The sequence below is a fragment of the Panthera tigris genome, chromosome B1 (genome assembly GCF_018350195.1).
Source record: "Panthera tigris isolate Pti1 chromosome B1, P.tigris_Pti1_mat1.1, whole genome shotgun sequence".
NCBI classification, from domain to species: Eukaryota; Metazoa; Chordata; class Mammalia; order Carnivora; family Felidae; genus Panthera; species Panthera tigris.
The window spans coordinates 158,010,036-158,082,124 of record NC_056663.1 but is presented as its reverse complement, the minus strand read 5'-3'; positions in this window follow the sequence as shown (position 1 = coordinate 158,082,124).

Genomic DNA, 72,089 nt, shown 5'->3' with positions numbered 1-72,089 from the left:
TTCCTGATAATGGGCCTTCACTGCCCCTTTGCTGGCCTCCAAGCATCTTAAAACCTAACTAGCTGCTTACTCCAACAACCTTAACTTACTATATCTGCCAGAAAAATGATTTGTACCCAACTCTTTAAACGAGTGAGTTTAGTATTACGGTATGTCTCAAAGCTAAAATTTTAAAGCAAAAGCTGTAAGATCTCTATTTGCGTCTGTGTGTTCATGTATGTCTATACATATGTTATAGTCGTATGTTTTTTTTCTAGCTCTGGATGGTATTGACAAAATTAATTTGTAAAGAGCTCTATTTAATTGGCTTAAAGAAGACTGAACATTTATATAAATCAAGTATACTCTAAGAAGTATTTTTCAAGGGGCACCTGGGTGGGTCAGTGGGTTGAACGTCACATGTTGGCTCAGGTTGTGATCTCACACTTGTGGGTTCTAGCCCCAGGTTGGGCTCTGTGCTGACAACTCAGAGCTTGGAGCCTGCTTCGGATTCTGTGTCTCCCTTTCTCTCTGCCTCTCCCCAGTTCACACTCTGTTTCTTTCTCCCCATCTCAAATAAAATAAACATTAAAAAAAAAGAAATGTTTTTCAAGTTCACATTATCTAGGATAACTTTGGTAAATGAAAGCTAGTTCATTGGTTTAATTAAAACAGGCATGTCTTACAGTTATGAACATTAAATCTAATACTTTCACTCTACTTAGGTTTACTAAAAGTCAAATAAGGTTATGTTATCTCTGTAACAGAATTTGAGAGCAAGAAAAATAAAGATGATGGTTAGTTTTTAATGTCTCATGAAATTTTCATTAGTAACTAAATGTCATTGTTAAGAATAAGTAAACTTACTAGATATAAGTAAAGATAAAAGTTTATAAATGAGCTTTTCAACATAATTATGCTTTATGTTATATCTAAAATAGTTTGCAAAATCTTTTTGGTAACTTGGAACCTTAAAGTTATACTGAGATAAGTTAAATAATAGGCAGTTATCAAATATCTAGATGATTTCTGAATAAGATAAAACACTGAAACTTTAATTACTGAACATAGGTTTATCTGGTAGAGTTTGATATTGCAACTGATGGAATGCAGATATAAGGATTCAGCTGTCTTTTAGTAAATCAGACATTGAAGATATTTGCAGAAATGTAAACTAATGCTAACACTCATTTGACTAAAAATTTTTTGAGGAAAATATAGTTGTTTTTCATAAAATATGTAATTTATATTGATATGCAATGAATTTATTATTGTTTTAATACCTTACAAATATTTAAGTATAATCTGTTTTAATTATGAATACAGTAAATATTCATAGATGTAACCCATATAGCCAAAAGTCCTTTGGGTTCTCAATAATTTAAGAATACAACAAAGTCCTGAACAAAAAGATTTGTTGGAGAAACCATAGTCAGGTAAGACCAACATTTCTACTCCAAATCTCCATCTACTCGTGCTATCACTTACAGGAGAAATAACATGGCCCTTGTTGCCCTATTTGAGTCTTAAAGAGATAGTGCAGGTCACCAAGGTGCCATGGAAGAGTTAGAAGAAGGCACCAGGTGGAGAACTTGCTGGAAACCCACCTTGCAACTTTTGAGCATTTAATTCCGTCTTTTGCCCCCAAACTGTCTCTTGTCTCAGAGATAATGAATGGGTTTGGTTTAAAGACCCTGAACTGAAGTCAGATGATCAAGTAACTGACCTATACCAGATGGAACATTACCATAAATAAGTCTAAGGTACTACCTTTTTAGGACAGTTACCTAGCCCAAAAGGGTTTATCCCATGAACTTCTACAGTAGACTACTTCATTTTTTTTTTTTTCCTGAAACAGCAGCTTGTCTCCTGAGGTAGTTTCTTTGAACAGGAAATATACCTGGTCTTTTCACAAATGTTTCATTGAGGAATATTTGAGACATTTTTATGTAATCATCATTTAAGTAGAAGAAAACTCCTGGTGCTTTTCCTGCCAGGTGAGCCCCATCTATAAGCAATTACTTCAGGTTCTGAGTACTAGCAATTCCCAAGGGCTTGTTGGAAACATTTCTATTATTGTTAATGATGAAAATGTTTGGCTAGGGAGTATATCCATTTTCCCCTTTGTCATTCATAATCGATTACTCACAGTATCTGTAAGTGGAAAGTATATTTTTATGACAGTTGTGCTTCAGAAAGAGAGCAGAAATCCTGAGTTATTGGTTATTAAGTTTTGCCTATCTATAACTTGCCCATTTTCAAGGGAACTGTGACAGTTGAAGGTATTTTTAAAACATCATTTACTTTCTCTGTCAAATTATTTTTACTGTATTTTAAAATAAATGGAAGGAAAATCTGGTAAAAATGTGTTAATACTAGATATTTGAAACTCAATGTCATAATATGCTAGCTAGGTATCTGTATATATATATATATATATATATATATATATATATATATATACACATATATGTGTACATATAGAATATCAAACTGTAACTTTGAAAATAAGGCATCTTTTAGGTGACATTGTTATCTTTTGGAACTCTGCTTGAGGAAAGTACAGAAACTTGCAACTACCTTTTTTAGTATTTTTGAGAAAATAAAAAATGGAAGGTTTGAAAAATTAATGTATTTCAGTTGCTTTATTAACTTGACATCTCAAGCTCTTGAACTCAAAGGATCAATTAGAAAAATTTTTATTTGTGAATAAAGGATGAGTATAACACATGTGAATCTCCCAGAGCATAGGAAAGGATTAAAGTCTAAAAAGAACAAGAAACAAAAAACAAATATAAGAGGTAGAACCTGAAAACAAAATGTCAGTGATGAAAATGTTTTAAGTGGTTTATTTCAGTAAAGATAAAGGAGATTCAGGTGTATAACGTAATTTTGGAACACGTGAAGATTAACATTGTTCACAGAATTTCCTGGAGTTTTGGGGTATGAAAGCTGATAAGAAAACTTGCAAAATTGAGCATTGAGTCATTTTGGTGAAATTTGACTTTAGTTGAAATGAGATTGAAATGTGAGTGCAGACACCCTTGTTAATGAACCTGCTAGGGATAGAACATCATTTGAAAATGGCTTAAAAACTAAAGCAAAACTTTGTTATGTAGAAAGAAAACCTGAGAGAAGAAATATCATAGCAATTTGAATGTTATCCTGATTAGTGATGTTGCCAGTTTTGGAAAATCAGTCTGATTTTTCTAAAGTCCTTGCTTTTGACTGTGTGTGTGTGTGTGTGTGTGTGTGTGTGTGTGTGTGTGTGTGTGTGTATTATTGTGTTGATACTAGTAGCAAACTTGGAATCTGACAGTTGTTGACCAGTTATCACCAAAGTCCAATTATAGCCTTTTATAGCAAATGTAATCCTGTTAGAAACCATAAAAAATGAAGTAGCAAGTAAAATAAATATTTGTATGCATAATAAAGGTGCTCTTATTGTCTTCTTACAGAAATACGCTTTAGAGAAAAGTTAACAATAATGTTACCTAATTCAATGATGAATTAACAAGACTAAAAAACAACCCCACAACTTTAAGAAAGCAGTTTCTGAAACCTTGGAGAAAATATTCAAGGTGTCTATGGGCAGATATAATAAATAGAAATGAAGGGTTCTAAAACAATATTTTTTGACTGTTAAATCATAGATGATCTCAGGAAGGAAGTTGAAGAAACATTGAAAGAGATCAATGTGTCTGTATAGAGAGCTCTTTGAGCTTAGACATAAAACGATCATGTACAAAAGAGGCACATGCCAAGGACAAACACAAAAGAATGGCCTGTATCTGAAGAACAGGGTCAGGAAAGCTGAGGTCCTGAAAGACTGTGAGAAATGCTAATAACTACAAAAGTCCTGAAAGGGATGTTTGGAATAAGCTGAAAAACAAGAAGGAGATAAATTCAAACTCAGGGAAAATAATACAATGTCAGGAGAGGGCAGAGAGAAAGCAGAACTTTCTAATTTCTTTTCTGGCTCTATGTTTTCTGTTGAAGACTAAAATTTATTTATTTGGCATGAACTTAAGAATAGTCAGAATTATTTCAGAGACCAAGTGAAAGGATATGTGGAGTGCATGCTCTAGTGTGTAAAATTACTGTGAAGATTATTATTTTTAAAGTTTTTTTAGAGAGAGAGCATGAGCGGGGAGAAGAGAAGGGGGAAGAGGGGAGAGAGAGAGAGAGAGAGATAGAGAGAGAGAGACAGAGAGAGAGACAGAGAGAGAGAGACTCTTAAGCAGGCTCCACACTCAGCATGGAGCCCGATGCAGAGCTTGATCCCACCACCTGGGATCATGACCTAAGCCAAAATCAAGAGCTGGATGCTCAACCGAGTCACCAAGGTGCTCCTATGAATATTATTATTAACTAAACTGGTTTACCTAAGAATTTTCACATGTGCTAATGCTTAGACCCACTTCATCCATTGAAGAGTAATACCTATTGGTCATCTCACATGGAATTCTTTCTTAAAAAGTGTTGTAAACATCACAGCATTCATCTGATCAATCAGCATGTCTTTTAGCTTTCTCTTCAACGTATATCCATGTTCTGACTACTTCACATTTTCGTGATGCTTCCTATGGCTTCCTATAGCTTCTTAACTTTTTTTTACCTTGGCTCACCTCTATAACTGGCCTCCACCACCACTTTTCTCCACACAGTGGCCAAGATGGTAATTCTAAAACATTAATCACATCATGTCATTCTCCCATTCAAAACCTCCAGTGGGTCATAGAGACTTATATACAGTGGAAAAAAGGTTGTCAATTGTCCTGTTCTGTTCTTCTGCTAATGCTCTCTTGGCTGGTCCCTCATACTCTGCTTCTCAGAGGTCTCCTTTAATTTCTGTATCATTGATTTTACCACCTCTTTACCATATTAATACCAATGACTTGCCACAGGGGCAGGAGACCTTTCTGGACTGCAAATCTCCTGATTTTATCTTTCTACAAAGATAGGTGTGAATTTCAACGTGGTCTTCATTCAAAAACTGCGTATACTACACAACTAACATCATGATACATCACAACCACTCCACAGTTTTGTAATTTCAGGTAATGATGTAAGTAACCAAATTGATGAAAAAGTCTTCCTGCAATATGACCAAAGCATGACTTTATTTTTATCTCTCACTTCCCCTATAAATTTTATTTCTGGATGAAACTTGGTGGTGTTCCCTGACTCTTCTTGTTTTTCTAGGATAATTGGCAGTTTTACCATCTCTTTAAGTTGCACTCACTGCAGAACTTAGAATATCCTGCTCTTGATAATAATCAAAACCCTGAGCTTGTTTAAAGTCAAACCTTTTTTACTCCCCTAGCCAGACCCATGGGGACAGGTCATCTACACTAGGAGAGGAAGACATCCCTTTTCTCTTTCTTTCCTCACTCCTACCCCAACTTAGTAAGTAAAATTTCAGGCAGGCCCCATGGGATGGGTACATGGAGAGAAAGGAGGGAAAGGAGGGGTGTGGAAGTTTCAAAACGTGGCCACATATTCTTTGCCACTCTTCCTATTCAGAGGTAGGGTGTATATGCAATACCTTCAGATGTAAGAAGGTTTGTGACTGTCTTGTTCAAGTGCAGCAGAAGTGATGTTTGAAATAACCCCAGTCATTCGAGTCTTCCCAACTGAAGGTCCAGATAACATGGAGCAAAAATAAGCCATGTCCACTGTGCCCTGTCTGACTTTCTGACCCACAGAATCCATGAGCATAATAAAGCTGCTGTTGTGTTATGTCACTAAGTTTAGAGTGACTTATTACATATGGAAAGAGGGCAAGAATTTTCTCGTACTGAACTTGAACTTGTTACTTAACATATTATTTTTGAGGTCTCTAGGTATGGTCAGTGTTTAGATTTGACTCTTTCCCTCAAGTCATTTTTAGAGGCTCCTTTCAGATCCTTTGTAGTGGCAACTCATGTGATGTGAGAAGAGGGTGGGACAACACAGTCATCTCCAAAGAATTCTCCCTCACAAAAGCCCCTCTTCCCCACTTCTCTCTCTTGCACCATATCCTGAAATGGGTAAATGGTTCAAGAGTGAAGGGTGCAGGAGTCAGGAAACAGGCTCTGAACATTTCCTTGTAAATTCCACTTGGTGGAAACTACTCACACTCAATTTGCTGTCCAATTGCAGGCACTGCTGATCTGTTGAAATGGAGAGTCCCATGTTAATATCCTATTAAACAGAATACAATTTGTTAATTTTATTTTACTTATGGAATTCATTTATAACCTTGTATTTATAGGATCATTATTGATCTTCAGGAGTCATTTATACTTGTTCAATTATATTTGATGCAATTTAATTTTTGCTGTAGTTATATTTGACAATTGAGGATCTCTGAAGGACTTCGGTGTCATTTCTTGCAAATCTCAAGGGCTTACTGTAGGTCTTAGGCCAAGTACAGAAACAACAGTCATGCAACTATTGCTCTTTCTTTTCTTTATGGCCTGGTCTGTGTAGCAGTGCCATTCAAGATGAGGAGTGTCAAGGTGGGCAGTTTATTAACATGTCAAGTGTTTGGAATCAGGAACATTCCTATTGGTGTCACTTCTATAATTTGCCTGAGTTGCTATAAGGAATAGTGCCTGGCCCAGAGCCTGGAACATAACAGGTGCTTAATCCATATTTGTTGAATGGTTATAAGTGTGGGTGTTAGAGCAGAGGCAGGCAAACTTTTTCTGTTAAGGGTCAGATGGTAAATATTTCAGATTTGTGGGCCATATGGTTTTTATTGCAACTCTTCAACTTTGCTGAGGTAGTGTGAAAACAGACATAGACAACATGTAAATGAATCGGCATGGCTGTGCTCCTATAAAGCTTTATTTACAAAAATTGGTGGTAGTCCAGATTTGATCCATGGACAACAACCCCTGTGCTAGAGTCAGACAGATCAAGGTTTTCAAACCCAGCTCTGCTGAATGCTAGCCATGGAGTTTTAGCAGTTCATTTATTTACCTGTGCATAGGTTTTCTTCTCTGTAGAATAAGGGAGAATCATTCTTTCTTTGCTGTTATTATAAGGATTATGTAAGATATGTACATGAGGCAGTTAACGTAGTACCCAGGACATCCTAAGCATTCAGGAAAGTGGTTGTTACTATTATAATTTTTCCTGTGCTTCCTCAAAACCATTGAAGTACTGGCCATTTCTGTAGGATAGATTCCTATCATTCTTGCTTTTTTTTTTTTAATGTTTTTAATGTTTATTTACTTTTGACAGAGAGAGAGAGAGAGAGAGAGAGAGAGCGAGCGAGCATGAGCAGGGAGAGGCAGAGAGAGAGGGAGACACAGAATCTGAAGCAGGCTCCAGGCTCTGAGCTGTCAGCACCAGAGCCTGACGCAGGGCTCGAACTCACAGATCATTACCTGAGCTGAAGTCAGACGCTCAACAGACTGAGCCACCCAGGCGCCACCTATCATTCTTGCTTTGAGTGGAATATTATTAGTCTTGCTCTTGGGGAAGCTGGGGATGCTCAGCTACAGAGACTTTTCTGGTCTACTGAATTACCCTTAAACCTAAGTTTTAAGGATGCATCAACCTCTTTAAACACTACGAGACACCCTTACTCCTTTAGGAATGTATCTCAAATTCTCTACTCTTCTGTCATTGATTTTAGTTCCTCATCACAGAGCTTCCTTGTTGTGCTTTCATACACTGAACTCTTAATTCTTCAATTTACCCTATACTTATCAACCTAAATTATCTTTTTAAAGCATTCCATGACTTCACTCCAGTAATTAAAAATATTTGGTTGTTCCTAGATGACTATGGAATAAAGTGGAAATCTCTTAACCTGGCATTCAAGATCCTATATCTGGTCCTAATCTGCTTTCCCAGGTTTATTTCACATTTTTACACCTGATGTAATCTTTAGTCTAGCTTTACCTGATTACTCACATTTGTTTTTTCTTCCTGAAAAGTATCATGGTTCTTTTATGTGTTTTTATATTTCTTTACATTCATAAATATATTATGATTAGTTGTGTAGGAATCTCAGTTAACCTATGAGGTTCTTGAAGGTGGGACCGTTTTCTTTATCCTTTCAGATTAATGGAAAAAACTATTTGGGGCTGTCAAAAAGGTAAAATGGAAACGTCAATTGTAATAGTCTCCTTGGGAGGGTTCTTTTTGAGTGCTACAACTCCTTATAACCTTTTCTTCTAGAATCTCATTTTCTGAAGTCGGAGTTAAATTTTAAGTAATAGGATGAAAAACATAGTATTTTTGTATCCTAGGAAAAAACACTACACATATAGGTTGAGTTACTACATCTAAAAATCTTTTAACCATCCCTCCTAATACTGGTGGAATTTTCATTCCTATTTCCTATGCTATGTACAAATCTAATATAAAACTTATCAGACCTCATTGTAATTACTGTTCACATAGTTTTTTTCTACTAGATTTGGAAATTCTTAAATGTAAGAATCGTGTCTTATTGTCTTAGTATAATGCCATAGTAAGTGCTCAAAAAAAAAAAAAAATCATTGGATGGATGAATGGTTGAGTGAATGATTAAGTCCCCAAGCAAAATCCTTTTTAATTAAATCTATTAAAACTACAGTGTTTAGTTAATATGTTCAAATTTCTTTCTGCTTTTAAGTGTTAAACAAGTGAAAAAAGAAGCTATTAAGATGACAAACATCTTCAAACATTGCTTTATACTATGAATAGCTTTAAACAATCCTGGAAACTAAATAAAAAAGCAATTAGGGAAAGCAAATTGACATGAAAGGTGAGTCACTAAAGAAATAATGGGAGAATTATTTTATGTGTGTAGATGTTTAATGCATAAATGTCTTGGAGCATTTGTGATGTTAAGTATAAGATGCTAGGGAAACAGGAGATAGACAGATGAACTATGGATTTGTTGTTTCAGAATGATGTTCTCAGATTAGCCAAATGTGTAACTTTAATTTGATTAGCCCTGTTCACTTCACATTTGACAGAAGTAACACATGCTTCAGAAATGTCAGTTCAAAATCTGCTTGCCTTCTTTTTCCCCATGACATGCTGAATGTTAATATTCTGTGCAATTCAGCCCATAAAGTATTATTTTTGGTTGTATATGTTATTAAAAAACAGAACTTATTTTGTTTTGAGTACATGCTGGTTTTTATGTTTTTACTCTAAGAAGTCTGATAAGCATAGACACACAATGATTAAAATGTCATCATCAATTAAAGGATTTTAAATGTTCATTGTATTTCTTTTTAGCATAGAAATATCAATAAATATGATTTTATAAGATTTATGTTAAAGATCTTAAACAATTAGAAAAAAAGTATTTAGGTACACTTTGTTCATGGCTGGATATTATTCTTCAAGTTTAGAAAGTTAGACTTTCTAAATCAGATATTTTTAGCAGTTCTTGAATCTTTAGGAGTTCTATACCATATATTCTAGGCAAGATAAAGCTTTTTTTTTAAAGAATTAAAAAAACACACATGGCATTTGGATCTCAAATGGTGTTCACTAGCAACAAAAACAAAAACAGAACAATGACCCTCCCCTTCGTGCCCCCCACCCCCTAAAAAAACCATCCAAGCCATAAATATTTGATGAGCATGCTGGAGAGATTTCAATAAAACATTCTTTGTAAGGACCAACCAATATGATTATTCAGATAGATAAACAAAGCAGAAACCCGCAAACAATTTAAATGGAAACCCAGCCTGAATTGCTTGCCACTGCCTTGTGACTGTGTGAAGATGTTAGGCTTCAGAGACAATGGCCAAGAAAGAATTCTTGAGACCTCTTCCGTGCAACAAGGTGATTTCATTAAAGCACGGGGATAGGACTTGGGCAGAAAGAGCTGCACTGGGATTTCCAGGAGTGAATGATTACATACTTGTGAATTGGGGGCTGTAAAGACAAGAGGGAGTTTCCAAAAGGACTTTCATGTACTAAAGAAAACTCATGGGATCCTGGAAGCCTAGCTATACTGTCAAGCTAAGGTTGTTTTTTTCCTGTAGCAAAGCATGAACATGAAGACAGTTGGGAGTTCCTAGAGGAACGTTACACTCAGTCTGGCTCAAGTATTTGTCAATGGGCTGCAGGTTATAAGGAAATTTAATTTTATACACATTTCTTTTTGCCTTTTTTTCCCATATCAACACTATGAATTCTCTCAAAAAACTGAGGAGAGACCTCGTGGTGCTCTTTCAGGTAGATTCATGAAGGTGGCTGTCATCAAGAACAAGAAATTGAAATTCCAAGTCAGAGTTTGAGGTTGGCCTAGTTAGACTGAGAAAGAAGAAAATGCTGTTGGAGCTCTCCCAGCAGAGATCCTTAATGCTTACACGGTGCTTTCTTTATCAAAGCACCATACAAGCACTTACTCTTTGATCCTTACCCTCTCTTAACAAGCGATTATAATTTCTCTTTTTAAGAATTGTAAGGAACTAAAGTATAGATACTAAGCTGTTTTTCAAAGCTTCTTAAGGAGTCATTGTAAACAATAAAACTATAGACCAGGCACCCTGAACTTTTGAGTATTAGCCTCAAGCACTTGCTCCTTAAAAATCCCCATAAAAACAGTGAAAACAACCTATTCTCTCAATTAAATGGCAGAAGATTTTCTCGCATTGTCTCAAATTCATTTTTGTTAAGAGAGGTAGCTGTAAAAATGTTTGGTATGATGTATTGAAGACATAATGATGTTTAGCTGTTCATAAGGAACTGTATATAAATTATAGCTGAACCTGAAAAACCATCATTAACCTTAAGGCTGGCTAAGGACAAAGCTGTGAGAAGTGTAATTTTCTTCAATGCCTTCCCATGGTCTCCCTCCATGTTCTTTCTATCCCCTCTTGTTTAGTAATCTTCTCCCTATGCTGGGTCCATATCTCTACTCTAGTGAATCCTGACCTTATGTTACCTTATGTTACTATTAGTTCTGAACCAATAGTTCCCATGCTAAGCGGTATTCAGCCGTGGTTAGGAGTTTGGATCATGGGGAGACAGATCAAAGCCTTAAAACTATCTGCCCCTTATACGACAGGTGATCTTCAACTTCTTTCTTTGGCCTCTCTAAACCTCAGTTTCCTCATCTGTCATCTGGGTATAATAATAGTCTTTACCCCAGATCATGCATGTGAAAGACTTAGCCCATATGCTTGGAAAATTTTAGGTACAAAATAAGTTCTAATTATTTTGTTGTGTCCTCTCTCTTTTCCTCTTTCTTCTTCTCTTTTTTCCCATTGCTATCTTCTCAGATTCTTACAACTTTCTCTGGTAATTCTAACCTCACTGTGAGTGAAGATCTAATGTCAGATATCTAAAACTATCTTCAATTAAAAAGAAAAACTTCATAATTGTGGAGGACTTAACCCACTAGTTCTTCTTGAGCCTCAAGTACAGAGGTTTGATTTAATTATAATATTTCATTCATTACACATACAGGCCTTTCTCTGTTACTTGTTTAGTCTTTTAATGTTTAAATTTCCCATAATCCAGTAGTAACCACTCTAATGGATTTAAGGTGTATTCTTTCATTTGCATTCTTGTAGATTATGTATTTTTATTTGCATATATTTTAATTTATGTAAATGGTATACTATGTACTAGATTTTGTTCACTTTCATACCTTTTTCACAGGATGTTTTTAAGATCTAGGTAAGTTGCTAATCAGCTTTCTAGTTCCTTATCTTTAACTGCTTATATAGTACTCAGAGGTGGACATCAGTCCAAACCTTTTCAAAGGTTTTTACCAAAAGACTCCTGAAGGTTGAGGGAGTAAATTTACGCTCTCACAGCGTCTCAAAGTGGAGACCAAAGCTTTAGGATCAAGCCCCACATTTCTTTAAAATAATTCGATTTATCATTTAAAAAGAAATCATATGGACTTAGCATTCTAGTTCATAATATATCTATGTGTGTTTACTATAAAAATAACATTTTAGATTACAGTTAAATTTCTGTAACTGTTACTAAATCAATGAAATTGACATACCAGGAAGATGTACCATTTTTTTCCCCTACGAGTTTCCATACTTTTTGTATACTGCTATGTATTCCAAACTTGAGAAGCATGGCCTTAATCTAAAATAAGCAGTTTCTAGAAGTGGGATTTCAGGGAAAAATTTGCTTAAGTGACAGAGAATAATACTTAAATCCCTCTTATTAGGAAAGGCAGCCCTGATAAATATACTTAGCCCTGAAAACTTGAAGTATGTCATTTCCCAGAGCAAACTGCTGAAGCTTTTGGCCTCTGCTGTAACTCAACCATAATATTATAGGATAACTAATCATGTTCCTAAAGGAACACTCTTTGACAGAAGCCAAACCCTTAGGAGGTTTGCTGTGAGGTGCCTATAGAGTGGCACCAAGAGATGTCTTATTGGAGGGTTTGGCAAGCCTCCTCTCCATTTCCACTAACAGTTCCCCAGGCCACCCAAAATAAACATATGATCTAAGTAATAACTTCAAATACCACCCCTCCCAACTAGATGGCTTCCTGCAGCGATTTCCTTGCCATACACTGGAGAGCCACCGCTGCATTTCTGCTTTGTACCTTTGCTAATGTTGTCTTAAGCCTTCCCTTTCTCTTTTTTACTGTTCATTCTTTGTGGTCCAGGTCAAGCCTTACTGTTCTCTTGTACTTTCCTGGATTTTATTCATCATTCTGTTTCTCTGAACTCCCTTGTCATTTAAAGTCTCCTCAATTTAGTCCTTTTCATTTATTATTGTTTCATGTGTATTTATCTTAATTGTAAGCTCTCCATAGGAAAAGATTATATTCTACATATTTTTCTGAATCTCTTTTGGCATCTAGCATAGAACTAGACATATAGTAGATCTTCAGTAAGTCTTTATTGTTTGATGAATTGCCTTACCTTAGAGTGTTCACCTGAATTTTAATTGTATATACTCTAAGCTCTGGCATTCAAAGTGTCGACCAAGGACCAAAATCCTGGGAATCATTGGAGAACTTTTTAGGAATGCACAATCTGGGTCCCCCTCTAGCCTCACGGAGTCAGAATCTGGATTTTAAGGAGATATCCTGGGTGATTTATATGCACATTAAAGTTGACATATACCTAGTGTTCTTCTAGGCCCTAAGTATCATTAAATGTTATCAAAATCATAGAGAATTTGAAAGAAGATGAAGGTTCAGAATATTTTTTTAAAACTGAATATCTAGGCTATACCCTTGGACCAGATCTGGCCAACCCCCTGTTTTTATATGGAGCTAAGAATGGTTTTCATAATTTCAAAAGAAAAAAATCAAAAGAATATTACATGACACATGGATATTATATAATATCCAATTTTAGTGTCCATGAATGAAGTTTTGTTAGAAAAAAGTCACATCTATTTGTTTATATAATGTCCTGCTCTCATGTTCCAAGAGCAGGGTTGAGTATTTGGACACAGACATTATGGGCTGCACAGCTAAAACTATCTACTCTCTGGTCCTTTTCAGAAAAAGTTTGCTGGCCTCTGATCTAGATTCATGATGCTTGTTATTTAGAATGAACTCCAGATAGATTCTAGTTAAACTTGTGGAAAAGCAACCATAAATTTTATATGTATTTACAATGTAGAGGGAACGACACAACTGCATTATAAAATTACGTGCTATGAAAAAATTACTTTGCAATGTTGTGGGATTATTATTTTGTGGGATAATGGGCTTTCTTTTCTAGATAGTGAAGGAAGTAAGAAAAATAAAAGTGCTTGAAAATATCCAGCATGTCATTGTCATTGGAACTCAATAAGCTGTTACAGTTTTGTCAGGTCCAGTCTCCAAGGAGGTGAATGAAAATATATATCTTGGGCAATCTGCCCCCTATCAACATTATGCGTTGTGGTTACTCCAACGTTTGAAGAGCAGCAATTCTGCTCTGTCAACCTGGTGACTGAAAGTTGCTGGTAAAGGTCACTCACTCCTTTACCATTAGCTCCTGGATATCAGATTAATATTAAAGTGAGGAGGTATGGAGAAGGTGTCCTACATCTTCTGTCAAATTAGCCTAATCCTCATTAAGTGTGCTGCTAATTCAGCATCTTCTAAGGGCTCTGACACTATGAGAAATGTCACCCCATGACTTTAAAGGGCTTAAAGGATGTGAGGCTTCTTGGTTTGAGTCAATTCCTCCTTGGTATACCCTGGGGCTTAGAGGGCATGTGTGCCTTTCCTAGCTGCCTGCAGGATCACTGTACATCTTTGTATTTTAGGAATACAGAATGGCAGCCAAGTTGATTGGCTGAATAAAACATAAGGCTAGAGAAATCCAAAGGCTGCCTGAAGTACTTGTGTTCTTATATCCTTCACGTGCAAGATTTGTTAGAGCAAACGAGTGATACTGTAAAAATAAATGTAATATAAAAGGTAATAAATTACCAGAGGTTGCACCCTCAAAGTTAATAAACAAAACCCCACCAGCAAGAAATAATTGCTGAGTTTTAAGCTCCTGCTTAAAAATACTCATTTTAAAGAGCTGTATTGTTTAGCTGACAGTTTGCTGGATGATAATTGAAAAAGCGTGGGTTATGCTCTTCTTGCTAGTCAAATACTTTGCAAGCCACTCTATTTCTTGGTAATTCAGGTCCTTTGCTGAGGAAAATAGACTGAATACCTGACTTTGAAAGAAAACACAATTCTGTGATGCTAAACAATCACCACAACAGTGTTGGGGTAATTTAAACATTTAAAAAAATGTTTATTTATTTTTGACAGAGAGACAGAGACAGAGCATGAATGGGGGAGGGGCAGAGAGAGAGGGAGACACAGAATCCAAAGTAGGCTTCAGGCTCTGTGCTGACAGTGGGGGATCTAACTCACGAACCGCGAGATCATGACCTGAGTGGAAGTTGGAGGCTCAACCAACTGAGCCACCCAGGCGCCAGTGTTGGGGTAATTTTAGATGAAGTTTTGAAATTTATTTAGTCATATAAACAAAAACACAAAAAAATAAAAAATGGAAACCTGCAGTTATTTCATGTCTCTTTTGCTCCCTTTTTTGGGGGGAAGAACTAGAGTGAATAAAGAAAGGGAGAACTGACAAGGGATATGATACTAAGCTTGAAGCACGTTGGAAAATATAACCCAGGTTTCTCCAGACTTCACCAACCTGGGGCTGGAGATGGGACTGTAATAATAACAATTTTTGGACAGAATTTATCATTTCTTGCTCTAGCTTTTATTACAGAAGCTCCAGGCAAAGGGAAAGTCTTCAGCCTGACATCACTGCCCTCTTGTCCAGCTCTTCTGCTTTTCTGCCAGACCCAGCGTCTCAGAGGGTGCTGCCACTACTTGGTCAGGCACTGTCACAAATGTACTACAACCCTGAAGTGCCCAAATTGTGAAGGATCCTTGGTGACTTGGGAGGGAATGTCTCTCATCTCTTTGTTAGACTGTTTCAGAGTTTTCAGCATGTTGCTCTTTTTTATCACCATTTTGCAGTGTGAAAAATCCTTGCAATTTTTACTTATATATTTTTCTGTCTCTAGTCTAGAACCCAAACATGTCCCTGGGTCCAGAACACAGATAGGTGTCATTGATAGCTACAGTGAATCAACATTCCCGTCCCTGACTATGTTACCAAATCAGTTCATTGTGCTTTGCTGTTTGTCCCTTTGGAAGAAATGACTGACCATTCATGAGTTTTTTCAGCCTCCATGCAGGTTGACTTGACAAAGTTCCTTTACCAGATCACAATGCCTTTTCATCCCCAGACTCATCATAGCCTCATCACTAAGGCTTTTAGCTCCCATACAAATATATCTTGATTGGTCCCCTCTTCTGGTCCACTAGACTTGGCCAGACGCAACTAACTCTCAGCAGTGGACACAACCTAAGCTAAAGCCAGGTGGTTTGTGTGGGCCAGAGAATTTCCTACTGCTATTTGCATACCATTTTTCAATGGAGAGCAGGATTAGTGTTTCCTCCTTCTCCCTAGGAAACCCGGGAAGCTTCAGATAATATACTAAGTTGAGGCAGACAGTAGATAATCTATTTGAAGTGGTGGCAGGGAGGGCTGTCTTGCTTATTGAGTACCAGCTATGCCAACTATGTGTCAGGAACTGTGCTGTATGTTACCTAGTTTCATTCTCACAGCAATCTGCCTTGTTTTTACAGTTTATGTTAGGACACCAAGACCAAAACCAAACCGTTTCAAAACAAGCAAACAGAAATTGCAGAGACTGAGAGTTTCAATAACTAGCCAAAGTTCATACAATTAGAAAAACTGGAAGGGGTTTCAAACCCTAATCAATGAGCCTACAGAGCCCACCAATTTTCTTCACTCTAATGTACTGAAGATATTTATATACCCTTCCTATTTCTTTTGGAAATTTATTAGACTTCTCTCTATTTGGATTCCCTTTATACGTTTTTCTCATTGCACTATTTTAAGTGACATACTCCTCTTTATTTTTTTACCAGGAACTTTCCACAATTACCTTTTCCTGGAAGACTTGTTGCAGTATATTAGCACAATAGAGAAGGAGCCACTATTAAAACAAACAAGTCTAAACAATACTATCATGCTCAACACCTTGTAGCTGACAAAAATTAGCTACTTATATTACTGGAAGGGTAGGCCTGGACATCTGCCATTTTCATTAGCAGGAGATGCTTCTGCCCAGTGATAAATGGGTTCCAGTTGTCTTACAGCATTCAGGCATCTACCATGCTCAGCCAGGAGACCATCAACCCCTTTATCAAACCAAGAAGTAAGAGCTGAGTTAATGCCAAAAGAGAACAACAGGGTGTGCAATTTGGTTCATTGTACTCTAAGTCTGTGGACCAGTAGGCTCATGTCATAAATATGTTCCTGACAGCGCTCTGCCTGGAACTTCAATTATAGAAACAATGGGTACGTCTCCAGCACAACTGCTTTGTGTATTCCTGTATTGTTCTATATGTTGTAACAAAGAACATAAGTAATTATGCCTTTTTGTGCTAAGTGTTTTAGCTGAAATTTGGTCGATGTTTTTGAAATTTAATTGTTTCAGTGTTAATATATTTTTTGGTAAATAATACTGTATCAACTAGGGAGACTCTTATTGATAGAATGGATGAGTCTTCTTTGTAACTGCGAGTATTTAAATGCATGTGTGATCAGTTTTAAGATATTAAATTTTTTCATATAACTTTTTTTTCATATAATTTATCAGGGTCAAATGTATGAAATCAGTTAATGGGATTGGTAAGAAGATTTCGGCATGATGCATCTTTATCCCTGAAAATTTTTATTGATGTGCATAAATAGTGAAATATATACTTTTTTATGGAAGAGTTTTTATGTGCTCTGTTTAAATCTAAATAGTTAAGAAATAAGGTAAGCAAGGTGTGCAATATTAGTAGTGCTTATACATGAATATGTACATAGTTAAACATGACAGGAGTTTTGTCTTGTTTAATATACAGTATGAAATACTTTTCATAATTCTTTGGTGTCAGATATGGAAATATTGGTAATTATTTGATAATTAAAAATCTCTTTTTTTTTGTTATGGGAATGCAACTAACATTTTTTTTACTCATGGAAATTCACATTAAATTATAATTTCCCAACAGTTCATTTCACCTGGAAGAATTTTGTTGTGTGCCTCTAAAATGATGAAATATTTAGAAGTTATCCATGGACATATTCTCACAGTATACTGCACATAAACTATCTTAAACTATGTCTTTGAAATTTTGCAATCTATAGTTTATACACAAAAATTGTTAATGAAGCAAAGTACAGTTTCATGGTAACAGTTAAAACTCCATCGTGAAAGGTGGTAGTACCCTACCCCCAATCTTACAGATCTACTTTGTTCCTAGCAAACTATGCCAGAGCTTTAGAACTACTATGACTCTTGGAAGAATCTCTAATTTAGGATTCTTAGAGCCCTGGTTTTTGTCTTTCCTATGAATTACTGAGTCAATTATCTGGTGAGAAGTCTTGTATTTAGTGGCAATATATGCTGAATGGTTCTATAAACTAAAACTAATAAACCTGCTAGGATAAAAAGTATTAGGAAAACAAAACAAAACAAAACTCCATCAAGTAACAAGGCAATTCTGGATGTGCTGTTTTATTAAAGAAAAGAAGATACTTTATATCTGGTGCTCATACTGTTCAATTCATAAAGTAATTCAATTACTAGTATTGGAATTTTATTTTTTTGATGCACAGTCAAGAAATATCAAATATTCTTCATTTCTCAGTAAGAATGTAGTTCAATTTCATTTTACTTTTTGAAAAAAGTCTATTTATTTTGAGAGAGAGTATGTAAGCATGGAAGGGGTAGAGAGAGAGAAGGAGAGAGAGAATCCCAAGCAGGCTCTGTGCCATCAGTACAGAGCCCAATGTGGGGCTGGAACTCACCAACCACGAGATCCTGACCAGAGCCAAAATCCAGAGTCTGGCATTTAACTGACTGAATCACCCAGGCGCCTCTTAGTTTTCAAAAATAAGAGTGTTAGGGAAACTTAGCAAATAATAAGGGATTGTTAACCCAAATGAATTCTAGAACTAGTCAGGCAAACTAATTGGAGAAAACCATTGAGTTTTGCAATACCAGGGAGTAATGAAGTCAATAGACAACTGGAGAATGCATGTCTCTTATAAAGGTGTTAAAACCAAAAATACTGCTTCACCAAGGAAAATCTGACCATGGGATATATACTAAAGGAGTCTAGTTAGCACCACTGAAGAGGTTCAGTGAATTGTAATGTAGCTGATTAGTGACAGAGGAGAAGGATGCCTTGCTCATTCATTGATTCCTTCAATTTTCTTTTTAATGCTTATTTATTACATAGCTACTGTAAACAAAACAGCCAAGGAGTATTCAACATCGAACCTATATAAGTGGCCCTGTTCCAAGGGACTCTTATCTCCTGACTCAGATGGTACAGGACTAATTCTACTAATCCATTTTCTGAGAGTTTTTGGGATTAATTCTTAAGGGTTTTGTATAACTCTATTCATGTTCCACAGATTCATAAACTGGATATCCTAGTAATCTAAACTTACTTAAAGAAATAAATCAAATATATGTGTGTTAACTTTACCAAAACCCAAGCAAACACAATAATGACTATGTCTACAACTTTGTCTGTAGTGTTGACAAAGCATCTGCTGGCAATGGAGAAGCAGCAAAGAAAATGTGTTGAAAAATGTGTTTTCAATTCATACACACACACATAAAATAAAATGCTCCTAATAAAATAACTTAAAGGACAGCTCATTCATTTCTTGTAGTACTTCTCTTTCAGCACTCGGATAATCAGACTTATGAAATACATTTTTGGAGATCAGATCATGTGGATTAAATTGGTTCCAAATTTGAACATGGAGAACAGCATCAGAAGCAGAAAGCTAAAATGCCTTTAGTAACAGGCACTAAATAAAATATGTGTGATGTGGCTGAGTATAACATAATAGGGAATGTTGGGGCTTAGGAGCTTGGCAAACAATGGAGTCTAAGAATTCCTTAAAGACCTTGGCATTCCTTTTTAAATAAGTTTTCTGCTGGCTAAAACAACACTCTGATCCGAGACTGGTTACATTGTTAAACCTAATTCTCTATCATCCTCCTTTCTAAAGCATCAATCTTTAGAGACCAATTGTGACTTAAAAAAAATTACCAGTATTTTCTGGTTCTGAGATGGAAACCATTAATTAAAGGAGCACTTTTACTCTAGAACGGCAGCATTTGACACCAAATCCATAACAAGCTTCAGCAGAGCAAGGTTTTCTTCCTACTGGGAATGACTTATTCCATTAAAACCTACCTCACACTTTCAGTTACATGGGAAAAAGAAAAGAGAGGATAATCTGTTACACCTAAAAAATTAAAATTGACATAAAGAAGAACAATCACAAGGTCTGAGCCTGCTTTTATATTTATGGGAAAGAAGTATTTTCTTACTATTAAGGAAGTGAGAGTTTCATGTCCCCACTTCAAGTGCCCATAGTCTTTTTAAAATCAGAAAAAACCATGCCTCCTCACCCTGGCATTAAGGATTTTGCATTTGGAAGTGTTATATTTTAAAACTGTGTTGCTTATAGGAATCAGGAAACATATAATGGAAGAATCACTCATGCCACCAATCCCTTTAAGAAATAATATCAAAATCTCTTCCTGAATCTTTAAATTAATACATTTATCCTAAAAAAAAGACCATCTCTTTGCTATAAATTTTGATTTCCCTAGAAAATAAAAAGATGAAAGCATTTCATTTTGTAAAGCATGCATTAATGACCACTGTGGTTATCAAAAAAGATTTTAGACCACTGTGTTTGTGTCCTTGGCAACTTACAAAGGACCACTTTTTATGATGTGGTTCTCCCAGGAATCTGGGATACAATCAGTAATTGATTTTGCTGAGAGATCTGATTGTTTGATAAAAGCATTATCTCATCCTTTAGAATAGTAACCTTGGGAGAAGAGGTCTTGACCCTTCTTCTTTTATAGACCTGAAGAGATATGTCTCTAGATTGAATGGTACTGCTTGGTTGACTGTTTTGAATTAATTGATCGGTCAATTCAGCCAAGTAGCCAATTTATTTTTATTTATTTTTTTCTTTTCAGTTACGTTCATTTTTGCCTGAGCAGACTGAAGAAGTAGACCAGAGCCAGGATTTACATTTTGCTCAGGTGGAAGCAAATTGCTGAAAGCTTTATAAGCTCTTGATAAGAACTTTTTTCATAAAGGCATATTTTTAAGGGTGTGAAAAATTCCTTAAAAACCATAAACCTTAATTTAGCATATCCTAAAGTGAACTTCTTTTCACTTTGAAATCTCAAATCTGCTTCTTCCACAGTCTTTTACCATCCATGCCTTCCTTGGTGTAACTGAGCTATGATTCTATTGCTCTTCTGGTCAAAAGTACTCATTGGCTCCCCACTGCTTATGAGTCAAAGTAATTTAAGGATACTTGAAATCTGGTGGTAATTTTGCTTATCCACTAGGGAAAAAGAAGACAATGTCTCTTCCACAGCAACCCATTCAGACTGCTCACTCTTCTCTGGGGTGCCTGGGTGGCTCAGTTGTTTAAGTGTTCGGCTCAGGTCATGATCTCATGATTTGTGGGTTCAAGCCCCATGTCAGGCTCTGGGCTGACAGCTCAGAGCCTGGAGCCTGCTTCAGATGGTGTGTCCCCTCTCTCTGCCCCTTCCCCACTTGCTCTCTCTCTCTCAAAAAATGAATAAACATTAAAAAAAATTTAGACTACTTGCTCTTCTCTGAAGTTATCCTATCTCTGTGTCTTTACCTACATCGTTCAACTGATGCAAATGCAGGTCTTTTGTGAACCATCCTGATAGTTAACTCAGTGCCCACTCCTGTTTTGTGTATTTGTACAGCGTCTCCAGGCCACTTTTGGGGAGAACCTCTTTTTCCTTTTTGTTTTTCTCTCCTTTTCCCCACTTACTCCCAACCACAAGGCCATACCATAGCCCACTTTTTCAGGCAGGGACTCAGGGCATCTGCCTGTGTTTAAAACTCTTTGGGTTCACAAGGAAAAACTCAACTAACCTTGCACTCATGTCACTATTTCTTTCCTGCAGGACTGACTATACTTTTTCTGAATTGTTCAGAACCCTGCAGGCATGTGTCAGGTGTTAAGTACTCACATTATTAGTAATGTTAAAGGACTGCAGAGATGGAAATTCTCAGCCACAAATTGTACAAGTTCTCAGGGATACTAGCCTTAAAATAAATTGAGATGCAATTATCATCACTGCTAAGATAATAAATCTACAGTGGTCGTTATCTTAGACATGAATGAACTAATTTCTCTGAATTGTTTATGCCTTTGGGACAGTCTGGAGAACAAAGGAATATTGGACATCTGCGGGGAGTGAAAGCACATACACCATTCAGAAAAAACCAAAAATGGTTCTGTCTGCTTTACTGCATCATGTGACCTTGATTCGATGTTACATTAACTTCTAATCCACAAATGTTCAGTAGCCTTGTGTTCAGCTGACTTTTTCATTGTTGTTGCTTCTCAAAGGGGATGATATTAGACTCTGCACAAGGCATAATAATTTGACTTACACCTAAGGCCTAATGTTACCTGTTGAATATATCCCTAAAACTCCTTACCTGACAACTGGAAATACCTCTGTTACCTTGGTGATGCATTGTTAATCCTATCCACTTCAAGCGACTTGACTAGGTTGAAGATGGAATATTCTGTAAGATTTAGTATCTTAGACAAAATTGATCTCAGGATAATTAATAATCTGAATTGAAATTAGTTATTAATTAATATGAGACTGTATATAAGAATGATATTTTTAGTGTCAAATTATCTACCCTATTCATTGGGGTTAACTTGGTGATCCAGGAAAATTAGCTGCTACTGAAATAACTCGATCTAAGAAGAAATTTCGATTACTGTAGATGCTATCACCTTTGAAGCAGTAGAAAATTGAACCTTTGAGCATTTGCTTATTAGGCCTGCACTAAAAGGGTAAATGAGTTGTACTGTGTTGATAGGATTTTTGTGTGACTTTGGAGAGAGCATTTTTTCCCAATTATTCATCACTTCCAGTCTATCAGCCTTAGAATGTTTTGAGGATCCATTAGGGGATTTGGATATTCTGGGTTTGGGTTAAACTGGACTTGGCCTGGTGTAGTGGGGAACATTTTTATGTTTTCACCTTGGTTTCTACTTATCCCATATGTGTATCACTGTAGCCGAAAATTATCTAAGAAATTTAATCCTGCAGTCATGAGGAAGTGAAAGGGGTTATGAAATTTGAAATTATCAGGCCATACACAATTTTGAGGAGTCAAATTCTAAATTTTAAAAAGCACAAATCAATAATTTTGGTTCATTTTACTTGTTGCATAGAAACAAAAGATTGTTTCTTGAGAAAATGCGAGCTTTCTCTGAACAAACTGTTTCTATTAAACTCTATTTAGCCCTCAATAGCTGTTGTGTGTTGAGGGGTCCTACCTTGTCAGTGGATTGATATCAGAGGAACACCTCATGATATTTAGGGCAATTTAGGTTTCTTAGAAGGAAACAGTTCTTGTTCACTTAGAAACAGTTTGTGAATTTAGATACAAAAGAAAAATGCATTGAGAATTACAACACATTTAATATGAAGTATGATTCTTTTAATGACATTTGATGATTTTCTTACACACAGTGCTTCTTCCATAGTTCATATTGCCTTGGCAAAAAAAAATCTATATTCATGATGAACATAAGCCTGGGAAGTTCTTATTTGCATAAAACATGGTACAGACCCAGAATTCATGATTCAAAGTGTCAAAAACTGTAAATAAAAACAATCACAGAGCTGTGGCAAATTTCTCTAGTCATATTTCTACATACACAAAAATAACATGTGCATTAAAGGGGCTTCCAGTTTCCTCTGAGGTATGACAGTAACATGCTGGCACCATTTTCTCACCTTCCACTCACGCCTCCACACTTAACAGTCTTGCTCATGACCCTGAAATTCTATTGAAATTGCTCGTTTTAGCTCCCAAAGATTTCTTCTTGCTCATTGCAGATGATGTTTGACTTGTCTGCAGCATTTTGCACAAAGCCTCATTTTGAACCGTTTTCTTCCCCTGGCTTCATAACCATGTATCCTCCACGTATTCTTTTGGTGGGCCTCCTATCTCTTTGGCTTTTTCAGTTTCCATCAAGGCAACTTTTACTTTGCCCATTGTGATTAATGTTACACCTGAAAGTTTTGGCCTTAAAGAAGTTTGGCCTTCTATTCCCTCTGTGCGTGTTTTCCTTAAATGATCTCTATGTCCTCTTATGACATCATTACCATCCATATGCTGATGGATCCCAAAACTGATCCCCCTCCTGATATCAGACTTCGATATCTGTAATAAACATCTAAGGGGGGTTTTATGTTGTGCGCCCATTTTTTAAGGAATGATCCTCCTTTTCTATATGTTGAAGTTGTGTTATTGTGAAACCCTTCCCTGTAATACATTTTACCCAGGGATGGGTGCTTGAGTCAAGCTTGGCCAATAAATTTGTGTCCTGAGATATCTTGGTTTGAGACTTGGGGTGAGGACAACCTCTCTTTGAGATCTTGTACAGCTCATATGCATCAGTGTCATGTAAGGTCCCTTCAATTATGATTGTTAAATATTTTAAACATAACCTCTACTTGCAGGGTACAAAGCCTAGGAATTGCAGGCCACTGTTTGTGCTCTTACGTAGACCATATATAGGCAGGGAAGGCCAGTCTGTAAATCAGAGATGGTGAAGTTTATTGTATGTCAATTATATACTACTAATGATAATTGTTCAGAAATATTTTTATAAATGGGAGATAGGAAAGGGAAAGCTGAGAAATGACAACAATGTCCTGAGGACATTAGGTCTCTGAATCCTCTGGTTACCTGAGATACAGTTACATCCGTATCCCAGTACATTTATAATAAGGTCTGCTCTTTGTTAAAGCTAGCTTGGTTGAATCTGTTACTTTTAACAACAACAACAAAAAGGTTCTAGTTAATGAAACACCCTGCTGCCTACTGGACATTTCTACTTCTGTATCGTGTACCTCTAATTCTCTGTCATCCCCGACAGCACCCTCAGCTCCAAGCCTGCTTCTCTTTCCATAGCTCAGTAAATGGTATTACTTCTTCAAACCACTGAGCTGGTTTTGACTCCTCCTATAATATCATATCCTTCCATCCAGTCAGGTAAATTCCATTATTTATCTGTCCATTTATTTCTGTTGCCATTCTGCCAGTTAGATCCTCCTATAATTTTTTTATTGATCACCTTGTCTTCTTGGTCTAGCCCTGTTGTCTTCCAGTGAGTTCTTACTCCACAGCAATGTCTTTCTTTGGCTTTACAATAAGGCCCAAAATCTTTAGCTTCATATTCAGAACTCTTCATGATCAGGTTTATGGCTGCCTCTCCAGCTTTATCTCTTATTACTATCTTTGTTCATCGGGTTCATATGGTTCAGTATGCATGAATCACACTGAAATGCATATAGTCCCTCACTCTGTTTCCTCTGTCCCTATCAGAGCACCCTGAACTGTAATTGCCTTTTTACCACTGGTCTGTAAGTTCCCTGAAGGCAGGGATAATGTTCTGCATTACTGTTGTATCTGAACACGCTGTCTGTCTCATGATAGGCATTCTGTAAATATTTATTGAACGTTTGTTAAAAGAGTATGTTGTTGCTGGATATGAGTACAGAGCACAGAAGCAGATATTTGAACTTATAAGTCAAGGACAGAGTTCCTTTACATGAACTGAATGCTGGGAGGAAAGCAAGACTGTAAGTCTGGGTTCAGTGTTTCATGAATTATCACTTAGTAATCTTAATAATCTTGAACATGAAGCTCTTCACGCACTAATTCATGTTCATCTCTCAGGACAGGCATTGATTCTTTGACATGTAGCTAGTCAGGTAGAATAGATTTTACTGTCTACAGTTGGTGGCATTTTTCTCTGTGCCTTCAGTTTTTAGTTCCTTGACATTTTTTTTAGATACCGCTGCTTTGATTTTTCCCGGACACTGCAGTATGAGGACTATTCGAATATTAATGGCTACAGCTGTGCACATCCTGGAAAAATTAACTACTTAATTGCATTAATATGAGCCTCTCGAGGCTCAGTGCTGGGTTCATATTAGAGTGATTGGATGGCCTGGATGATAATATAAATGTGGTAGATCATTAGAGATTTACTCTTGTGCTTGATTTCAAACTACTCGGGCTTAAAATAGGAGGGTGCACAGAAATGTTTGAAAGCAGATGGTTAGAAGTGTAGAAAATCTCAACTCTTGATAAGGCTCATAAGTCTTTGGTTATACCAGTTGCACAGAATGAATAATAAATTTGTAACTGTGATGTGAGCTGGGGGTCACCTTGCCCCTTAGGATTTAGGTAAGACCAGCTCATCTCTCATTCTTTATCATGTGGAAAGTCCATTGCTTTTTCTAAGATTCCTGTCAATTCCCAAAAGGCTTATGGTTTGATGGTCACCTGACTCCAGTGTCCTGCCACTACTGATTTCTTGACATTGGCATTACAGTTGTTCTTTATCTCTGACCTGCTTTTGTTGCCACTAACCCTAATAGATGCATGACCTCTTATTGATTCCTTAACAGGGCAACCATGGACACTAGATAGTTGTACATAGCAGAATTAAGTTATTGAAAGTGTATTATTGGAAGTTAGAATCCCATATTAGTCGTTTTTGCTCTTAATTCACTGTCAGGCTTTCTCACTGGCCACACTGCCTACTGAGGGTCTCACTTCTAGCATTTTGTGATGCTTCTCTCACCCCCTTCTTCTGGACTGTCTCTGGGCATTCTCACTCAATTGGGCAGCATAGTCCAGCTCCCTCCAGTCTCTCTTCTCCAAATCTACCTTCTTTGCATATCTGAGACCAACCTACCTAGATAATCAGCCATAAGAAACAGAAATGGACTCATTTAGAAACACAAAAGATGTCCTGGAATTTCATTTGTCCTTTATCAGGATTCGTCTGTGTTAGAAACCTTGTGGTTTGAAATCATCTTTTTTTTTTTTTTTTTAATCTCACGTAGCATATTTATTCTGAAGTGGGCCTAGAGAAGGGAGTTTCTAGGTTGTCAGCTGAGAAGTGGAAACTCTTTAAATACTAGACCTCTTAAAAAGCAAGTGGTCTATCTCTGTTTTTTTTTTTAATGTTTATTTATTTATTTGAGAGAGAGAGAGAGAGAGAACATGAGCAGGGGAGGGACAGAGAGAGAGAGAGAGAGAGAGGGAGAGAGAGAATCCTAATTAGGCTCAACACCGTCATTGCAGACCCTGAAGAGGAGCTTGAACTCACGAACCATGAGATCATAACCTGAACTGAAATCAAGAGTCAGACGCTTGACTGACTGAGCCACCCAGGTGTCCCTCTCTAGAAGTTTTAAACAGTGATACATCACAGAATCCATCCATACTGATCCTTAAAGAGCAGGAGAAGCAAATGACTTCATTATAAATCCTTTTCACTCTGCAAATTTAGGATCACTTAGGTGAGGACAATTCTTTTCCTGTGGTATTCACCTTCCTGGGCAAGGACAGATGACACAAAAGCTTGTTCGCTTTATCTTTATGCCAGTGCCTTGATGAGGACTTTTCTGTCATGAAGTATTCAGACAAGGGCCGAGGAGAGTGAAGGCATGTAACCAGCAAACCTCAAATATATTTAGATCTGTGGAAACATTGTTAGTGCTTGTCTAGGCCTGCCTTAGGTTGGTTTGTTTTTCTCCAGAGTGACTATTCTCTCATCAGCATCTCATTTGAAGGGAAATTTGCTCATTAGGCTAAGGTTTAACTAGTAGTTTTAAAGCTTTTTCTAGGGATCACCAACTAAATGACTTCCCAAGGACAGGAAGACAACCCAAATGAAAGGAATTGGGTGTAAGTAGAGGACAGAGGCAAACAAGAGAGCTCATGGCCTATCTAGAAAAGGTAACAATAGTTGCTAAGCAAATGCTAGATGTGAGTGTAGCACACAGGCGGGAGTGGGGGAGTTCCATGCCTTCCTTTGCACTTTGAAACCCACCCTGTTGTTTTGCCAAAACCGAGTCACCTTGTAAAATGTATTACTGACTAATAAAGACAAACAAACAAAATATGCTGAGATCAACGCTGTGAGCTTCAAGCAACACAGAGCTAAGGTAGAATCTGACCTGAAGTCAGGACTCTTTGACCTCCATTTTGTGTTCCAACTTTGGAAACTACTGTATGCACTCTGTTCTTTCCCCCCTTTTATGTATAACTCCCTTCTCCCAACAGTGAAGGCTTCCATTTTCTTCAATACATTTACTCATTTGTTCAAGTCTAGAATGCACAGAATGTAGTTTTGGAATTGCTAACCCAGAGCACTGGAGAAGCAAAACTGCCTGCACCCAGAACATTTTCATCACTCCAGAAAGTTCCACTGTGCTTATTCTCCATAAACATATTATTTCTTAGTATATTTCAGCACACTTCCCTTCTCAAGGTTCTTCGGATCTAGGTAGTATACAAAAGTGCAGTGACATACTTCACATTGAGCTAATTCAGGATTTTAGGTCAAAAGAAGCTTCAAAACTGATGGATATTCTACCAAATACCTGACCAGTACTCCTTAAAACTGCCAGGATAATGAACAATAAGGAAAGTCTGAGAAACTGACTAAGGAGACATGACAACTAAATGCAGTGTAGGATGGGATGTTCCTGGGTGGGATCCTGGAACAGAAAAAAAGACATTAATGGAGAAATTGGTGAAATCTGAATAAAGCCGAAAGTTTAGTTAATAATAATATACCAGTGTTGGTTCCTTATTTGTCAAGTATAAAATGATAACATTTGGAAAAATTGAAACTGGGTAAGGAGTGTGTTGGAATTCCTTCTACTGTCTTTGCAAGTTTTCTGTAAATCTAAAATTGTTTTATTTTATTTATTTATTAAAAAATTTTTAAGTTTACTTATTTGTTTATTTTTGAGAGAGACAGAGATAGTGAGCAGGGGAAGGGCAGAGAGAGAGGAAAAAAGAGAATCCCAAGCAGGCTCCACACTATTAGTGATAGTGTGGAGCCTGATGCAGGGCTTGAAATCACAACCTGTGGGATCATGACCTGAGCCAAAACCAAGAGTGGATGTTTAACTGACTTAGCCACCTGGGCACCCCAAATTATTTTAAATAGTTTATATTTAATAATAAATATAATTAATAAACTATATATAATAGTTTATATTAATAATAAACTGTATTTAATAGTTTAATTAAAATTATCTCAAACATTGGGCACACAAAAGGCTCACATAGAGGGGTGTCTGGGTCGCTCAGCTGGTTGAGCGTCTGACTCTTGATTTTGGCTCAGGTCATGATCCTAGGGTCTAGAGATGGAGCCCCGTATCAGGCTCCATGCTGAGTGTAGAGCCTGCTTAACATTCTCTCTCTCTCTCTCTCTCTCTCTCTCTCTCTCTCTCTCTTTCTGTCTCTCTGTCTCTCTGTCTCTCCCCATGCCCTCTCTGCCACTTGTGCTCTGTCTCTCTCTCAAAAAAAGACTCATATTGATTTTGGAGGTTAAGAAAGAGCCTAGGATCTAAGTCAGACACATCTGAGGTCAAATATTAGCTGTATGACTTGCAAACATAATTGGGGCTGATTGGGGACATCATGTTTTCAGATCTCTCTCTGTATCCTTTTAAGTAGCAATAGGAATTTAAAATCAAACATAGCAGAACATGTCCAAACCAGGACTATCTTGAATATACTAACCTGAGCCATTGCTTTCATATCTGTGAAATGCAACAATAATCCTTATTTCCTAGGATTGATTGAGGGTGAAATAGAGAAAATCTATGGAGAGTCCTTGGTAGAAAACTGGATACATAGCAGCTGTTCAGTAAACAGTAGCTGATACAATTATTAGCGGTAATGGTTGGAAGATGCCATATGTATCCACATACACATTACCATACCAGTATTTATCAGTTTGTTGTTTAATTGCCCACCTCTCTCAGTAACCTACCAGCTCCTTAGGGCCAGGAGTGTTTCCTTATTCAGCACTGTATCTTTCTAACTAGTATGGCTGCATATAGAAAATATATAATGAAAGTTTGTTGTTAAATAAACATTTTTTCCTATGAAATGAAAACATCTTACAAATTCTGAATCTGTTGTCATTGTGACAATTCTCTGATTATAACATCTCTATAGTATCATGGTATATGTGGGCATTCAACTCTGCAGTATTTTGACCTCCTCTAGATATAAATGCAGCTGTGCTGTGTATTGGGAGATCTTTTCATAGGCTCTGGAGGCAGTTTCCTGACCCCACATACAACCTTACTTTGATATTCAGTTTCTTAAAGAAAGGGTGATTCTGCTCTGCCTTCTTAATGACAAAGGTCATTTGGACCCTGCCACTGGGGACATTTTCAAGTTACTCTGTCTCTCTTCAAACTTTAGGCTTGAAAACATTAAAACAGATGGTGGTACTTGGAGGGTAATTAATTTTCCTTTGGAGAAATAATCGCTTTCCTTAAAAATAAATTAATGCCTCCATCTTTTTCTAAGAGGTAATGGTTTAGTAAATTGAGCAATGAACTCAGCTGCCCTTGACCAGGATTTAGGGGGAAAGGAGAAATCTTTTGTGATTCTGCCTGTGTCTGGTTGTATGAATTTGGAAGCTTCACTTCCTTGGGTTATTGAGAAGATTAAATAAAACAGAGCATTTTAAGCACTTAGCAGGTGCCTGATGTAGAGTGAGGCTCTAGAACTGTTAGCCAATATAATTATTAGAGATAGAAAAGGGACATTATTAATTAGTCTTGTTGACTTTGTAGGGACATGAGTCTTATCTAAGTATGGCATATAAAGTGCTGTAAGGTTCTGGTATATAGGCTCCATTCACACAGGTGGCAATTTTTAAATTAATTATTAATGACCAAATGATTCTTCTTGTTCCATGTTATAGTAAATCAATTGGGAAATACTTGAATTTCCCTCTTCTTTCTGGATGGCAGTATACAGCATGTTACTGGCTAACAGATGACATTGAATGTCGTCTTACCAGGAGCCCATGTTTTAATATTCAGAAAATGCTCTTAATACATTTTTAAGAGTTTGTTGAAATTAAACTTCCCATGTGTTTATATTCCAAATTTTCCATATTCCCCGGCTTTGAACTTTCAGCAATTTTTTGATACCAGGTATTCTGTGAAATAACATCTCCTGTTTTGTTTGGGTCCATGAGCATATATGTGGTTGCTTGCATTTGAATTTTCAGAGCTATTTTAAAAATGAAATCTAATGATACTGGGCAGAAAGTTATTATGTGAACATTCTCTTGAGCTGCTTCTGGGTTAAGCTTCTGCCAGAGGCATATTTATTAGATAGAAATTATCATGGTATCCATATTTTAGCATAATGGGAGCTACATTTTAATATTTCACTCCAAACAAAAAGTGATTATTTTTTGTAAAATGTGTTTTAAGCTCACTTTCTTTTAGCACAGAGTGTAGAAGAATACTGACCCTACAGAGGGAATTACACTGGTAACGTGGCCTCAGAGAAATGGATGGATAGCTCAGCATAGATTGCCCAGGGCCATGGGAGTAGCAGTCCCATTTTTTTTTCTTTCAGAATATTAGAGGGGCAAAATGCATTCTTTCAAAGTAGTTTGACAAAGACTACTTAAAGATTTGCTCTATCAAGTGTATAACGGAAGTAGAAGCAAGAAGCAGAGCTTTCAGTATAGATGGTTCCTGGTATTTAACACTACTGGATTGTGTCAATATGTGACATGAGAGGGAGGACACAGGATGAAGCCCAACTATACCTCTCGGCACATCTAGTAAGGTGTACCTTTCCTATGAGGATGAATTGGAGGTATATTGGTCTGTGGAGTAAACTGAATCTAATTCTCATTTTCCTTTTCCAAGCTGTGGGGCAGTAATTCTCAACAAATAGCAAAATCAATACCATTTGTCATCTTTAAGTTCTGAATCAAGGAATCCTTTCAGATATTGTTTTCTGAGTGTAACTAGTACCTTGCCGAGTGAAGATTTGTAGAAGATAGTCAAAACTCAATTGCTTGTTTGTTGTGTTTTAATTTCTCCTGCTTCTTTAAAATGTATTCAATGAGGAAAAGTCTTGATAGGCCTCTGGATGAGATTTTAGGCAGTCCCATAATTTTTCTGAATATTCCTAGATAATATAATATCCTGTGTTCAATTTAGCTGTGGCTTAGAAATTAGGATTTCTTTTTTTAAATATTGTTTTATTTATTTTGAGAGAGGCAGTGAGGGAGAGAGTGGGAGAGGGGCAGAGAGAAAGGGAGACAGAGAATCCCGAGTAGGCTCTGCATTGTTAGCACAGAGCCCAACATAGTAGGGCTTGATCCCATGAATGACGAGATCATGACCTGAGCCGAAATCAGAGTGGGAAGCTTAACCGATTGAGCCACCCAGGTGCCCTGGAAATTAGAATTTCTAACACTATATATAGATTAAGTCCCTCAATATTTTTTCAAAGGTAAGATTCCTGAGTCCCTTTCCCAGGGGGAGGCAACTGCAGATAATGTCTTTGCCTTTGGAGAAGGTGGTGTACGTGGTCCTTTGTGTCACCCCAATTCTCTGCTCCCAATTTGTTAACTGAGGGTTTTGGACTTATCAGTTAGGTTCAGAGCAAGGGAAGGAAAAGGAGAAAGGGAATGCATGAAATTCTCATTGACTAGGATGTTGGTAAACTGGTTTCGTGCTTATTCTTGCTGGATTGACTGAGGTTTTCGGTTTACATTTTCTCTCTGGGTGATTCTATGAGATTTTTTGGAAGCTCCACATCTGAACCAGCCACTGACCACTACTGCAACACAGTCAGCACCTTCTCTCCAGTTGCCTGCTTTTGATTTTCCATCCACTCCACTTTGTTGGCTACCTTTCTTTCTATAAAGACCCTCTGTTGTTTCTTCACACTTTGGCTTCAGCCCTCTTGTCAAGATCCCTTTTAAAATCAGACTAGATTTAACTTCTGAAGAGCTCTATATGGGCCAATGTTGAATGGTGACCCTGAAAAACATATGTCCACATCCTAATCCCTGGAACCTGTGAATGTGACCTTATTTGGAAAAGTTGCCTTTGCAGATGTAATTAAGTATCTTGAGAAATGATCATTCTGGGTTATCGGTTTATGTCCTAATTCCACTGACAAATGTCCTTATGAAGGAAAGGTAGAGGGAGAAGAGACACAGAGAGGGCCATGTGAAGACTGAGGCAGAGATTGGAGTTCAATAGCCATAAGCCAAGGAAGGTCTGGAGTTACTGGAGACAGGAAGATAAAAGGAAGGACCTTTGGAGGAACAAACACAGCCCTGCTGACCCCTTGAGTTTGGACTTCTGAATTCCAGAACTGTGAGAAAAAATTCCTGTTGCTTAAAGCTGGCAAGTAGGTAGTAGCTTGTTATGACAGCCTTAGGAAACTAAAAGACACATCTTGGCTGGATGCTGTCAGGTCTTGTGCAGTTTCTGCACAGACACAGCCTTCTGCTTTGCTAACATAGGCTGCCCTAGCCAACCTCTCCTCTGGGATGCCCCAGGCTTGTATCAGACATCCTAATGCACACCCCAAAATCCAGGGAGTGCATCTCAAACTCTCCAAGTGGTTTCCTTTGAACATCCTCTCACTAGACTTGAGGTGAAAGGAGAGACAGCCCTCCTTACCAAATCCATTTCCTTGGGGTCTTGGAGTGGAGCTTTTGGCACAGTTTTATCCAAAAAAATGCTCTCCAAATATTTTCTCCATTTTTCCTTTCTTAACTACTTATTTATTCATTATTTATTTAATTTTCCTTTGAGATATCTAGAAGCCTCAAACCTGTTCTTCATCACTGACTTTGAAGATTGAATTAAAAAAATGTTTTTTAATGTTTATTTTATTTTTGAGAGAGACAGACACAGAATGTGAGCAGGTGAGCGGCAGAGAGAGAGGGAGACACAGAATCCGAAGTAGGCTCCAGGCTCTGAGCTGTCAGCACAGAGCCTGATGCGGGGCTCAAACTCATAAACCGTGAGACCATGACCTGGGCTGAAATCGGGTGCTTAACCGACTGAGCCACCCAGACACCGCAAAGATTGAATTTTCATGTCAGTTGTGTCTTTCCCAGTTAAAATTGCCAGTTTAACAGTGTAGGTTACATACACGTAGATATCTAGAAATGTATGAATCCTACCTACCTATCAGAACCATGGTGCCAAAGCAGATCAAACCAGGTAACAAGAGTCCTTACAGAATTCGAAGTTCAAGAGGGCTTTTTCTTTGTGTTATACATATAATAATACTTCAAAGGAGCTGTTCTTTGGTAGGGGTCTGGACCTTACAGTGCAGCACTGGAGTTTTGGCTGTAGATGGCCTAGTGCTCCTGGTAATCTGCATTCTCATTGTTCCAATGCACTCTTGCCCTAAACCTTTTCCTCCAGAGAGGCTTTCTCCCAGTTAAACTGTAACTCTTGGCTCCCGCAGCAGAAACTTTTGTGCCTCCCTTCCCAAGTTTCATCCACCCAGCCTGCCTCAAGACTGGTAAGTTCTAATTTGTGTTGTGCAGGAAACTTAGCAGGTCCTTGCTGGCTCTGGGGCAGCTGGAGGAAGATAATAAAAGCTGCCACTCCCTGCCAAGCTTGCTGTCTTCTCTGCTGGCAGGGGAAGCAAGCTGTAGTTTCTTGTGAGGAGAGGCACCACAGGAGAAAGAGCTCATGGAAAGTAGAAGAATTGTAGCTCCATTGAGTTGGGGCTGTCTTAAATAGCGTAACTGATTCCTAATCCAGAGTTGGGCCTGAAATTTGAAAATCCATAAAGAAACACTTCAGAATTGCCCTACTATTGACTTTAGCTGGCTTTCATACCCTGTGTATAAACTCATGCTGCCACTTTAAAATATGTTAACACAGCATCAACATTCTGAGGCATTCTTAAGACCTTGGAAATCTTACCTGCTCTCTCTTGGAGATTTCCTACTGAAAATTTACATGTGTGAGAAATAACACTCAAGTCCAAAGTTCTCCCTTGGGTTGACCAACATTGTTTACTTAGGCTCAAGCTTTTCATAACTTTTCCCCAAATATAAATAGCAAGCTGTTCTCAGATAAGTTGATCACACAGAAGCAGGAGGGCAGAAGAGAAAGATAGTCAGAATTCATAAAGTTGCAAAGCAGAGTTAACCAGGTCACTTCTAAAACCTACTCCCATGAAATTTCTGTGTTTTGACTAATAATATTACCAACTCTCTTCACTGGGCTGGCATAAGGGAATTTTGCTATAGATAGAGGATTTAAGGATAAAAGTATGGGAAGGAAAAGACTGGTCTCCTTTCACAATTATTAATGCTGCTCCCCAAAATCTGACTGCTGGAGTCTCCTGGAATCACAGAGCTATCACTTGCTAGAGATTTCATCTGCCAAGGAAGAAAGATTGATTCTTACTACCAGGCATGTGGTCATGGTGTAATGTAGAGTATCACATTTGCATTTAACCAGGCCCTGATATGAATCCCTGCCATCCACTCTACTTGGGGGGCTTTGTAAAGTTTCTTAGGCTCTCAAAAGTCTCAGGTTATTCCATAAAGTGAAGCAGGGATAATGTCTGGTAGAGTTGAGTTGATCATTGCATAGGTGATAATGCATGTAAATTGCTTGGCACAGGGTAGTAACTCAATTCATGATAAAGTTATAACTTCAACTTTAAAGTCAATGTTGGAATGCACAACTTTCATGTTCCCAGTTGTCTTCCTTTCTGCTTTCAGGAAGCTTTCAGAAGCTTTCCTTCTTAACATTATTTGGTATATTTCCTATTATGAGCTTTGGTGTTTTTTTAAAGAACATGTATTTATTTTGAGAGAGAGAGAAGTTGCGATGGGGCGGGGGGTGGGGGTGGGGAGACAGAGAGAGAGGGAGAGATAATCCCAGGCAGTCTCCATGCTGTCAGTGCAGAATTCAACATGGGACTCTATCTTACGAACTATGAGATCGTGACCTGAGTGGAAATCAGGAGTCAGATGCTCAACCCACTGAGCCACACAGGTGCCCCAGGAGTTTTGGTTCTTATTAGCCGTCCAAGAAACTATTTTTCTCCCTTTTTAAATACAGACTCATCATTTCTCTCCCTTTTCTCATGTAGGGAGAGTCTGCAGAATAGCTGTGGACATAGGACAGAACCCTGGGGAACCATAAGAGGTAGAGGAGGAAAAACTTCTCATGCGGGATTCATAGAAGGACCAAGAAGTAAGAAGAAATCCAGAAAAAGACCCCCAGAGTTTCAAGGAGGAGGCTGTAATAAAGAGGAAAATGTGTGATGAGGATTAAGCAGTGCACTTGTGATGAGCACCAGGTGGTAATAGAAGTGTTGATCACTAAACTGTACACCTGAAACTAATATTACATTGTATGTTAACTAACTGGAATTTAAATAAAAACTTAAATAAAGAAGAAAATGTAGCCTAACGGTCTAGAATGAGTACTAAAAGCAGACCGTTCACTCAGATCCGTAGATGCTTTCCTGCCCGAGCCTTTTGAGATCAGTTGCACACATTTATGTGCCAGTTGGCTGATGTCAGAAGAATTGTATTCACAGCAGAGAATGCATTTAAATGGTCCCCTGAGATGAAGCCCCCTGTGAGCACAGTGAGGCAGTGGCTCAGCCCTTATAGACTTCATAGCCATGAAGTATTGGTATCCAGCAGGAGTTAATACTCAGGTATTTGTAACACTTACAGGGTAGTGTGGCCAGTACTGAGATGGAGCCTCCCATTACAAGGGAAAGCAAATCATTGCAAATAGTTCCCTGGGTTCAGGATTTTAGAGGCTTATGGAACTTATGGAGAGCCACTCTGTAAGGTAGGCCATAAGAGGGAAGTAGGTTACTTCCTGGCTTGTTCTATAAAGACACCAGGTTCAAATCCATATGTACTCCTCTGCACAAAATCATATACTCCAGTGATCCTAAACCAGTGGCTCAAGTGACACATCTGTCTTCTGTATGGATGTATAAAATTGAATTTGGGCACATGGTTTGCCTTTTAGGCCATAGTCTCCTCCATTCCCTGCCCAGTTTGCATTACTCATTTGTGGCCCCTGCCTGGTCCCTATAAGCATCTAATCTATTTGCAAAGTTTGACTTAGTTCAAATCACGATACATCTTTGCTTCTGCAAGTAAGAAAAATGTCTTTTCTTACACTTTTTAAGGCTGCCTCAGATATACACTTTAACCTGATTTCACCCAGATAAAATGTTGTAGGGTAAGAATTTTGTTCCTACAAATGGTGATTGGCCTCAGGTGGCTACATTTCCTCCCCTCAGGTTAGTATTCCCATAACAGAGTTCTAGTACTGCCTTCTCTTAGGCAAAAACATGCCTGAATACCAAATCTTTCCCTATGAAAACATATAGGCACACGAATCTCTTCTGGTTTAACAGGAATCTTATGTTGCACTTTTTTGTACTGTTTTCTTTTTGTTCCCTCTTCTCATAAATGCCATGGTAACGTGGGTCTGTTTCCTTGCATTAAGTTATGAAATGGTTTTCTTGACCTACTGCTTTTTATTGGAGGCAGCGCTTATGACCCAATTTTGATTTACACAGACTCACAGGAAAATGGAGCCGAACTTCAGAGTCTTTATTTGTTAAGCAGTGAACCATACCACACACACTATTTGCTGGGAGAGGCAGGGGCTAAGAAAGCCTCAGTAGAAGCATCTTGGGGCCTGCCTTCTATGAAGTGTGATGAGGGAGGAAATAGGACTTATTTCCCTAGTGACTAGTCTTTAAGTAATGGAGCTCTCCGCTAGAAGTGGGGTTGTGCTGACTCACATTTTACTTAGAGACTGGAGTTCCTTGTACAGGAAGATTGAACAAGTCAGGGTGGGAACATGAGCTTCTTTTGCTATTTTCCTGAAAGACATCAGTGGCTACAATTTCATAAATTTCAGTGTTAACTCAGTGCCTGCCATATAAAAATATTTGTGAATAAAGACTTATTTTTGAGGCTTTCACTGAGGAAATTGAATATATGAGGGGAAGTGCGATGTGACGTCAAAAAGGATCTTTCTTTTACCAAAAGAACACCAACTGTAAGTTACTGGGTAGTGAATCAGCAACTCTGAAAACATGACTTGAGACTCTTTATTGGAACACATACATGTTTTTGTAAATATCTCCTTTTAAGAATGGATGACTAACGAGATAATCGGGCTGGCTTTAGCAAATCACTCACAGAAGTGTATTTAAATTTACAATCAGTATCCTTCCTGTCATCTTTATTTTTTTTTGCTAATGGAAACATGAAAATATATAGCTTGCCAAACTGTATGTAGAAATATCTATGTCTTTTATTTCTTTAATGTTAGTTACTAAAAATTTCAGATAATTTTGTCAGCCTATTACAATGAGACAAATTATTTTCCCTGGCTATTCACATCCTTGCATGCATATTTGATATTGCAATTATGATCTCATACAGGTGGGCTGTATAAGATACTAACTTGAACTTGATTTCTTTGTTCATGCTGTTAAATCAATCTTGCTGCTAGTAACTGATGTAAGTAGCTTACTTTTCTTATTTTTCTTCTTCCTCTTCCATTTTCTGCTTCTTCTCTTCTTCTTCATTCTCCTCTCCCACATCTGCTTCTTTTTTTTCTAAATTGTTGATGCTTGATTTAAATTATCTGGATCAGTGGGGCCCTCATACATTTTAGAGATTATGTTCCTGTCGATAAAGAAGTGCACATGACAAAGCTACTATGCTCTTAGGTAAGTGCTTCTACACAAGACAAATTGAACATTCAATTTTCCTTGTGTAGACACTACTGAGGAAACAATAATCCTGCTAGCAAAAGATCCTTCTGTAGCATTATAGATATGAGAGAGAGAATATAATTCATTATAGAGTAAGATTAGCAGAGTTACATGCATGTGAGGTTGGGCAAAAGTGACAAAGTCTGGACAAAACCACACAAATGCATACAGTGAAGTAGAAGAAACAACAATTAAAACTTCTCTTTTCTCCTTGAGAGAGTAATGGATGCCTCTTGTGTTTCCTATATACTTTCTGAAAGAGTTCATTTTGGAGGTACCTGTTTATAGTTTCAAGAGTCAGAAGGTCCTAAATCCAAAGATAGGGCCTCTTATCAAGTCTGTTATATTTTCAGGGAACACCCTGAGACAGTTGCTTCCCTCCTCAAAGAGAACTTCATCATTTTATTCTTAGATCATCTAAGTTAGGTTTGCCAGGTGCTTCTTTAAATGACTTTGATTAGTCTCCAAGGTAAACCTTGGTACAATGGGCTGCTTTAGAGAATGTCTACATAACAATACATGCCATGAATTTCAGCTGAACCAGTTAGTTGTAAGGTAGGTGTGTCTGTATGATGATGTGGTTTTCAGAGATTCAGATTGAGATTTATTCTGATAGTGTTTTAAGAAAGATTAATGCAATATTTGACTCAACTCTGATCTTAGTTCTATTAGGTTGTGATATGTATATATTCATGCAGTTGTTCACCTATTGAAGTCTTCCTGGCAGAACTGTACCTCTTGTCATTTTTGTGGTACTGTTTTTATACAGATCATTGACTACACCGGTGATTACATTGCTATTAAGTCTCAGGGAACTTAGGGCCTTGTCACAGTGCCAGGATTTATCTTGGAGGATACAGGCCAAATAATCTAATGAGAAAAGTCTTCAAAAAAATGTCTTCTAGAAGTGGTCATATGTGATTACTTTATAAGTTGAGACTGTCTTTGGCTTATTGATACTGATTAGAAAATAAATTTTAAAAAGTTACAAGTAAGAGATAGTAGCATTCATTCATTCATCAAACTGTTTTGTAAGGTGTTGTAATGATGGGGAACAAAGATGAAATATAATTCATCTATACTTTAAAAACTTATCATTTAATGGTGAATACGTTCCATACATAAATAAGTGTGATACAAGAATGTCTGTCAAAGGTTAGTAACTGAGTAATGTTACATGAATGGTCAGATGACGAAAAGATCACATTTTCTTGGATATTGGTGAATAAAAGCTTTGTTGTGAGGGAGGCATATGGGCACTGAATGCTGAGTCTGGTCTCTATAGATGATGACGGTGGGTATGGGAGGAATCACAGGGACACAGTTAAGGAATGGCAGCAGCATGTCCAGGGAGCCCTGGACAATGAGACTGGAGATGTGTTTTAGAGCGTGTAATGAAGAGTCATAGGCTAGACTAAGATGAAATATCATATATATGTTTTATTTCTAAAGATAATCAATGGGAAGGGCATGGGCTTTGGAGCCTGAAAGCCCTAGGTTCTGATTTTTGTTCTTTCATTTTCTATCTATGGAGTCTTGGGCAATTACTGAGTCACAGATTTTCTTATCTTTAAAATTTGGGTGAAAATCCCTTCCTTGCATCTTGCTATAAAGCTTAGAAATTATAGCAATTTAGAAAACACCATGTCAAATATGTTATGGTGTTTAAACATTACCTATCTGAGACTTTTTCCACACACAGATTCATTACTGTTCTTTATCTGAGAGGGCAGAGCTGGTCTGATTTATTGATTTGAAAATGAATCCTATCAGAGATTAGCACTTACTAGAGGGTAAGTGCTAATGGTGTCCATTAGGAAACAAAATTACTTTTGAGTTATTTCCCAATTCCAGCTAACATCTCACATTCTTGTGCAGGATGTTTCTTTCTGTTGGTTAATATTGTTCTTATTAGGCCTCAACTAATTTTACTTCTCACTGTTAATCCCAATGTGGTATTACTTTTAGTTTTTGTTTTTCCTGCAAGTAGCTGTTTGAATGAATTGACTTTGGAGTTTGCCCAATTCCTTTATTTACCTCTTAATCCTTTCATGTCACTCTGGAAGTACTGCTTCAAGATGAGTCCCTGCAGAGATGGCATTTCAAGCAGCCTATGAGGATTAGATTTTTTTTTTTTTTTTCAGCACGCAAACCCAATTTAGGGAATTATCACCTTAGGCATAAGGATGATAGTTCTGGAAATGTCAGTCAGAAAGGCATGTGGAATAGTACAGCTCCCTTTTACAAATAGTTTGGTGGGGAGCAAAATACCAACTCCATCAACTAGTCAGTGGGCGGACAGACCTTTGGAAATGTCTGCAAAACCCTCTGCTAGCTGCTAATCTTCTCTCTGTAATTTCACTTACATAAGCAATAAACCTTGTAATTATATCGCACTAATCAGGAACACTGACAATAATGGAATATCAATCATAGCACTCATATGTAAACCCCGTCAGTTTCACAGCCTGGTTTTGGCATCATGTGTAGTTTCAGTTATAACCTGACTAAAAGGAACTGATGGGTACAAGCTGGCTGAGTCATGTGTCACTCAACTGTTTCTCTGACCTATCTTGAATAGCTTTTAAAAATGCATCATACATTAAGTTAAATTTTTTGTGCCAGTGTTTGAGCCTGTGCAGTTTCCTGCATTTAGAGTTTATAACAGCAATAACATCCTCAGTACAGGGCATTTCCTGAGGATTAATGGCAGCTGGGGTTAATGGCTGAAGGTAGAGCCAAAGACCATCAATTCCATCCCTCCAGTCATTAATTCTTAGGAGATGACCTGTTCTTTCATCATTATCACTAGAGCCTGACCTTTATATGAAGTGATGTGGCACCATAGGAATTAATCCTGACATGGGGGCTACAAAAGATGCATCTGCCAATTTGGAAGGTTTTTTTTTTTTTTTTCCACCTAAACTTGTTTATAGGACGACTGCCATTTACATAGGTACCAAATAACAAGTCATGTTCTAAATCTGTGTATATGCAATACACAGTTTGTCTAGAATTATTTACTTTTGGCCAGAGCTGACATTTATGAGGTTTCCCTATTGTTTGATTACTCTTTTTAAAAACATTCATCTCTGCTGGGCAGCTTTTTTTTTTTTTTTTGGAAGGGTCTCATGATACTACGTTTCCATCATTGTGTGAGAACTATTACATGTTCTCCTCAGAACCCTTCATTCAAATGTGGACAAAGACGCTTTCTCTGGGATCTCTCTGTGTGTTTGTTTATGCTGAGGTGGAAGAACTGGGTCCAAGGGGAGTAAAGGGATATGAAGCATGAAACCATGCATCCACCCAGAGGTCTGGGCAAATTCTCTTATTTACAGGGACAAGGAGGCTTCTTTCTAATCAGTTCTTATTATTGTCTCCCTAATTATCATGTTCCCTGAAGATTTTCATTCTTGTATTTTCCCTTGAAAGAATAATCATGATTAAATTATTTAATAATGTTGCTTTGTCTTTTATCTGGTCTCTCACCCAAAAATCTCCAGGTGCTTTGCAAAGATTAATTACGATTCACAAAGCTCAGAAAATGGATCTTAGTTTAAAGCATTTTGAAAGATGTGAGGCCTCAGTAAATTAAAGAAATAGAAGCAGAAACCTGAAGTTGGGGTTCATTTCTTTGATTGTAGAAGAAAGAGATTTCCTTCTCAATAATACTGTGACTTTTTTTGCTATAGAATTAGGATAAAAGATGTAAGGCTAGATTCATTAAAGTGAATTAACCTCTTCCAAGCACTATGAATTAACTTTTCCTAAGCACTCTACTTGTGCTATTTATTAACAGGTGAACAGTACTGGCTGTACAGAGCAGTGCATCAATCAGAACTCTTTGGGTCATAAATGACTGAAACCCAACTACAAATGGCCTAAGTGAAAAGAAAAAAAAATAGCTGATGTATTTGAAAATCTAGCCATTGTGTGCCCTCAGCTAGACTCAGTGACTTAAAATATATTCATGAGGATTTTACCTCTTTTCTACGCTTTCCTGGATGGATTTCATTTTTAGGCTGGCCTTTTCCATATGTGCCTCCCAGAAGCTTCAGGTTTATATACTACAAGTTTGATAGCCCCTGTTAAAAGAGCTTCTCTTTCCCAAGAGTTCCAGCAAAAAAATTTCAGAGTCAACCTGACTTTAATCAAATGCCCACCTTTGGACCAATTTCTATGTCTAGTAGGATAAAATATGCCAATTGTCTGGGTTGGTTCATGGGACTGCCCTTGAAGCTGAGAATAGGATCAACCATATCCAAACTGGATGGATTTATTTTGTAGGTAGGGATGATTCCCAAAAGGAAAATGAAGGATTTTTTTTTTCGAGAAGGTGGAGGAATGGGAGTTGGGAAGCAGAAATAACTGATGTTCACAGTAGGCAGCATGATTTTAGCATTTATATTTGTTTTCAGCACAGGCAATTGAAGACCTCAGTGATAAAACTCAAAAATCTTTGTCCTTTATTAATATAGTTTTTATTAACATTATTTTCAAAAGCATGTAGGCTAGAAACCAGTCCCATGAGATATTTATTTAAAAAAAAAGTGTTCAATGATTACATAAATTTAAGAAGCACAGAAAACTATAACCATCCTTAGGTATATATTAGTAGGGCCTTATAACACATACAGATTTTACTGTATTTATACAATCAACCACTATATCATCTATATCTATCTAGCTCTAGCTCTAGCTCTAGCTCTAGCTCTAGCTCTAGCTCTAGCTCTAGCTCTAGCTCTAGCTCTACTGTGTGTGTGTGTGTGTGTGTGTGTGTGTGTGTTTGCTTCCAAAATCTGTAATGTTTGAGATCAGAAGTTTAATCTAAGGTATGGTGGTCTCCTGAGGCAGAATGGTACAGGAAGAAAGAAGAAAGGACCACTCAACAAAGGTGGGCTAAGGTACTCGGGGAACTGGCCCACCTGCAGAAAACTAACATTGTAAGTTCAGTTGACTATACTGGGAAGTGTTGACGGAAAGCCACACTTCCTAAAATGGTTAGCACTGGATTTCTCATTAGGAAGAGCACACAGCAGCAAGAAATGTGTGGATCAGTCTATGTTTGTCTGTCAGGGGAAAATTTGCTCACTGTGAACTATGAAAAAAATATGCCTAAGAATACCTCAGGGGTATTATTCAGGGTTCTAACTACAGAGAATTGGATTAGTATGAGTAAAGAGCAGTATGACCTTTAGCCACTAGTTGGAAGTTCAGGGCAGCTTCCAGATTTGGGATGAGACTTGGAGGACAATAACAGTATACCAGGAAGAGTGAGGGGACAGAAGTTGTGAATTGAGGATGAGGAAGAAGCCAAGAATAAAACCATTGGTAGTGTATGTTCGGGGTGTATGTATATAAGATACTCATGAAAATATGAGTCTTTCTGGGAATCTAACCTGATACAAAGATGGAACTGGGACTGAGAACGTGTTGAGAATATTGCCATGATAGAGTGGATGAACTTTGGAACAAGAAACAGCTTAGTATTAATATCAAGTCAGAGAAATTATAAGTAGGGAAAGTTATTTAATTATGTAGAAACTTGGTTTCTTCTTTAAGGAAAATAATATTATTTTCCTTGGAAGTATGTTGTAAATATAGTTGGTAAAACATTTTACCATTACAATACCGGGAAAGTAAACAATTTCATGTTCTTTATTTCTTTATGACTGAATGTAAATTATGTCTTTTCAACTCTTAGGTGAGAAACAAAATCAACGTTATCAACTTACAACAACTCAGCAACTTGTAGTTTAAAGTTGGCCATTTTGTTTAAATATTAATGTTAGACAAAGATTTTTCTTCCCTTCCTTCCCTTTCTCCTGTCTCCCTGGGGGATCTTCTGTTTGAGAGAAGCTTATGTAATGTGAAAACATGCTGTTGATGGGAAGGGAAGAGTCTGGTTGGTGGCCATGCTGTTGATGGGAAGGGAAGAGTCTGGTTGGTGGCCTTGCTGGTATCTGTTGAGGTGTAACTTGTCCTAACAGGACATAGATGTTGCCTTTTGGTCTTACTGCATCTGCCTCTGTCTTTGGATATTCCATAGCCTCCAGGTTTGGAGTCCACTTGCTTTGTATACTAATTATGAGGATCTTTCTGGTGTACCATCTCTCTTTTCCACTTCTGTGTCCTTCTCAGGGGTTAAGGAACCCTTGGTTTCTTTTCTGTCAGGTTCTCATCAGGCCCTTCCTTCCTTCCTTCCTTCCTTCCTTCCTTCCTTCCTTCCTTCCTTCCTCCTTTACTGAGATATACGTGACACATAATGTTATGTCAGTTGAAGGTGTAAAGAATTTCCTCCCTTTTAAAGGCTGAATAGTATTTCATTTTGTCTATATGTATATCTCTATGTACACAGAGTATACATACTCTAGAGTATACATACTCTATCTATACATAGAGATATAGATACAGATATCTAGATATAGATATAAATAATGAAAGTAAAGAAAAAAGTATATACATACACCCCACATTTTCTTTATTCATCCTTTGATAGAGATTGAGGACACTTGGCTCTATGCCATGAACTGTGAGATCATGACCTGAGCCAAAATCAATAGTCAGGCATTTAACCAACTGAGCCTCCCAGGCGCCCCTCAGATAATAACTTAAAAATGTTTTTAATTTGTGGTAAAATACAAATAACATAGTATTTAGCATTTTAACCACGTTCAGTGTGCAGTTCAGTAGTGTTAAGTGTATTCACATTATTGTGCAACCAATCTCTAGAGCTCTTTTCATCTTGCAAAACTAAAACTCTATACCCATTAAACAGCAACTCCCCATTCTCCTTTCCCCAGCCCCTGGAAATCACCATTTTATGTTCTGTCTCTGTGAATTTGACTACTCTGAGTACCTCATATAAGTGAAATTATACAGTATTTGTCTTTTTTGTGACTGACTTATTTCACTTGGCACAGTGTTCTCAAGGTTCATCTATGTTGTAGCATATGTCAGAATTTCCTTCCTTTTTAAGGATGAATAATATTCCATTATATGTATATGCCACATTTTATGTATCAGATGATTATCTTTTATATTCTGTGATCTCTCAAAAACATACCTGATGATATGTTGCAGTTTCTATTATTTAACCTTTTTTTCTTTTTTTACCCACTTGAAATTAATTTCTAAGTGGTGGTGAAGGGGTCAAGGAATTAGATGTCCCACTTCATCTTAATCCTAGGCATATGACCCTACTGGAATAAGGCTTTTATATCATCTTATATTTTATTTTCCTTCTAACCACTCTATAATTAATGAGTAAATTCTCAGTTGTGAGCTTTCTTGGATTTAGCTTTTGATAAATAAAGCCAAATGATTAGAATTTAAAAAGAAAGAGAGGGGAGAGAGAGGGAAAGAGAGAGGAGAGGGGGAGAGACAGGAGATAGGGAGAGAGAGGAATAAAGAAACATTTTTTTCTCAAGCACTGTAGCTGGCTTCTGCAATTCCAAACTGTGGCTTTCGATATTATTGTCTCTGTTAAATATCTACCTACCTACCTACCTACCTACCTACCTACCTATCTACCTAAATAGAAGCACTTGAAAGCCATGAATTTGACTTATTTTTCTGTCTGTAGTAAATGCTAAACCAAGGGCAGTATATATAGACAACCATTGCTGCTGTTTGAATAGTAAGGGGAACATTATGGGTAAACAGAATGAAAATAACCAACAATTTATTAATATCAAAGTATTACCCTACTATCTAATAATTGGGGCCAGTGCACGTAAAGCATCTGACACATAATAAATATTCAAGAACTGGTGGCTATAATATATTAATCCTTTTGGATGAGATTTTGAATGAACTTTGGCAGTAAGTTTGGCTTGGTTCAAGGTTATACCCTCAAGTGTAGACCTGATAATTTGGAATTTTGAGCTGGTGATAAGGACATTTTATGTGCTTTGAATAACAGTTATAATAATGGAAAAGCTGATGTTTTTTTGAAAGTTTAGACAACAGGCATTGTATTCTTACAAAAAGAAAGGAGTACCCAATACTCTTCTATATGAAAATGGTAATTTGTATTTACATGTAAGCTCATACTTAGGGTAAATATTTTATGCAAAATATCTATATCTATCTATCTATCTATCTATCTATCTATCTATCTATCTATCTATCTGATTAGTTATGTTTGGTTGTATACGGATAACTTAAATTCCTCTTATGTAAAGAGAATACAATTATGCTCATCTTATCCTCATAAAATGAAACTCTAGGCTGCACTTAAGAGGCAGTAAGTGTACAGGTTGAAGGTATGAGCTCTGGGATTAGAGACTGTGGGTTCAAAATCAGACTTGTGTACTAGCTGCATGACTTAGGGATCACTCTTTAACGTCTTGCTCAATTTTCTTACCTGTAAATAGGGATATAACGGTATCTACCTTTTAGAGTTTGTGTGAGGATTAAATTAAATTATAATAAAACATTTCATGCAGTATTTGATACAAGGTAGGGATCAAAGTTAGCAGTCCCACCTTGTAATTCTTTAAAAAATACATGATCTTTTTGGCAATTTTCTATTATTTCTTTTTCAATTTTTATTTAAATTCAAGTTAGTTAACATACAGTGTTATATTAGTCTTAGGTGTACAATATGATGATTCAACACGTCCATACAACACCCAGTGCTCATCACAAGTGCCTTTCTCAATCCCCATCGCCTTTTTAACCCACCCACCCCCACCTACCTCCCCTCTGGTAACCATCAGCTTGTTCCCTATGGTGAAGAGTCTGTTTCTAGGTTTACCTCTGTCTCTTTTTTTCCCCTTTTCTCATTTGTTCTGTTTCTTAAATTCCATGCATAAGTAAATTCATATGGCATTTGTCTTTCTCTTCAACAAAGCAGGAATGAATATCCAATGGGAAAAAGAGTCTCTTCAACAAATGGTGTTGGGAAAGCTGGGCAGCAACATGCAAAAAGAATGAAACTGGACCACTTTTTTACACCAAATACAAAAATAAATTAAAAATGAATGAAAGGCATACATGTGAGACAATAAACCATCAAAATCCTAGAGGAGAACACAAGTAGTAACCTCTTTGACATCGGCCATAGGAACTTCTTTCTAGATGTGTCTCCTGAAGCAAAGGAAACAAAAACCAAAATAAACTATTGAGACTTTATCAAAATAAAAAGCTTCTGCACAATGAAGGAAATAACAAAACAGAAAAGTAACCTAATAAATGGGGAAAGATATTTGCAAATGACAATCTGGTAAAGAGTTAGTATCCAAAATATATGAAGAACCAATAAAACTCAACACTAGAGAAACAATCTAATTGAAAATGGACAAAAGACATAAATAGACATTTTTCCAAAGAAGACCTACAGATAACCAGCAGACACGTGAAAAGATGCTCAACATCACTGATCATCAGGGAAGTACAAGTCCATACTACAATGAGATATCATCTCACACCTGTCAGAATGGCTAAAATCAATAACACAAGAAACAACAGGTGTTGGCAAGGGTGTGGAGAAAGGGAGCTCTCTTGTACTGGTGGTGGGAATGCAAACTTCCAGGGTACAGCTACTCTGGGAAATAAAATGGAGGTTTATTAAAAAAACTAAAAATAGAACTAACCTATGATCCAACAATTGCACTACTAGGTATTTATCTAAAGAATACAAAAATACTAATTCTAAGGGATACATGCACCCCAGTGTTTGTAGCAACATTATCTGTAATAGCCGAATGTCTGTTGACTGATGAATGGATAATGAGGTGAAATATATATAGGATGGAATAGTACTCAGCCATAAAAAGAATGAAATCTATTTGCAATGACATGGATGGAGCTGGAGAATATTATGCTAAGTGTAATAAGTCAGTCAGAGAAAGTCAAATTAGCTATCATTTTCTTTTTTCCTTTTTTTTTTTTTTTAACTTTTTATTTAAAGTTTAGTTGCTTAACATACAGTGCAATTTTGGTTTCAGGAGTAGAATTCAGTGATTCATCATTTACATACAACAACCGGTACTCATCAAAACAAATGCCCTCTTTAATACCCATCCCCCATCTAGCCCATCCCCCACCCACCTCCCTCCATCAACCCTCAGTTTTTCTCTGTCATTAAGAGTATCTTATATTTTGTTTCCCTCTCTCCTCTTTATTACCCCTTCCCATATGTTCATATGTTTTGTTTCTTAAATTCCACCTATGAATGAAATCATATGGTATTTGACTTTCTCCGATTGACTTATTTCACTTAACATAGTCTAGCTTCATTCATATCATTCCAAATGGCAAGATTTTATTCTTTTTGATGGCTGAGTAATATTCCATTGTCTATTTATACACCACATCTTCTTTATCTATTCATCAGTCAGTGGACGTTTGGGCTCTCTCCAAAGTTTGACTAGTGTTGATAATGCTGCTATAAACACTGGGGTGAATGTACCCCTTCAAATCTGTATTTTTGTGTCCTTTGGTAAATACCTAGTAGTATAATTGCTGGATTGTAGGGTAATTCTAATTTTAGTGTTTTGAGGAATCTCCATATTACTTTCCAGAGTGACTGCACCAGTTTGCATTCCCACCACCAGTGCAAGAGGGTTCTCCTTTCTCCACATCCTCACCAACATCTGTTGTTTCCTGTGTTGTTAATTTTAGCTATTCTGACAGATGTGAGGTGGTATCTCATGGTGGTTTTGATTTGTATTTTTCTGATTATCTGTGATGTTGAGCATCTTTTCCTGTGTCTGTCAGCCATCTGGATGTATTCTTTGGAAAAGTGTCTATTCATGCTTTTCAGCCCATTTCTTAGCTGGGTTATTTGTTTTTGAGTGCCGAGTTTGATAAGTTCATTTTAGATTTTGGATACTACCCCCTTATTAGATATGTCATTTGAAAATATCTTCTCCCATTCCATAGATTGCCTTTAAGTTTTGTTGATTGTTTCCTTCATTGTGCAGAAGGTTTTTATTTTGATGAAGTCCATTTTTGCTTTGGTTTCCCTTGCCTTTGGCAGCATGTCTGGTAAGAACTTGCTACGGCCAATGTCCAAGAGGTTACTACCTGTGTTCTTCCCTAGGATTTCGATGGTTTCCTTTTTCACCTTTAGGTCTTTCATCCATTTGGAATTTATTTTTGTGTATGGTGTAAGAAAGTGATCCAGTTTCATTCTTCCGCATGTTGTTGTCCAGGTTTTCCAACACCATTTGTTGAAGAGATTGTCTTTTTTCCCATTGGAAATTCTTTCCTGCTTTGTTGAAGATTAGTTGACCATATAGCTGTGGGTCCATCTGAGTTTTCTATTCTTTTTTTTTTTAATATAATGTTTTTTATTTATTTATTTATTTTTTATTTTTGAGAGAGAGACAAAGTGCAAGCAGGGGAGTGTCTGAAGGGGGAGACAGAATCTGAAGCGATCTCCAGGCTCTGAGCTGCCAGCACAGAGCCTGACGTGGGGCTCAAACTCACAGACTGTGAGATCATGACCTGAGCTGAAGTCGGATGCCCAACTGACTGAGCTACCCAGGTGCCTCTCTATTCTTTTCCTCTAATCCATGTGTCTGGTTTTGTGCCAGTACCATATTGTCTTAATGGTAAGAGTGAACATCCTTGTCTTCTTCCTAACTGTAGGGGAAAGGCTCTCAGTTTTTTCCCATTGAGGATGATATTAGCTATGGGTCTTTTGACATTTGTGATGTTGAGGTATATTCCATCTATCCCTACTTTGTTGAGGGTCTTTATCAACAATGGATGCTATAATTTGTCAAATGCTTTTTTTGCATCTCTCAAGAGGATCATATGGGTCTTATCCTTTCTTTTATTAATGTGGTATATCACATTGATTGATTCACAAATACTGAACCACCCATTCAGCCCAGAAATAAATCCCACTTGATCATGGTTGATAATTCTTTGAATGTACTGTTTAATTTGACTTACTAGTATCTTGTTGAGAATGTCTGAATCAAGCTTCACCAGGGATATTGGCCTGTAATTCTTCTTTTTAGTGGGGTCTTTGTCTGGTTTTGGAGGTAATGCTGGCTTCGTAGAATGAGTTTGGAAGTTTTCTTTCCATTTCTATTTTTGGAACAGTTTGAAAAGAATGGGTATTAACTCTTCTTTACATGTCTGGTAGAATTCCCCTGGGAAGCCATCTGGCCCAGGACTCTTGTTTATTGTGAAATTTTTGATTACTGATTCCATTTCTTTGCTGGTTATGGGTCTGTTCAATTTTTCTATTTCTTCCAAGTGTCCAATTTGTTGGCATATAATTTTTCATAGTATTCTCTTATAATTGTATTTTTGTGGTATTGTTTGTGATCTCTCCTCTTTAATTCATGATTTTATTTATATGGATGCTTTCTCTTTTCTTTTTGATAAGTCTGGTGAGGGTTTTATCAATTTTATTAATTATTTCAAAGAACTAGCTCTTAGTTTTGTTGATCTGTTCTACTGGTTTTTTGTTGTTTGTTTGTTTGTGTATTGTTTATTTCTGCTCTAATCTATTTTTTTTTTCCTTCTTCTGATGGCTTTAGGCTTTATTTCGTGTTCCTTTTGTAACTAATGTAGGTGTAAGGTTAGGTTGTATATTTGAGACCTTTCCTGCTTCTTGAGATAGGCCTGTACTACAATGTACTAGTCACTTGGTACTGCCTTTGCTGCATTCCAAAGGTTTAGGGTTGATGTTTTTTCATTTTCATTTGCTTCCTTGTATTTTTAAAAAGTTTCCTTGTTTTTATGGCTCCCATTTGGGTTTGCATCTTGGTTATAGCATTTTTAATTTCAGCCTGACAAGATTTTGTTCTTTTATATATGCATAAAAGGATTCTCTATTGTCTTCTATACTTTTTTCAAGGCCAGAGAGTATCCTTATAATCATTGTTTTAAATTCTAGTTCAGAAATCTTACTTATATCTTTATTGATTAAATCCCTGGCCATGAGATCTATTTCCTGTTCTTTCTTTTGGGGTGAATTTCTCCATCTCATTATTATTTTTTTTTTAGCATTTATCTATTTTTGAGACAGAGAGAGATAGAGCATGACCGGGGTGGGTCAGAGAGAGAGGGAGACACAGAATCCGAAACAGGCTCCAGGCTCTGAGCTGTCAGCACAGAGCCCGACACAGGGCTGGAACTCACTGGCCGCGAGATTGTGACCTGAGCTGAAGTTGGACGCTTAGCCGACTGACCCACCCAGGTGCCCCTCCATCTCATTATTTTGTACAGAAAAGAGAAGAATAAAAGACAAAGTAAAATAAAACAATGAAAAAAAAAAAAACAACCAACAAACAAAAAATCTCCAAAGAACTAGATACTGGGTTTGTTCTGGTCTTCCTGTTGAAATAATCTAGATCTAAAAAGAAAAAAAAAAAAAAAAAAGAACATAAGCCAAAAATAAAAAGTATATACAATTTATATATAAAAATAAAAACTAAAAAGAAAATTATAAATATGAAAAAAGGAATTAAAAAATAAGAACATAAATGAAAAAAAAATAATAAAAAATAAAGAATAAAAGTAAAAAGGAAGCTAAATCCTATTTCACCTAGAGCTGAAGTTTTACAACATTCTATGATCAATAGACTTGGTGCAAGCGAATTGTTTGTGCTGGTCTTCTGGGGGAGGGGCCTGTTGCACTAATTCTCAGATGGACTTGCCCTAGGAAATGTGCCTCCAGGGTGCAAGGGGGCTGGGCTTGGGTGTATGTGGCTCTGGTCTCCATTAGGTGTCGCTCTTTTGCTCCTTGAAGGATTTCAGTGCTGATGGGCGCTAATGGGCGGGATGAATATGGTGGCTCCTGCTCTCTAACCCTAGAGCTGAAAGTTTGCACCCTGCCCCCGACTCTTCTGGGAATCCCCACAGAAGAACAGTCAATCACCCCTGCCGTGTCCCTGGTTTCCCTTAGAACACTGCCTTCACCCTACCTCTGAGCGTTTTTATCTCAGGTGCTCAACTAAGTTTCAAAATTCCAAATTTTAGGAACTCCTGTGGCATGGACCCATGATTTAACTCTGGGGGAGGGATTCACAGAGCTTTTGCTGGCTGTGCAAGGAAACCGGTCTCACAACCACTCAGTGTTTCCGAGTTTATGGCAAAACAGAGCAGAAAGCCGGCATCCTGGATCGCTACCCTGAGCCAGAGTCCCTGTTCCTAAGCCTGGGAACAATGCAGCATGTTGGTGCCACAGGTACTTGTGGCCCAGGGGATTCTAAAACCATGCTATCACGATTGGGACTGCACCCCACTTTGCCAACTGAGCACTTTTAAGCCAGGCATATCCTCCATGGTAGCGGATTTATAAAAGTTCAGATTTTGCTGTGCTGTTTATAATACTTTGTGGTAGCCTCTGTAAGCAGGCTCCCTCCCCACCCCCCACACTCTTAGTTATATCTCCCCCAAGTCAGCTATTTGCAAGTCAACTCCTACTTTCTAAAGGGTGGTTACTCTTCTACTGGTAGACTTGCAGTTTTTGTTCTCTCAGACCTCTGATTTATTTCTTGGGTGTTCAGGATGATTTGACAACTATCTAGCTCTGTTCAAGGGATGAGATAAGATTATGGTCCCCCTACTCCTCTGCCATCTTAACTCCTTCTCCAGTTATTGTTAAGGAGAACTGTCATGTTTGCCCTCAACTTTTTCCCAGAATGCTTTGACTGTAGTTGGAACACCTAAAACCATCCCCACCAATTCCTTCCTAATGTAAAAATTGTGCTTGCAGGAGACTCCCCTCTTTTTTTGATGAGGTTGAAATGGGCAAGCTAGCGCTCTGGCTCAGTATTACTTTCTGAGTCTCGTGGGAGTTCTAATTTCCTGTCAATAGAGTCATCCTCAGTTTCCCTTGTGTAGGTCATCTTTATCCTAATAATTGAAGTTTCCTGCCCTTCTTATAAGACACTGTGATGGGGGCCAAACCTCAGGGCCTTTTTTTGTGAGGCCTCCCTTTTGTGAGGAGTGAGGCCAATGTGATGCTGACAGCACATGTACTACTTGAATTGCTTTGTTTCTAAAGCCATTCCTAATCCTGGATGGCTCCCTTGCCTAGTGCAGTTATCTTGGTTGTGACCACTTAAGAGTATGACCAGCTCTCTGAAAACTTCCATGCTGGTGTATTTATCTCAAATTAGAGGAGCATCATGTGCTGGTCTTTTGCAGGTTGGTCACTTGTTACATGATTAGTTTTATTGGAAAATGTATTTTATGCTTTTTTTTTTTAAAGGAACCCATCAGTTTTACCAAACACTTATAGATAATCAGACAAAACACATAAACCAAAAAAAGCAGTTAATATATACTATTTCTGCCAGGTTCTTGCCAGAAGGAAAGGCTATTAAGGATCATAAACAATTTGTTAATTCTGTTTTTTATTTTGGGGCAACTATTTTCTGACCTTTAAGCTAAATTAGGTCTTGTAACAATTAATCAGATGAAGAGCAAAAGTATCTTGGGAATTCAAGCTTATAATAAGAATGCATTATAGTTAATGGAATTATTTTAATTGTTCAAAAAGCATTCTTGAACATCCACTATTTATGTAGCATTGTGGCAGTTGCTGAGAATTGTCCTAGAAGAAAATATAATTTGTTTCTAAAAACTGCTAGTAATGAAAGAAACCCCCACAGTTGGTGAGATAGAATATCATTCATGGGCAACAAGACAGTATGTGGAGCTTTAGTTTTGCATTATATCTTCATTTGTAATATAGAGCAAGTAGAATTCTACTTGTCTTTGTTTCCTCCTCAGTCTGTGACAATACTGGTGGGTCAACAAATCTTGGCTCTTTATTTTAGTATTTAAAAAAAATATTCGATATACAATTTTGATTTTGGGAGCCAGATATATTTTCTTAGGCAGACAGCTGCTATTCACATGAGTACCAAATGAGTGGAGCAATTGGACTCTTAAATTAGTATAGTTCAACTTGGAATAACATATTTTTTTAATGTTTATTTATTTTTGAGATGGGTGGTGGGGGGGCAGAGATAGAAGGAGAGACAAAATTCCATGCAGGCTCTACACTGTCAGCGCAGAGCCCCATATGGGGCTTAAACTCATGAACTGTGAGATCATGACCTAAGCCAAAACCAAGAGTCAGACGCTTAACTGACTGAGCCACTCAGGTGCCTCTGGAATAACACATTTTGAAGGAAACTATTTGAAAAGAGAAATATGAAAAGGTCTGGAAAATTCTGTCTAAGATCTAATACAGAAAGAATACAGATTAAAAATTTATCATAGGACGTGGGAGGCAAGGTAGACAAAAAGTCTCCTAATCCTGATATTGTCTTCACATGAGTAGGAAGCATTATCAAACAAAGTTACAGTGATAACCAGAGTGGTATATTGGAACACCAGCTTTACAAAGCCTACTATGGTTATGAAATTAAAACCATGCTTTTTGGTTTGAGTTCAATTTTTAAGAACTTGTTGTTGTATATTAATGAGAATAGTGATTTTCAGATGTAATGATTCAAGAGCAGTTACTCAGTTTGATGCATGTGAAAAATAGCCTGATATTAATTCAGAAAAGCAGTTTAGTCTAAGAGAATCTTTCTGTAGGTGGGAAACTAATTTATTTCAAAATGACCTGTAGGTGAGGATCAGGTATCCAAAGGTATAGAGAGATACAGAGTAATCTCAGTTTAATTGGAACCTGGCATTTCTCCTCTATTTACGTAATTATACCTTGTTTTGAGGGAGAACAATGACAAGGAAAAGAGAATAAAGAGTGTAAGCTCAAAACACAAGACTTCAGTTCACAATCTATGTCAATGATTACCAGTTGGGTGATCTTGGAAAAACTCCTTGATATCTGTGATAGTTTGATTGAAAGATATTTCCAATTCTTTACTTTCCACTCTGTCCATGTAACTTTGCAGCTCTTCCCATTAAAAGGTGTTTCCTTAGCTCTTGATTTTAGATTTGGCCTTGTAATTGCTTTGGCCAATAGAATCAGGAGACCAGTGGAATAAATGGCTGTGTGGCTCGTCAGAGCCCAGATCTCCCACTATACATAAGGAGAACATGTGAAGGAGTCCCCTGCTGACAACTGGCCATTGTCCAGGACCAGAGCCTCTTAGCTGACATATAGTGACAACACATACTTGAGGGAACTCAGCTAAACTCAGTTACAAATATTGACTGGTAGAATCGTGAAATAAATAGATGATTATTATTTTTTTTAATTTTTTAAGGTATATTTATTTTTGAGAGAGAGAGAGAGAGAGAGAGAGAGAGACAAAGAGAGAGGCAGAACATGAGTGGGGGAGGGCCAGAGAGAGAGGGAGATACAGAATCCAAAGCAGCCTGCAGGGTCTGAGCTGTCAGCACAGAGCCTGACACGGGGCTTGAACCCACAAACTGTGAGATCATGACCTGAGTCAAAGTTGGATGCTTAACCAAATGAGCAACCCAGGTGCTCCTGATTATTGCTGTTTTAATCTATGTTGATTTAATGAATCTCAGATTCACTTATGCCATCTGTAAAATGGAAATAATTATACCTGCTCCAGAGGTTGTTATGAGGACTGGGTGATATGAGATATATTAGGAGCCTATCACCACGGCTAGCACATAGCATGTGTTTAATTAATGTCAGTTCCCTTTATACACCTTTTATCAGCTCCACCTCCCTTTTCACCCATTTCCTCCTTACAACTTTTTCCCTTGGGCCAAAAAAGCAAGTAGCCAACCTTTTGAATAATTTGATTGCCACATAGATGGCTCAGGTGTTGTGAATATATAATTAAATTGATGAATGCTCAGCTCACATTAAAATATCAGGCCTGGTGAGTGCTCCAGAACACATCTTGATTAAGCTGTTGGACCCACGTGCTTTCTCACTGGCTGCTGACCAAATACTGAATGGAACTGTGTGGGGGTGACTGACAGACTCTGTATGGCTCAGAGAGGAATGATACCGGAGGGGCTGGGTTCACTAAATGCCACCTATTCCATGTGGTATTTCTGGATCAGTAAATTATTTAAATTTGCTTTATAGCACAGCTTTTATTAGTTTTCAAGTATTATATGTTTGAGCTAACTTGGATATATTTTGAAAGTGAATCAGCACTGTTGATTCAATCAATAAATATGTATTGAGAGCCTAATATGTATCATGGCTAGGGATACAACATGGACATATAACTTGTACTTACAGAGCTTAATGTTCTGTTCCTGAATACGTTTGCAAATGTGGGTCTCCTCATCCCCAGGGACTTTGAGATCAATCTTTTCCTTGGAAGGAGAGACTGAAGTTCATTGATTCATCATTGACTCATTCTGGTTGTTAGATCTGTTATAAACATATAACCAAACTTGAATGTAAGTAGGTCTAATCTTTTTTGGGACTAAATTACAATGATATTGGATAATGAATCCAAGATCTGAATAATATGTATTGTCCAATGGCTTCATTATACTGATATCTGCTGTTAGACAATTCATCTGCCTGCACTGCTGATTGCCTGCTGTTTGGAATTTTCTCAGATGTCGTGAATCTTTGATTTATTTTCATTCATTTATTTCTGTAATCATCCATTTACTTATTCATCAGCTTATCAAACACATGTGCTTTTGATGTGCCAGACATGTGGTCTTTGCTGTACAGGAAATTCTGGTCCAGTGAACTGAGGCAGACATGTACACAAGTGATGAGAACAAACTGTTACATCAGCAAGAGATTTTACAGGGGACTTAGGAGCAGAGACAAGGGGTTGAGGTGACTTTAATCTAGGACAACTTGTTTTGATCTGAGGCAGATTCTCTCCTGCCTGAGAAAATTTATCATAGCCCCAGGAAGCTAACACTACAGCCCCTTCTTTTCTTATTTCCATATTCCAGTCTGGGCTTTTCTCTCTTATAGTACTCTCTCTGGGGTTCTTAACTGTACTGTTCTGTCTCCACGAGCCTGTTACAGCTTTCAAAGCAAGGTACATTTGGCCAGACTTATGAAGAAGACACATACACAGCTGCATAAGGTGCTATTTTCATTTTATAAGAAGTTCTTTCAATTACGTTTTCATTTTGCTGTAGGTGGTATTTATGGAAAAGTGATCTTTGTGAGTAATAACAGTATTTGAATTCAGGGAGTGTTTTTTGCCATATATTTAGGAAGTTAGCGTTTGTATTAGTTTGCTCTGGCTGGACATTACAAAGTATACAGACCAGGTGGCTTATACAATAGAATTTTATTTTCTCGCAATTGCAGAGGTTAGAAGTTTGAGATCAAGGTGTTAGTAGGGTTGGTTTCTTGTGAGACCTCTGTTGTTGGCTTGTATATGGTTGTCTTCTCCGTCTGTCTTTGCCTAGTCTTCCCTCTGTGTGTGCATATATCCTAATTTCCTCTTCGTATGAGCACACCAATCATTTTGGGTTAGGGCTCATCCTAACCATTTCATTTTTATTCAGTTACCTGTTTAAAGGTCTTATCTCCAAATCCAGACACATTCAGAGGTATGAGGGATTAGGACTTCAAGGTATGAATTTTGGGGAAATAAAACTCAGCCCATGATAGTTTTCTTCAAAAGTATTCATTAAAATCTGAACATTCATATGCAACAAATAAATTGCCACTTTATTTTTTAACATAGCTCATAAATGATATATCCAACTATATTAAAGAAAAGGGACCTGCTGTTTTGTGGTACTTAGTATGTGTTTATATACAAGCCTGATTGGCTTGAGCGTGAAGGAGAAGAATTTGAAGTTTTAGAGAACACCAAAAATAGTGTGAAAGCCTTCAGTTTGCTCTGAGCTTCTACTCATTCATTTTTCTTATTCCAGTAATAAAAATTATGGCATACAATTTGAAAATAATGACCTAAGGAATTATTTTCTGAGTTGGCATTTAGCCAGCTTCTTCTTTGTATACTGTCAGGAGCATTTTATCTTCTCTTTCCTTTATGAGCTCTCACTTTGATTTCTATTCTAGCAATGCATCTGTTAACTAATAGTATTTCTCTCTGCCTGTATCATGCGTGTTTGTGCTGTGCATGTGAGGTGGGGGGAGGGTGAGGGAAGGTAGGAGGGAGGGATTGAGAGAGAGAGAGGGAAGAAGAGAAAGAGAATAGTGCTAGAACTGAAGAGAACAAGAAAGCATATTTGCTTCAGATTAACATATGTCAACTCTTATCCATCTGGAAATTCAAAGAGAAAATTATCTAAAGAGAAAAAGAGAGGATTATTTATTGAATTTATACATAGGATAGAGAATATTTTTGTCATGCTCTTTTAACATTAGGAATTGTACTAACATTACTAACATTGGGAAGAAACCAGCAGAGCTTCAGTCAAAAGCAGTGCTGATACACATAAAATGACCTTGTGTTAAGAGTTGACTATTTCTTATTTTATAATTTTGTGGAATATTAATGAAACTATTATTCAGGTTTGGACATACATAAACATCTTACAGATGCACATGCCCACTCTTGAAACCCACCTGTGATGATTATTACAAATTTTTTATACCAAAGAGATACCACAGAGATGTCTCATTTTCAACTCAAATTGTATGTTGAAAGGCATTTACCTTCTTTTGATGACTGTCTTTTCAATATATTGAATATTTTTTCTATTGTTCAGACCTCCACCATGCCATGTGGGTTCAAATCTTTTTCTCTTAACGCTAATTGTATTGGGTCGCCTGGTGCCATGGAATCACAAAATGGTCCTGACCTGTATCTGGATCTTAGATGTTTTACACAAGGTATTCTAATTTTACTTGAACTTCATTTAGCCACTGTGGTCCACATTGAATTGAAGAAGTTTTTCTAAATGGCTTCTGCATTGCCCATATTTTGTACCATCATTGCTACTGGATGCCTTCAAGGAGCTTCCCAAAGAGAAGAAATCAATACTTTAAAATACCTTTCTTCCCATAATTTACATAGTTAAACATCATACTTTTAATAAAGACCCATTTTCTGAATTCTTATCTCTTCTTACACTAGAACTACAGAAGCCTGGTCATGCCCCTGGACTTTGGCGAATTTAGCAGAGTTGCTTTGGGCTCAGACTTACTGCCTTGTCTGTCTTTTTCCTTGTTCTTTTTACCTTAAGAATGCCAGCTGTTGAGATGTAGCAGAGCAGTAGGCTCTGGTGGGTAAAACCAAAGCTACTGGTACCATTTTTTTTTCATCTATAAAGAAGCATGACATTTAGCAAAGATGGTTTGAGAAAACTGGGTTACTGCCACATCATGTAAGGGTAGAAGAATGACAAGATTCCATGTGGTGGATTATATTCATTTAGGTATCTTAGACAAATTCGGTGGAAGAGACAACATCTGATTTGGTCACCAATAATTGGATTTATTTGATAAGCCCTTGTATAGTTCACAAAATTTCATTAATTCAGTTGCTTAGGTCTTTTGCTTAGGAATATGAGACCTTGGAACCTAGAGGTTAGCTGATGCAGAGGCTGTCTTCATTGAAGTTTCAGGCAGAACTGAAGGCCTGAGAAAATGCTCAATAGGGGTCTATTGATAGGAAGGACTGAGTAATGGAAAGGACAATTGAGGTTCACTATTTGGTTCAAAGCAGTGGGTCAGTTATAGAGTACATGTCTCAACATCTTCAATTCTTATTCTTTCACTGTTTCTAGTCTAGGCCAATATCCTCTTGGACTAATAATTTCCTTCAATTTTTGTCTTCAGTCTATTCTCCTTCATTCTCACTGTAGCCAGGCTGATATTTCTAAAAGTGGAATAATATCACATCAATTCTCTTGTTAGCTGTCATTTGCTACTCATTGGACATCTAGAGCAATTTTTTTTTCCTCTGGCCTATGAGTCCCTACATGATGTACTCCCTGTTTATTTGTCAACTTCAGTGTATTCATTCATCCCAGAATTCACTGCTCCACGTTCTTTGGCCTCTTTTCAGCTTCTAGAATAGGCTAGATGCCCATCCTATGTGCTCCTGTAACACACTTAAAATTCTTAAAAAATTTTTTATTAGTGATGTATGATTGACATATAACATTATATTAGTTTCTGGTATAGAACATAAGTTGGTATTTGTATACACATTGAAATGATCATCACAATAAGTCTAGTTACTATCCAGCCCCTTACATATTTATAAATCTTTTTTTTCTTGTGATGAGACCCTTTTTTTTTTTTTTTGGTCATGAGATCTTTTAAGATTTACTTTCTCAGCAACTTTCAAATATGCAACACAATATTATTAACTATAGTCACCATGCTATACATTATATCCTCATAATTTATTTATTTTATAACTTTGAATTTATACCTTTTGGCCCCTTTATACATTGTGCTCCTCCACACATACCCCCACCCCCTTATCACCCATCTGAGGCAACCACCAACCTGTTCTTTGTATCTATGAACTTCAGACCAAGTTCTTTTTAACCTCAGGGATCTTGGCTATATTTTTTCCTTTGCCTTAAATATTTTCTCCTGGATATTCACTTCTTGTTTTTACTCTGTCTGAACTTTTGAAGTCAGCTAAAGTGTCACGTCCACAGAAAGCCAGTCTGCCTTCAGAGACCTCTAAAGTAGAGATGAAGGTAGACCTCCCTCATCCCAGCATTGTGTTGTTTTATAGCTTATCACATTCATAGTTATTTCTTGTGTGTTTGTTTTTGGTCTGCTTGCAAGTTTTATGAGAGCAGAATCCTCGTCTGCCTTGTTTTCCATAGCACCTCAGTGCTGAGAGTAGTGCCATTGAATAAATAATTATTTGTTGGAGGAATGAATGAGAGAATGTCATTCAATCTAGGGCATGACTCTTTTATTTAAACTTTTGTAGGTTACTGAAGGCATGACTTATCAATAGCTGCATCAGTAGAGTTAGCACCACACCTTTTGTACTGGTATGAGAAAGTGCCAAAGAGTTTGAACTTGACTTAATCAATACAATTTGTTAAGATCTTAACACCCTAAATATTGAGACATGAACAGGTATCAGTAGCACCCCTCTGGTGTACTTAGTGGCAAAGCAGATGGTCTTAGCATTGGTAATAGCACAAGTTAGTACTTTAGCAATCTGAAGCATGAAAGGAGAAAATGAGTAAGTTCTGTGGAACTGTAAAAAGGACTAGTCTGCTGAAAGTCACTTTCTGGGGGTCCCCAGGACTACTTGGAAGGAACTGAGGAAAAGTATGGTAACAAGGCCCAGACCTAGAGATATTATTTCACTTAAAAAATTTTTTTATGACACTGTTTATTCAATTTAGACTGATGTAGTCTAGAAACTATATCATATCTGTAGAAATAAGTATTGTCCAAGATTAACATAAATATTTAGGATCCCAATATTTTCTCTAGTTGTTGCATTTACCTATGACTATATAAAAGTATTTTTGCCTGCAGCACAGTAACAGGTAGAGATAAGTAAGAGGTAATTGAGATGGAACATAAGTGCTATGGTAGGGGAGCACCAGTGTGTTACAGGAGCACGTAGGATAGGCATCTAGCCTGAAGAATAAGCAGGAGGTGACCTTTGGAAGCTTGATTCAGTGATTTACAATAACAACCATTGAATCTGCTCTATGTTTTCTGGGTCAGATATTAGAGCAGGGCACTTCTAAACAGTTCTCCTTCATGTGGCATTAGATGAGGTGATGGGATGGCTGGAGGTCTAAATGATTCACTCACATACTGGCAATTGGTGCTCACTGTCAGCTGGGAGCTTGGTAGGGGCTCTCAGCCAGGAACTTCAGTTTTCCAAGTGGACCTCTCCACGTGTTTGCCTGTGCTTCCTCACAGCATGGTGTTGGATTTCCAAAAGAAGCATTATAAGCATTAAAGCTTGAAGCTGTGCAAACTTTTTAAGGCCTGGCCTCAGGAGATACACATGAACACATTGCATAGTCCAATACATTTTATAGTTTAAAACAGATCACAGGACTCACTCATATTCAAGGAGAGAGGAAATGGCCATATTGTAAAAGAACATGTTGAATGGTAGATATTGTTATGGCTATCTTTGGGAACACAATCAAGTACACTGGTCTAAAATTCTGTTGGTATTTTGCTTGTTTTCTGGCCTTAAATTTGAAGGAGCTGACACTTCCCCTTGACAGTGACCTTTCACATTCTAGAAGACAGTCATGAAGAAAATTATCTTTATCTTCTTTTGTCTTCTCTTTCAACTCTGTCTTTCCAGGAAAAGTTGGTTAAATCTTATATTACAACTTAAATTTTTTTTTTCTATTTTTGGATGATGGCCAATTTCTTAGTATCTTTTCAGTCATCATGTTATATGGGATACATAACTCTCAGTAGGAATTGATAAATATGGAGTCCCTCTCTACTTTGTACTAGTAAATACATCCCACTTGTCAGTATGATGTCTTGAAACAAGCAATGTTTTAGTTGGGGGACCTGATTCTAGTACTTGGTCTCTGATCACTATCCTGTGTTACCATGAACAAGTTCTATGTCTTTGGGGCTCAGTTTCCTCTTATGTAAAGTGAGAGCTTTGAACTTGCTGATAGGAAAGACCCATTCTAACCTTAAAATTATTTATATTTTCAGAGAAACTTTGGTCAATGTTAAAAATTTCTGGTGACTACTTAAGAGAACTTGCTTAGTAATTCAACTTGGAAAAAAAGTTATCTACTCCTTGTGTTTGTTTTAGTAAAATCACATAAATATTCAAAATATTCTTTTTTCCCATTAATATTTGGCATTCAATTATTTCTAGTTAATGTTAAATTAATTTGAGACTTTGCTCTTTTAAATTGTTACTACTAAGTGTGAAACACATTAATTTTTCAAACTAAAAATCAGAAACCTTGCTTTCATTTGCAGGACGAGTTTAAGGTTAGATAAAGAAACATTATAAAGGCTTATTCAGGTGATAGAACCTCTTAGGTAAAGCATATAGACCATTGTGATAGAAACACATTCATGTGAATATTGTGCTGTTCAATTATTTTAGCCATTTGTTTCTTTCCTCATCTATGGATTTACTATGTACAAGCATTTATTAGTCATCAAATGATTTATTCTCACAGCAGGTCTATGAGGTAGGTGACATTATTACCTCCATTTTATAGGTAAGGAAACTGAAGCAATAAAGACATAAGCTGTCCAAGGTCACATATCTTACACTTGGTAGAGGTGGGAATCAAACTCAAGTTGTTTTGTTTTTTTTTTTAATTTTATTTCAGAGTTTCTCTTTTAACCCCTGCAGTATGCATTCCTTTCTAATCTTGAGATCACAGAAAAAATTTTTTTTCCAGAAATTCTATCTATAAATCCAATAGGATGGTTCCAGGAATGAAGGTCTATGACTAGGGCACTAACTCTAATGCATCTTGGAAGTACTGAACCATTTGTATAATGAATTCCACGCTGAGTGATGAGACAGATATCACGAGGTTTGGGGCTTAATGGGCTTCATCTCCAACATGTTTAAGAACTTTCTCTTGTACATCTGTCATCCTTTCATGGTCCTGTTAAAACATCATTATTCTACTTCTACTCCTACCCACTGCCTGGCCAGAAGCTTCTCTTGTATTTCAGTTTTTCATACTCAGTGTTGCTTCAAAGGAGTAGGATGATAAAATAACTTAAGTCATATAAAAAAAAACATCCAGTAACAGACTATTAAAAATAGTGCAAATTGCATAGGACTGCAAACATGTTTTATCTTGAAAATTTATCTGGAACATTTGCTTAACTGGAACAATTTTGCATATTCACTTCCATCTGCTTTATGAAATATTCCCTTAGATAAAACTACTTCTTGTTCTGAATATTCAATGTTAACTTTTTTCCTAGGCTCTTTAATAAATTCACATGTTTATTACAAACACAAATCAGGCAGTTTTAGGTACTGTAAATATTATGTGTGTGCGTGCGTGCGCACGCGTGTGTAGTCTTTTGTCTAATACATTTCAGAGTTTAACCTGAAATGACATACTTTGAAACTGCATATAATAATTCATCTAAAGTCAGTTTCCAAAGCATTACAAACAATATACCTAACATTTTGTGGACCTGTTTTGATGGTTCACTATCTCTCATAATACAGGAACTAGTGTAATATACTTTTAGGATGCTATTGATTGAAATTTTTTCTTGGATGGGTTCAGAGAAGTCTGAGGGTTTAGTGTATTTCTCCCCTTTAGTTTATGTATGTGACATTAAGTCACAGTTTGTGTTAGTTTTAGGAGAACTGTAGTAGGTCTCAAATAAGCTATTGCATGTGAAGTTACCTTCACAATTGTCTGACCATCTTTGTATCTTTAACGGCTCCTTTTACCCTCTGGTTCTGAAATAAAAGCTGTTCTTGTTCAAGGCTCCTAAAGCTTGATTCCTAGTGAGGAGAAAGAGTTCCAGATTCTATTCCAGTTTTCTAATATAATCCACTTGCTATACCCTTGACTCTCTTCCCCGATTTCTCCCCTCTGTGTCTGGTTTTCATTTGCCCCCATGCCAAGACTCTTGAATTTAACTGTCTACTGGATAATTATGGACTGTGTGTTCAAGCATTCAGTTTTGGATTTTCTCTGATGGTCCCTTTTGGCTCTAGGTTTGTTTTTACACCTTTGGTTCTTTATAGGTTTGTTCCAAAGCATGCATGCCCTGCTCAGAATCTTAGAACTTCCTTACCATCTGAAATCCTGGGAGCTGCTTATCTAGGAGAGAAGTAGGCAGGCACTGTGTCTGCTGCTGGTGCTACAAAGAAGACTGGGACACAGCCCTGTCCTGAGAAACTTCTTACCTAGTGCAGTGAGGGAAAGAGAAATAGATAGACTTTTCTGATGTGATAAATGTAGTACGAGTCCATGCATAAAATTTTGTGAGAATAAAGGAGTAGGGCACAAAATCAAGCTTCACAGTTAGGGCAGATCACTTGAAAGGCCTGTCAGTTGAAATGAAGCTTAATGATGTGAAGGCAGCAACTAGGTAGAACGTGTGTCTGAAAAGGACTATTTTTATTTCAAAGCAAATCATGGGGTACAGAAAAAGCATAATGTGAAAAAAGAAATACAAGTGTTTGGATATTGCCAGAGTATAATATGCAATGTAAAAAGACAAAAAAATATGATGCTGAGGAAAGCAGAGGTCAGATCATGAACACTCTCTGTGCTACAGTGAGAAACATGTGCTCATCTTGTACTTCCTAGATTATGATAGAGAAGTACGGCTTGTAATGCTTGTCTGTTTTATCTGTTTATATGCCAAGTGGCATCCATTTATTCTTTTTCTAGAACAAGCACTGTAATTTAGTTTTGGAGTCCCTGCCACTCCTTCATTTTCTTCAGGTGGAGTTGGGCTGATGTTGGGTCTACTCTAATTTCAGGTATACTATGCAGACCAGACTGTTAAAAGCATTTCATCCATCTCATCACAGCTGGTCCTTTCTTTCGGTCATGCCCCCCTTTAAGTCTCCTAAATACTTACAGTAATAGTTACTAGGCAATGTATGTGTGTAGTATGAGGAGCAGGGATGATTGAGCTGGAAAAGATGGAAGGAGACTACCATCTGCTTGTAATGGCTCAACAAAAAAGTCCTACAGGATAAACAAAACTCCCCAATTCCTGGCCAGTGATGGCTCTAAGTTCTAAGCAAGTAAGAATCTTCCTACTTTCTTCCTATTTTCTTTCAGGATTGTGGGTTTTTGTTTTGTTTCAGGTGGCTAAGTGTAGATAGACCATCACACTGTGTTTGTTTTTTTTTTTCCCACCATGATGCTATTCAGGTTATAATTATTGCAAATTCTTCCTATAGTCTGACAATATTGTGAAGTTAAGAATATCCAGATATCTAAATAGATCCTCTCTGAAGTATTTCTCTTGTAACTCCAAGGCAGTAGTCTAACACTTATAACAGCGAGTTAGTGTTTTCAAGTTAGTTTTCATTTGCGTGCCAATTCTGTGAACTAGGTATTATAAGAATTTTTATCTTAAAGATGAGTAAAAGTTGAGCTTCTCTGTAGCTGAGTGGCCCTAGTTCATACAGCAGATTGAGCCATGAATAGAAGACTGAATTCAGTCTGGAGTCTTTCTCTATGTCATACTGCCTCTCTGTAACTCTAATAGTAAATTTAGAAGATGAGTTTGGGAAAACGTTCACCTCCTTTCTTTGCTAACAAGGGAGCTGAAGCACAAGAGAAAGCAAAATAGTGGCTCAATTTGAAATAAGAGACAAATTCAGGTCTTTTAACTTCTCAGCTTGTGAGCTGTCAACTTTATCCCTGACTTCTTTTTACATAACTGCATAGCTAGTTTCCTGGCATACGCATAACACTGGCTGGTTTTATTACTGATTGGCTGTTGCTCTCTGATCTTTTGTCTAATGCTGGGACACAGTTAGGAATGCCATTTGCACTGTATTCTCAGGCAGGATAGGAATATGGCTTTCTTAACCACAGAAGAAAAATGATAGTTATTTTTCAGACTCAGAATCTATATATCCAGATTCTATTTTATCTGCAAGAAGCTTGTGATGAGCACCCAAAATACACATTATGGCACATGTAGCAATTTGACATATAGTTCACATATACGAAGCTTCTAAAATGTACTTAAATTGAAATGGTTTTGGAACTATAATTATAAACAGGGGCCTTCCTGGCTTTCAGTTCACTTTGGGGTCATAATTTTATCTTTTGAACATTTTCTCAGAAAACTATTACTGCTGCATAGCTTTCTTACCTGCTTCCTTGTAGAACTCTGGTAAGTCTAGAGTGGTTCAGGAAAATGTTTTAACTCCATCCTATTTCTGCTTGGCTAGAAAAAGATTTTAATCTCTGGAAAGCTCACATTTTTGTAAATGTGTGTAATAAAAGTAGTTCCTTTAAGAGAAAAAGAATGTCACTGCTTTCTAAATATGAAAAAAAAAAAAACCCTTATATGGCTTAGATACATTTGCCAGTTTTATACCAACACAGTCATCTCTGAAAAGTATTTATTATTACATGAATATTACGTCTTATCCTGGGTTCAATGTCCAGGCTTAATAAACAGGTATCAGAGTGTGTATACAATCATACTGAATGTTATCTTTTTATAAAAAGACCTAGTAGAGGCTTAAATATTAGGGTGTTCAAAATACTTATGTTAAAGTTTATGATGGTGGTGTTGGAGGGTGCAACTTATGATGAGAGCCCACTTAAATGGGTTCTGATCTTTAGACAGTACATGGTTGATATGTTGCAAACGAAGAATAATTTTACCTTTCCTGGTTTTTGATTAGATACTATGTGGTGCTGATCTTGATTTATTTAAAAAAGTATCTTTATGTTACAGTTCTTTATTTAGAATATTTGTTTTAAGTTACTATTTTTTTTCTTATTGAATAGGAATATTTCAAAAGGAAAGTGACACTAGCAGCCTTTGAATTCAAATCCTTTGTTGGATTCGTTAGGTTTTCCCATTGGATGATGGGTTTTTCTTCTCCTGAACAAAACAGGTCTTTAATTATGCTAGCTCTGTTAATAAAGAAACATAGAATCTTAGAATGTTTGAACTAGTAGGGATATTAGTAATTGTCTAATTGCTGAGCACAACTCATATAAAAATACATTTTATTTTGCAACTAAATGTACTCGTATCAACTCACTCCCTCACCTTCTCCACACACAAATGTAGGCACAGATGTAAATAAAACTGAAACAAGAGTTTTGTGCAAAAATATTTATGTTTTGACTGATATATTTTGGCATTTTTTCTTCTCTCAACTACTTCATTCAGAAAAAAAAAAAAAGTGCTCAATTCATCAAACTGATCTCACCACCAGGACTAACTATGTACTTAGCAGGACTCAAAGCAAAATGAAACTATAAGGCCTCCTGGGTCAAAAAATTACTAAACATTTCAAGATGGCAATAGCAAACTATTAATCCAAAGGTGGGGGCTGAGTGTGGGGCTTATGAGAATGCACTGGTTTTATGCCAGTGGAACCACTGCTCCTCACCACTTACAAATGAGTTGTGGGGTGCCTAGGTGACTCAGACGCTTAAGCGTCTGACTTCGGCTCACGTCATGATCTCATGGTTTGTGAGTTCAAGCCCTGCATCAGGCTCTGTGCTGACAGCTCAGAGCCTGGAGCCTGCTTCGGATTCTGTGTCTCCCCCTCACTCTGCCCCTCCCATGCTCATGCTGTGTCTGTCTCTGTCTCTCAATAATAAATAAATGTTAAGAATTTTTTGAAAAAACAAAACAAAAATGAGTTGTGGCCAGCAGTTAAAAAATACAGCTGTAGAGCAACTCTCTCATTTTACAGATGTGAAGTTCCATTGGAGTTTAGTGACTTAAGACAAAAAAATGATTAAGTGCAATAGGATGGCAATTCTCTGACTTCTTGTCCGGCACTCTTACCATTAATCTCAGAGACATTACTCTGGGGGGTGGCTAATGAAGTTATGAATTTTCTGGCTTTTTGTGAGCTATCCCTCCCTTCTGATCCCAACTTTTTTATTTTTTAAGTTTAACTTTAATTCATATATTATTGAAGTTGTTTTTAGTATCACTTAGTTTATTTTAATGACTTGGTAGGAGTGAATAATGAGTAATGATTTCCCTTCCTTCCCCCTCCTTTTCCTTCTTCTCCTCCTCTTTTGAGACCTTCTGAACCACCAACTACTATTACATACTTTTGTCATTGTTCTAAGGTAATTAGGAAAAAGAACTAATGGAAGTTTCAGATTCTGGGTCAAGGAAGAAAATCATAAAAAAAAAAGGGATTTATACTGCCTAGTAGAAATTGAGAAGGGAGATTGAGGAGTAAAATAGAGCAGCTATTTTTAGAGAGGAAGGGACACTTACTTCCCTGAGCCTGAAGGGAAGGATGAGAGGATAACTGTGTACTCAGGAGAGAACAGAAGGTTTAGTAAAGCTACCGGGTGAGGCTGAATAGTCTGAGGGCTCATGGTTTTCTACAAAAGATCTACAACATGAAGAGGTTAAAGAATGTATTCAAAGTCATATATCTGTATACCCAACTAAATTTAATAAGGTATATTATTGAATGACAGCAATAAATGTAATGTAAAAATTTATAATGAATTTAATTGATTATTGGGCAGAATCTAGATTGTTTTAGAGCAAAAGTGAATCTGGCCCAGTTAAAATGGTCTCCAGTCTGAATCTACAATATATTTGTGTGTTTGTCAGGGAAGATGATCAAATATTTTTGTGTTTAGATCTAGTCTATATGTCAGTGATTAATTTGGCCAAAATAAATTAAGGTTTTTTTCTTTGCTTATTTTTTTAATTGAGATATAATTAACAATATAGCATTATATTAGTTTCAGGTACACAATGTAATGACTAAATATTTATATATATGTCAAATGGTTAACACAATAGGTCTAGTTAACCTCTACATATTTACAAATTTACTTTCTTGTGATTAGAATAGATCTATTGTCTTAGCAACTTTCAAATCAACAATATATTAACTATAGTCACCATGCTATTATATCCCCAGAACTTATTTATTTTATAATAGAAAGTTTGTGCCTTTTGGCTCCCTTTACCAATTTCACCCACTCCCCATTCCCCATCTCTGGAAACCACCAATCTATTCTTTGTATCTGTGAGTTCAGTTTTGTTTTCATTTGTTTAGATTCCACATGTAAGTGAAATCATAAGGTATTTGTCTTTTTCTGCCTGAGTTATTTCATTTGGCATAATGACCTCATGGTCCATCCATGTTGTTGCAATTGGGAGGATTTCCTTCTTTTTTATGGCTTAATAATCATTGAATATTGAATAGAACTGAATATATGAATTCCATAAAATTCACAATTTTTTTTCATCATCAGTGGACACTTAGGTTGCTTCCATGTCTTAGATATTACATATAGTGCTGCAGTGAATGTGGGGATGCCTATATCTTTTAAGAGTTCTTTAATCCATTTCTTTTTTTTTTTAAGAGTGAGGAGGGGCAAAGAGAAAGGGAGAGAGAATATTTATTTATTTTTAACATTTATTCATTTTTGAGAGACAGAGGGAGACAGAGTGTGAGTGGGGGAGGGGCAGAGAGAGAGGGAGACACACAGAATCTGAAGCAGGCTACAGGCTCTGAGCTGTCAGCACAGAGCCCGACAGGGGGCTCGAACTCATGGATGGTGAGATCATGATCTGAGCTGAAGTTGGATGCTTAACCCACTGAGCCACCCAGGCATCCCGAGGGAGAGAGAATCTTAAGCAGGCTCCATGCTCAGTGGAGAGCCCTACGTGGGGCTCAATCTTAAAGCCCTGAGACCATGACCTGAGCTAAAATCAAGAGTGATACTTACCCGACTGAGCTACCCAGGTGCCTCAATCCACATCCATTTTTAACAGAAGTCAAGAGAGGTGCAAATGGTGAATAATTGGGAGAAGAAAAGTGAATCAGATTTTAAAAAGTCAATCAAAATGTCATCGTATATATTATTGAAACCCATAGTGTGTGATCCTATATAGTCAAACCTTGAGGGAACACCACTTAAAAAAATGTAAATGCATGTTAACAATTCCTTTATCAGCCTTCCAGATATAATTCCTGTATTACAGTCGTACTCCTTTATTAATTTAAAAACTTTGAAAAAGGCACAAACGTCTTCCAGATTTGAAAATTTTACAGTATTTTTATCTGCATCCTAAGTTCCTTCCTCACACTCCATACTTAGTTCTGTTATTTTTTTCCCCCTTTAATTGCTTGTGTCCCAATTTTAGGCAGGACCTAATTTAGAAAGTGTTGAAAACTTTAAGAAGTCCTTTCACCCAACATTGTGCCTGGGCCTCACAATAACCAACACTATTAAATCAACACATATGGCTCTTTTTTTTTTTTTTTTTTTTTTCCACTTCAAGTTACTGGCCCTAGAGAATTTGGGACTCTTTTACAAAAACATATCAGTGTGAGTTCTTAGCACATATGTTTTAAAAATTATGCTTAGCCCAACCAGAAAGAGGAACTGTTCTGTTTGTCTCGCCCCCAGGTTCAAGAGAGGATCAAAAGATAACATGTCTTAGGTAGGCCTTTTATTCATTTTGTTGCCCCTTTTCATGATCACCTTTTAGTGGCATGCAGTTGTTGAAGATTAAAGGATCTTAGCATCTCTTTATGGGGCCTTTAATTTTATTTTATTATTTAAAATTATTTTTTAATGTTTTATTTTTAAGAGAGAGAGAGAGAGAGCGAGCACGAGTGGGGAGGGGCAGAGAGAGGGAGACACAGAATCCAAAGCAGGCTCCAAGCTCTGAGCTGTCAGCACAGAGCCCAACTTGGGGCTCAAAGCCATGAACCCCGAGATCATGACCTGAGCCCAACTGACTGAACCGCCCAGGTGCCCCATCTTTATGGGACCTTTTAAATGTCAAATGCCCAGGCACACAGTAGGTATAAAATGTCTTCCCAAATCATCAGAGCACGTTTTAAAAATAAATTGAATGTTACTCTCCGACAGCCCTACTGAGACTTCAAGACAGCTATTAAAAATAGTTTCCCCCAATAATCTGCATATTAATAACCACGAAATATTCACTATATTAACTTTTTAAATAAATTTGGATCACCTATGATAATTTGTTTCAATAATTTTAGGAATAACGATCCCTTAAAAGATCAATGGTGAATAGCATTTAAGATCTAAATAACTGCTTCAATCTCTTGAACTACTTCTCAGTAGTTTATTTAATCTAAAAAATAATTCAAGGGTTCTCAGTACCTTGATTAAAATTTAGATGAGTCAAAATTTCTAGGATATTAGTTCGTTAGCATGGTATTTTTATTTGTAATATTAAAAACTTTTGTTATTAAAAAAAACACCTCTGAGTAAAACATAGTTTAATGTGTTTCTTTTTGATGAGATTTTTAAGAGCCTTTAAAATGCTGGTATTCATTGTGAATCTCTAAGGGAGGGGAATCCGAATGTGGCA